General features: G+C 43.9%; 2 protein-coding genes across 4 annotated transcripts; both read right to left on the bottom strand.

Moving 5' to 3' along the window:
- Positions 1-1,465: 1,465 nt before the first annotated feature.
- On the bottom strand, positions 1,466-22,816 carry MDM2 (MDM2 proto-oncogene). 3 transcript variants are annotated; one of them, XM_075600281.1, is made up of 11 exons: positions 22,635-22,816; positions 20,149-20,230; positions 19,949-20,023; positions 19,679-19,812; positions 19,379-19,428; positions 17,438-17,490; positions 17,206-17,302; positions 15,771-15,931; positions 7,947-8,123; positions 7,555-7,632; positions 1,466-6,633 (listed from the first exon to the last, which is right to left on the bottom strand). In XM_075600281.1, the coding sequence occupies exons 1-11, from the start codon at positions 22,673-22,675 to the stop codon at positions 6,064-6,066; spliced, it is 1,518 nt and encodes a 505-aa protein (XP_075456396.1). In that variant the 5' UTR covers positions 22,676-22,816; the 3' UTR covers positions 1,466-6,063. The 3 variants fall into 3 exon arrangements, with proteins under 3 accessions (XP_075456396.1, XP_075456395.1, XP_075456397.1); XM_075600280.1 differs by lacking the exon at positions 22,635-22,816 and adding an exon at positions 20,555-20,908; XM_075600282.1 differs by lacking the exon at positions 22,635-22,816 and adding an exon at positions 20,551-20,681.
- Positions 22,817-27,968: 5,152 nt separating this feature from the next.
- SLC35E3 (solute carrier family 35 member E3) lies at positions 27,969-42,971 on the bottom strand. The gene is made up of 5 exons (XM_075600278.1): positions 41,861-42,971; positions 33,818-33,928; positions 29,902-30,060; positions 29,724-29,806; positions 27,969-28,585 (listed from the first exon to the last, which is right to left on the bottom strand). Exons 1-5 carry the CDS (start codon positions 42,245-42,247, stop codon positions 28,399-28,401), a joined length of 927 nt encoding a protein of 308 aa, XP_075456393.1. The 5' UTR covers positions 42,248-42,971; the 3' UTR covers positions 27,969-28,398.
- Between the last annotated feature and the right edge of the window lie 17,977 nt (positions 42,972-60,948).

Genomic DNA, 60,948 nt, shown 5'->3' with positions numbered 1-60,948 from the left:
AAATTGCAGGGGAGAGAATGCGAGGCCTCCAAGTCCCTTACCTGGTCTCCGGCAGCTTCTGGCAACACGACGTCACATGATGTCAGAAAATACCAGGCAATAGGTAAGGCGGGGGCCGCATTCGGTAAGGTTTGCCCATCTCAGGGTTAATGTACTCAATTTGACATCAGCAATTGGTTTGAAATGGCATTAAACAGCATGTTAATCCCTAATGGAGGTTAGTAAATGTTCACCTTAGTTTTTGCGTCCCTTTGTCCCTCATTTGCTCTTACACTCATTTAGCATGACTTTACTTCCATTGATATGAATTGGAGTAAGAGTGTGATAAAGCCAAACTACCTTTTGTAGATCTGGACCCTAGTCTGCCTAGATATTGCTCTATTGTGAAGTCTGACTATTTGATTCTTGGCTTTCCTTAATGTTTAGGATAGCCTTAGGTCTAGTCCAAACTTTTTGAAATTCCCTTACTGCTATAGCTTCAACCACCTCTGCTTGGAGGCAACTCCACAAATCCCAACCCTTTGTGTGAAGTACATGACTGCATTTCCTGAGCTTGCCACACTCCTTAAGCTTCAAAAGCATGGCCTCTGGTTCTAGTACTTATCTTTCTCTGAAGTGGGATTCCTTCCTGTATCCTGTTAAAACATTGTACATAGTTGAATGTTTCCATCATATTCCCCCTCCAAAGCTGTACAAATTGAGGTCCTCTAGTTTTTCCTATTCAACTTTAATGTAGTTCAAACCCCCTTTTTGTAGCCCTTTCCCTAAATACACTCTCTAATGTATGTATGCACTTCTTGAGACATGGTCTTCAGCGCTGAACACAGTACTCTAGGCGAGATCTTACCAATGACCTATAAAGTGGCATCGCTACCTCAACCTTTCTGCTGCTACCTCTCCCTGTACACACCTAGCATTCTGCTGGCTTTCCCTATTGCTCGTACATTCCTTGTCTACAGTACTTTTAAGGCACCTGAAATTTTGACTCCTAGGTCCTTTATCACTAAAGCAGTTGACATTATGATGCAATTAATAGTGTATTCTGCATTTGGATTTATGTTGCCCATGTACTTGATTTGGCACTTTTTAGATTTAAATTGTAGTTGCTACACTCTTGGCAACATTTAATCTACCTAAATTGATGATCATTTTGTATACAAAAAGGCACTTTCACTTCAAGATCATTTGTAATATCACCAAGATATCAAATAGCACTGGTCTAAATACAGATCCTTGCGGTAACTCCACTTGTAACATTTTGCTCCGCAGAATGCATACCATTGACCAGAACGGTAACCTATCCCTTCAAACAAAATCGACATTTAGTAAATCTAACCTATAGTGTAAACAATTGTATAGACAAGAGTTTGTTTTGATTACATGTAGAAATAAGATATTAAAAAATAAAAAAAATAAAAGCAGTAACCGGCCATACAATTCTTACACAGAAAAAAATGAACACTCATTTTAAAATTAAATATTGTTTTTTTAATTACAAGGTACTATAAATAGTTCACAAAATGTTACAATGTTTTAGTACTACAGTGCTTTTTAGTCAGAATGTTCTACGCACTTATTTAACTGATGCTGAAAATGTACTCTTCAATTCTCAGGAACAAGCTATTCATCATAGAAGATGCCAAAGACACCTAGGGGTTCATTCATTAAACACCAACATTCAATTGAAGTTTCTGCCATATTGCCCTCATTGAAGTTTAATGACTAACCCCCTAGTTTAAAACAAGACAAAAAAATATTCTGTTGTGGGCACTCATTGCATTTTATAAACCCATGTAATTAGCATGACAAGTCATCGGATGGCAGTTATTACATCACTGCAAAAGTATATGAAAGATGGAATCATTAAATAAATGCTAAAAGATTTACAAAAACACACAGAAAAGACTAGAAAATTAAATAAGTATCATTCATATATATTAGTTATAATTGGGACTTTATATATAATCAAACTAAAGGGTATGAGTATGAAAAGGCATAGTTGGTTTGCTCTTTGTCATCTCCTTAGCAAGCATTGCTTGATTTATAGAGTATGTCAAACTAAGAAAGCTTGTATAAACAGTGCAAAAACACTTAATGAACTTCTGCAATCCAAAATATAATGATAGAAGTGTTAACTAAACAGTTTGCACAATACAAATGGTTGATAACTATACATGTTTAACTAATTGTAACCTTGGAACTTAACTGAAAATCTTATGCAGTGCAAGGTTTTTAGACTTGCCTATGTCACTGTTTCAATTCGTTACAACACAAGAGAAATGCCAAAAAGCTGTTTAAAAAGCATTATTTTTGACTCCCAAAACTACTTCTAAAAATGGATGTTGTGCAGTCTGAACACACTGCCTTCAAGACTAAGTAGAAGCATCTTTTGCGCAGATGTGAAAATTAAAAAAAGCAGAGGTAATTAACAAGGTGGAGGTTTACTTAACCAAAACTCATCTCTTACTATAACTCCAGGAATGGTTTGTACCTAAAACATTTAGGAACCATGAACTTTTAAGAATGCAAATCCCTTCTACTGTGGCTCTCATGAAAAAAGTGTGCTTTTCCAATTGCCAATATTGAAAATGTTCCCAATATGGAGAAGATGTAAGTATGGCAACTAGGAGCTTTCAGCAGGCCCTAGTGGAATGCAGAAGCCTATGCAGTCCACATAATGCTCTGCATTTGGAAAAGTAGGCAGTGGAATGCATAAGCCTAAACATCCCCAAAGTATTTCCATCTGCTTTTTCTATGCTTGGCTGCCGGACAGTTCATGAGCCATAACTGGAAAATTACACATCATGAAAAGAAATACCACCCAGAATATCTAGTTAGTCTCATTAATAGGGGTGGGGGGAAAACAAATATAGAGAGAAGCATAGCCACAGCAAACTATAGAAACATTTTTCACTTGACTTAAGAAACATGAATGCATATTGTATATCTGTGATGAGGTACATTGATCAGTTGAAACTACAAGGTACACAGTACACTACAAAGAAAAGGACCCTTGAGAAAGGTCCCAGGGCGGACTGAAATATTGATTGTTCAAATAAATTCTCTGAAACCAATGCAAGTCAGACATGTGGGGGGTGCCTGCCTTATCTTGTGTCTGGTTAGGAACTTCAGAAAGAGAAAGTATGGCGAGTACAGCAGACATAAGCTTATACAAGAAGCAAAAAAATCAGTGCTGCCCAGAATCCACCGGCTGCATTGGAAGTATTTGATGCCACCCACGCATAGGGGGAAAGGCAGGTTTACAGACCTGCCTGAGACATGTGAATGGTATTTTTATTTTCAGACGACTCAGGGGATATATTTTGCTCCCCTGTAGGTTTTATTTCAAACTCCGAAGATATGAGGACAAAAGCCAGCTAAGCCAGGCCACTCATTTGCCTGCAAGAATAATTTACACAATCATTAAGCAAATGCAATTGCAATAAACTATTTTTTCTCTCTAAGGTAATATTGGTATACATATTAAGATGGTGTCACCCAGGAAATCGGTAATATTACACCAAAAAGGTCTATTTATGAAAGTCTCCTAGCTTGAAAACCAAGGCAAAACTGATGCAAACAGACCCAGATTTTTTTCAAAGCAATCCTATTAAAAGCAATGGAATTTTTTCAGTTGACAAATCTAGTACAGTGATTGCAAAGATTATGTACACGTTTTGTAGCCTGGAGACTGATAAATAACCTCAAATGTTTATTTGGTCAAATTGAGCCACATTGGCAGGACAACTGTGATACAACCTAATAGTAACCCCAAATCACTAAACTCCTGTTTATATCTAAAGCTGGAAACAAAATGCACACAGGTCCTCCAATAACCAAAGGCAGCAGAATACACATGGTTAAAAGGACTGGTAATAAAACTATAGTCTTCCAACATGGGATTTTTTTTCCTCCATAGGCATGTGCGTTTTCTTTCAGAAAGCGAAGTTCTTCCGAAACTAGAAAAGAGTGAACGTATGCTATGCCGGAGGAGGTACAAAAGGAGGATAGTGAAAACTGATAGGAGTTAGGAAATTTCGAGAAGGGCAGAATATAAGAGGTAGTGGAATCAAGACCAGTCTTAGGAATCAGCAGGTCAAATCTTTCAGATGGCAATGTAGCCGTCAAAAATATATGCACTGTGTTCAAAGATATGAGGACATTCCCTTTTAAGCCAGACCTCATTCAGTATATGTTTTTTTTTTTTTTTTAAACAATTACATCACTTTTCATAGCCGTCATAAAACAAAAGTTATGCAACTTTAAGACTTGGGTTTGATAAATTATTTACCCGTAAAGTAGTCAAAATTACAACTGTACAAACTGAAAAAGCAGTATCTAAGACACACTTTCAATTCCTGAACAAAGACTTCTCATGGAATGAATGGTACCAATGCCTCCTGAACTTTACCAGCTCTCTAAAGTGCTAACAGGACATTACAGTAACCAGAAGAAACCAATGGTCCTGTACAGTGTGACAATCATAGCTTAAAATATCTTAATGCAGGGGTTCTCAACTCCAGTCCTCAAGACCATCCCAACAGGTCAGGTTTTTAAGATATCACTGCTTCAGCACAGGTGGCGCAGTCTTCAACTGAGCATATTGTGCTGAAGCAGGGATATCCTGAAAACCTGACCTGTTGGGGGGGTCTTGAGGACTGGAGTTGAGAACCACTGGGTTAATGAAATAAGATAAGAGGATGTAAATGGCAAAGCTTTGAAGCACTGATTACATATATTCTGCATAGCGCACGCACGCACACACACACACGCTAGAAATTTATGCAACAAGAGATATCGTAAATTTTCTCAGCAATGTTCATAAGATCTACCATGCATACATGTCAGAATAAGGCAGGAGTAGTACAAGTAATTGAATCTTCCAGATCTCACATTTTAACACGTATAGAATAGCAGATCATTCATCCTATCAGCCTTCACGTTCCGTCTCCTCAAAATGAAGCTTACAAACATAAAAAATACGTTACTGGATGAATGAAATTATGGCGGCCACCTATTAAACTATTTTAATCTTTGCTCCTGTGATCTTAGTCCCCAGCATTGCACGTAAAAGTTATAAATACCACAAGAAGATGAATAGCTCTGGTAACCTCACAATAAACAGAGCTATAAAAACCATGTCAGTTTACACCTATAGTCCTGTTCCTGAAGATTATTTATTCACACTTGGGCTTCAGTGTGAACATTTTGAAACAAGTGAACAATCTGTGCTCTCTTACATCTGAATGGCGGTGTTAGTGGCCCATGCCATGTGTGGAGTTGTTCATGATTGGTTATAAAAAAAAACCCATCATATCTACTTTGTGCAGTAAATAACTTTAAAACTTGTAATTGGGAATCCTGGTCTCTATTTAACTTTCCAATCTGCTGCATATTTCCCATCTCCACAACCCAAGTGGCTTGAAACTTATAATAGGAGTTAAAACAGGGATTGAAGAAGTGAGTGTTGTATAGTAAGACAGGACAACTTAAAATGATTGGAGGATGACATATTCACTGTATATAAATAGGCGACACTATCTTCACAATCTGATTTACACAAGCACTCAATGTATGAATCAGAGTTATGATTCTTCAGAATATCATCAGTGCAAGCCTGCATACACAACAGGATGTGAGCGAGTCAGATGGCACAAAAACTTCCAAAAGTCAGGCGATCAGTAATGGAGATATTCTGCGAAATCACTCATCCATATCATGTTTCATGTATCTAGATTTGAGAGTTATTTCATACATGCAAGCAGTTTAATTATTAGAAACAAACATGTGCTGTCCTATGCTTTTGCAGGCTCTTTAAACATCAAAGCTGAGATCAGTTGTGTGGCTAGAGGTTTTGGGGAAAGTGTTTTTGCACTCAAGTTTTCAAAATAAGTCCTTTTCCACAACTCCTTGTCTGGCCTTTTCCCACCAGAAGTATAAAAAAATATAAACTTTTCTTGAAATATTTCACAAGGAGGTAGGAATCCTGCAGCAATTCTTTTTAAATGTACTTGTGCAGTTCGTTGTTCCACTTTCAGTTGTTTTTTGGGGCCGGTTTTGCTTCTAGCTGAAGTAGGTCAGCACGATCATCTGAATTGGCTGCCTGCAGACAGGGCAAGGCTTGTTCCTTTTTTTAAGTTTTTTTGCACAAGTAAAACATGCCATCAGATGTCCTGTTCTGCCATGGACAATACAGCCATTTTTTGGCCTGGTCTGACAAATAACGCATGGCTCAATGCTGGTGACTGGGAGGCTTGTTTCTGTACTGTCATCTCTTTCACGTACTCCTTCTCGTTCACTCTCCTTGGAGTCCTCCTGACTACAGGAAGCAATGCTGCCAGATGTGGAAGGTTGAGAAAAATCCTCAGTTTCCTGGGATTCTGAACTCTGTACGATTTCAGCCTCTTTTTTCTCAGCACTAAGCTCTTGGGAGTCTGTCATTTTAGCTTTCTTACAGTCAGGAACATCGAAGCCTTCATCCTCCTCTGTTTCTTCCAATCTTTTCCTCTTTAAGGGTTGGGCCTTTCTTTTCTTCTCTTCAGAAAGCCAGTCTTTCCGAAGAGCCCAGCATCTGTGACAATGACTTGGCAGAGGAGGATTAATTTCCTCACAGTCAGAGCATTTCCAATAATCCTGAAATGACAATGATTGGAAAAAGCACAAGGACATTAGGAGGACATTTTCCACCACACAATTGAAATAGATTCTGTGCTTCTTTAATCTTTTAGATTTACACTCAGTGTGGTACTGAAATAACATACTTAGAACAAAATCTTTTTATGAGGCACATTCTGGGAATTGTTAAGAAGGCAAGAAAGGGGAGAGAAGTAGATATTGTCTACTTAGTGACCAATGACATAGGCTAGAGAGGAAGTTGGCATAGTGCAGGTGGAATTAAGGGTGTTATGGACAGGTCTTAGGCAGGTAGTATCATCAGTGGCTTTTTCAGAGGTATTGCCAGTATAGAGTAGAGGATGGGAGGACTCTTCGCACAAGAGACTGACGAGTGGTTGAGAAAGTGGTGTGAAAAGGAGGGATTTGGCTTTATTGCACATAACTGTTCCATCTGGAGGAATATGGGTCTATATAAGAGAGAACCTCGATCCATCTTGGAGTAGATCCACAATACTCTATATATGTATATGTGTGCAGTTCAGAGGCTTTATTAGCAAGTGTTTAAACTAGCAGAGAAGGGCAGTCGAACGAGTCTGGATAAATCCAACTGCAACACACCTGCGTCAGGCAAGTTAGTAAAAACAGAAGTAAAAAGATGGCAAGTAGATATATGTAGGACATAAGAGGCCAAAATGTTGTTTACCAACAGGTTTGCTCACAAGTTTAGAATTCCTTGCAGTCACCTTCTCTCGAAGTGATGCTTCGGCAAAGCCTTCACCAACCCACTGCTATTTCAGCAAAAGGTTAATTGAACTAAAGCTTCATTAGAAAAAACTGTGTGTAATAGCCACAATTGCAAACATGAGCAACAATTTGTTTTATAATGATTTACTAATAATGAAAAAGCATTTTAAACAAAAATAAATAAACATTGCTTACAGCTTCTGAAATTTCAGGGTCCTTCTCAAACGAATCTGTGTCATTATCTTCAGCCTGGTATATAGTCACTTGATATACCTAAATGGAAGAAATAAACATAAGCTAAAATACTGGCTTGGCTACCCAATCACATCAAAACAGTATACGGATATTATTTTGAATCAAAAACATATCACTTATGCAGAAGTAGGCAAACAAAAGGCATCAGATAATCATTAAGTAATGGTAACCGCTACATACAAAATGTATGAAGACTGTATAGTACATAAAGGACATTCTACAGCCTATTAATACTCAAGCTGTTAAATTATTAGCAACTGCTCATACCTACTAATGTAATAGAAAGTCAGGATTATTTTTCGGTATGCTTTCTACCATGATGAAACACATACCTCATCACTGTCATCATCACCACCACTATCATCATCTGTGACGCCTTGTTCATCTCCACTAGGACTGTAATCATCCGAATAAACAGACTCAACTTCAAACTCCACACTAAACTGATCGGAATCTGATGCTTGATCCAACCAATCGGAGTTGTCATTTGCAGATGGTAGATCAAGATCCTGAACAAAGAATAATACGTAAAAGTTAATAATCTTTACTACATTCTCAGTTAAATGTAGTTGTATATGTAAACATATATACTGTACATGGCATCCACAAGAATGACAACAGCTTGTGTTGCAACTGAAGGACAATGACCAAGGTGATTAATGCCAGTGACTTCGATCCTTAGAGGAGATCTCATTATGAAACTGCTGTGGGGTTATATTTTGCAATTCCAAAAAAGAAAAACATTTAAATGTGTCTACTTGCTTATTTGGCCCAACATACTATATTTTAAAGATCAAGCTGGTTAGTCCACATAAAAAGGTCTCAACGTTTTACAGATGCTCTTCTTAAAGTGTAATATGATTATGACAACAAATGTAGGAGAACTTGATCACTGAACAAGTGTGAAGTGATAGCATCACTTCTATAGAAGTTACAAATACAATCCTTTTTTTGTAGAAACCTTACGAAATCCTACTCATGTTCGAAAAACTGTATTAACACGAATTACTCAGGTGAAATTTGAAAAATGAATAAACATCTGAAATGTTAGTTGAAATATGGTCACATGGCTCGACATTACTGAAAAAAGGAAACAAATTGTAAGATTATTCAACACAACCAGTGAAATATTACAGGTAAACTTGTAAGAAATGTATGCTGTGCCAACACAAGATATGATCAAAAATAATTTATAAACGCATCTAAATGATTCAAATAAAAAGTACTCATTGTCCTCGATTCCGACCCCCAAAAAGCACACGTATAAACAGCGGTTGAGAGCCAAGTTTCCTGAGAGCAACAGCGTATGAAAGTTGTCTATGGAGCATACAAATGCATACACTTCTCAGGGGAAAAAGAAGTTTGCCAAAGGAACTTTATGGATTTCACTTGAAGGGGCGGTTTCATGCAGTGAACAACAACGTATCAAAGTAATTTGCTTCCTTGGAAAGATTCAATAACACACAACAAATATAAATAAATATATATATTTTGCTTACTTTTGTTAACATATTTTCCTTTTTACACGGTCATTTGAACTTCATGATGATATACTTCTTGTTCTACGCCTTTACTATACTGGCTAATTATATCTTTTGCGGGGGGTTCTTCAGAGCTGAACTTTTTTTTTTAAAGTTAAGATCTGTGTTCCCCAAGTTGACATGGCAACTTGATGCTGCGACGTCACGTAGCGTCCTGTTGTCATGGCAATGCCGGGAGTTGAAGGGGGAGACACTGCCGGTAACGTGCCAGTGGGTAAAATGAGGGCATTTGTCGAGCTATATAATATATATATATGTAGAGGTATCAGTACCGTGTTAGCCGAGCTTCAATAATCAAAAAATAAATAGATGATACCGTTCTGCGGCTAACGAAATGCTTTTATTTGAGCGAGCTTTCGAGATACACTGATTTCTTCTTCCGGCGATGTTACAACACACACACACACACACACACACACACACACACACACACACACACACACACACACACAGTTTGCAGAAGTATTTACCTCCTGCCAATGCCGTCACATTTTGTTTAAATACAAATGTATGCAGTTTTTCAAACAAACTTGTTTTATTCAAAGCTACAAAGCTGTAGTGGTCAAACTGAAAACTGTTGTAGGAAGAGGTTAAATGTCAGCAAAGGAAATGTACAAAATGTAATTTACTCATTGCAAAAGTATTCTGCCTCTTAAGTCAGCAATTACTGCAAGGAGGCTTTTTGAATAGGTCTCATACAGCTTTGCACAGTAGGATAGTGAATTTTTCCCCCATTCTTGACAGGAAAATGGATTCAGTTCTGAGACGTTTGTTGGGGATCGTCAATGAACTTCAATGTTCAAGTCTCTCCATAAATGGTCCATTGGATTCAAGTCAGGACTTTGACTGGGCCACTCAAGAACATTAATTCTGTTCTTGTACCTCCAGTGTGGATTTGATTTTGTACTTTGGGTCATTGTCCTCCTGAAATGTGAATTTTCTCCCCAGTTCAGAGTCTAGCCTGACTCCAGCAGGTTTTCCTCAAGGGTTCGCCTGTACTTTGTAGACGTAAAGCTTGGAATTTAGACTAAAATGTTAAATTGAGTTTGCCGTATCATGTACAGGGCACGACAAATTATATAAATATAAAAAAAAAAAAATATGCCACTTGACCGAAGGGATTTATTTTTTAAATCAGACTGTAACAGTCTCTTTTTCACTCACCCCCCTACCTTACCTGGCTTCGGTGGATGGCAGTGGCAGGACTCACTGAAGACAGGAGCGGAAGAAGAAGCTGGCGGCGGGAGAAGAGGATCACCATGTCAGCAGAAGTGTTAGATGGCGGGCAGCAGCAGGAGTGCATTCACATCCATGTATGCAGCAGGAGAAAATCCGGGTTGGAGCGCGCCCCGGCCAGAAGTCTTCAGTGACTTTACTGAAGACTTCTAGGTCGGACTGCTGGGGCGCGCACCTATCCAGCTTTTCTCCTGCTGCTCACATGGATTTGAATGCTCTCCTGCTGCTGCCCGCCCACCATGAAACACCTCTGCTGTCCTGCTGACATTATGATCCTCTTCTACTGCTGCCAGCTCCTTCATCCGCTCCAGCCTTCAGGTCAGTCCTGCCGCCGCCTCACAAAATCCTCTCGCCCCTGGCGAGGGGATGTCGAGCACTAATCATCTATATAGTTACATAGTAGATGAGGTTGCAAAAAGACATAGGTCCATCAAGTTCAACCTATGCTAAATTTAGACAACAGATACTTTATCCTATATCTATACTTACTATTTGATCCAGAGGAAGGCAAACAAAAAAACCCATTAAGGGGAAAAATTAATTCCTTCCTGACTCCAAGAATTGGCAATCGGATTAATCCCTGGATCAACATCCTTCCCATGTATACTTATTTGGTATATCCCTTTATACCTTTCCCATCTAAAAAGATATCCAACCTTTTTTTGAACAAATCTATTGTACCTGCCATCACAGTCTCCATGGGTAATGAATTCCACATTTTAACTGCCCGTACTGTAAAGAACCATTTCCTTTGTTGCTGGTGAAATCTCCTTTTCTCCAGCCTTAAGGGATGGCCCGAGTCTTTTGTACTGCCCGTGGGATGAATAGTTCTTTTGAAAGCTCCTGGTATTGTCCCCGAATATATTTGTATACAGTTATAATATCCCCTCTTAGACGCCTCTTTTCTAATGTAAATAAATGTAATTTAGCTAGCCTCTCCTCATAAATTAGAATGTCCATCCCCTTTATTAATTTGGTGGCTCGTCCTCCCTGCTGCACGCACGCCCGGCGGCGCATGCAGACTACAGCCGCAATCGGAGGCCTGTAGGGGAGCGCGGCGGGGTGTGGCCATGACGGGGCATATCTACCCTCCCATTTGTGTGCCACGCGATCGCGCCGCGGGAAGACAAAATTCTTATCTTCCCTGCCAGCGTACACGTCACAGCGCTTTACACGGGCCTGCCCCATAGAGTGCTGTGGTGTCTGGCACGCGTGCCACAGCGGCCACTGTGTACCTGGCCTTATTGGTGGTGCCCATACAATGACATGGACGGCTTACACTAAATAAGAAGCCTCTGACTGCAAAGAGTAATGAGTCTGCTCAGACCGTCTCTTGCTCCTAATAACTGGGGTAAAGCTGAGGTTTAACATTTTGGCCGACAAGCCATATACTTGGCAATTAGAGAGGTTCCCTCTTAAAAGGAGCCGTCCAAATGCAGCGTTAAAAATAAAAAAATAAAAAGTTCGATGGATGGGGTTGCCGAAGCTGAATCATGTGAATTTCAGCAACAGGGGGAGGGGGCAACGAGAGATGGGGGGCGAAGGTTTGGGTTCCCCAGAATTTCACTGCCATTTTAATTTCTTCACCCGTGCAATGTTACACTTGTTTGGCTTTCAAACTCATTTGATATTTTTCCTGTCTCTTTGGATAATACCTAGCATACATTTCTCCATACTTATGTTGTCTGATGCTTCTGAATTATCTTCGCATTTAGGGTCCAATTTTCACATTTATACGTGAGCATGGGCAGAACACACTGGTCAAAAACTTTCCTCCTGAGGCACCATGGAATGTTCCTTTGAAATATTGTCGTTTCTTCCAAATGTACACTTTCATCTTCATCAACTTATTGATTTCATTTAAAAAGGTTCCAATCCATATTTATTTGCTGGCAAAAGTAGACAGTCTGACTTTTTCTAGTTCTATTCGCTATTTTAATATTTGCCGCCTTGACACATTTGTTGAATATCACTTTGGTATTGCCGAGATTCATACAGAAGCCCACATTCTTACTTGCTTCGGCGAGTTCTCCAATTGGACGTGTGGCTAAAATAACACTCATCTGCAAATCACAGGAGACTCAAATATTCAGTTGATTTTTATAATTTTTTTCATCCCAATCTAAGGTCTTCAACAATTCAAGTTTTGTAGCGAAAAGCTTTGGTGACATGTCTCCCTGGCGCACGCCCTTGCTGATCCTTATCTTGCTTGTATCTTCATTTAATTTAATGCAGGGGTACGCAAACTTTTTTTTTGTCCTGCATCCCCCTGCCAGCTCCCGCCAACTGCTCGCGCCCCCACCCTCACCTTGTACCCAGCATCAATTGACGCTGCATCACACTAGCAGTCTGATTCAAGGTAATGGAAGTTGCAGAAGCCTCATGCGATCCCCCGGCATTTAACCTAAATGCCTTTGGGAAGAGCGCGGGGCCTCTACAACACTGCGCCCCCACACAGAAAAATCTTGTGCCCCAAGTTTACACACCCTTGATTTAATGGTTGTGTATGTCGTAAATGTGCTTAATATTATATTTTGTCTTCTTAATGCACCAAGGACTGACAAGGTGTAGACAGAATCAAATGATTTTTCGTAATCTACAAACCCTAAATGAAGTGGTCGATTGTATGCATTACTTCAGGAGATCACTTCTTGTATGACTTGGATGTGATCAATTGTGTTGTATCCACTTGCTTGTTCTCTAGGCTGGGCAAAATCCATGGTCTGTTGCAGCCTATTAGTGAGTATCTTCGTAAAAATCTTGATTAGAAGTAGACTAATTGGTCTGTACTTCTTGAGGTCTTCTTTCTTGTGGATGAGGAGAACTATGGTATTACACCCCATAATTCTGGAATGTCCTGTTTTTCAAGCAGAATGTAAAATAAATTTGAAAGGTTCTTTTTCTACTTCTTCCCCAGCTTCTTTCAAGATTTCAGTTTTAATTTCATCTTCTCTTAGTAGCATTCCCATTCTTCATGGATTTTATTGCTTTTGCCACTTCTGGGACGCATGGTACATCATTGGTGGTTCTCGCTTGTCCTCTGCTGGGTTATGCCCTGTGTTATACCATTTCATGTAGAGAGAGATATTGGACCCGAAACCCCCTGGACTTTAAGCGTAAGAGGATTCTGGGCAAAACGGCTATAAACACGGCCATACAGCTGCTGTAATCTTTAAAATATCCTTGCCTGCCTGAAATAATTGTCAACACATACTAATCCTACATACACTGGGCGTCAAGGAAGGCATGATGGCTGAAAAAGAAGGAAAGTTACAAAAGTATTATTGAAGATAAGAAGTTGGGAGACGGGGAGGGAGGAGCATGTGCAGAAGGTGGTATGAGTTATTTAGAGTAACTCTTATGAATCAGGTATGGGTATTGCACCCCAGCTGCGATTCTTTATCCTGACCAGGGAAGTGTGCTCATTGCTGTTTTGACTTGGTCACAAAAGGCCAAAGCTGCCTATTACTTGTATTTTGTTGCACAGCCACAACAGCAGAAAGTGCTGCAGAGACATTACGCACGATTAATAAATCTGTGTTGCCAGTAACAATCATAAGTCTATATGATAATTACTTCAATGCAAATTTTATGTTTATTTAAAACGTTATAAACAAGGAGCACAATCCATTACAGAACATGAAAAACAAGTGGGATACACAAGCAGAAGGCAGGAATACGGACCCCCACAAAGCTCAAATTAGCATTTGTGTACCACTGGGATGATTCAAATAGCTGAGCACGAAAAGACAATTTTGCTTATTTAAAAAAAAAAAAAAAACACACAACATGATGAAAATGTACCAAATGAAGTCTTTCACTGCCAGAGGTGTTGGTCCATTTGGACATGAAGGTAATAAAGCAAAATGATGTGTTCAAAACACAAATAAAAATGTATTTGCAAATAACGGCTTTTGCTTTGGAAATTCTAAATGGTGTACATATTTATAGAAGTGGACAAAAAAAATATGAGTGAGTAGACTGAATATATTATATATATTAAAAAAAACAAAAAACAAAGGAAGGAGGATTGTCCATCATTTTATAAAAACCTCAATTTATGTTAGCCAGTTTTCTTTTTCAGAACTACTTTCTGCATCCACTGATATGTAAGTTACTAATACTCAATGGGGACACAATTTTTGTTTAAACTCTCATGGCCTGCTCAAATTTAGGCCGCAATTATACTGCATGCTTGCGTAACGTCATATGAAACATGCACTGCAGGCGACAGGGAGGCATGGCTGTGACGTCATGTGAGCGGTTCGCCCTATTTGGCTGAACAGCTCACGTGACGTGGCGCTACAAAAACAATTTGATTTGTCTCACCAGTCGGTCGCTTCGTATCTCTTAGTCACACGTGCTATGTGCGCCTTCATTTGCCACCATTAGTTTGTTCCGGCGTCGCGCACCGCGAGTACAATCGCGGTCTTACGCAATGCCACAACATAGCTCCTACACCAAGGATTGGCGGTGGTGGGGCTGGGGGGAGGGGGCAGAGATGAGTATATGAAGAAATAAACTTACACGTTTGGATTCCACACTTCAAAAAGAAATGCAATGCATTTTTATTCTCACCATTTTGATGTAGAAAATAACAATACCCCTGGTGAGCACATTCATGTCTCGGACTGTTCTGCAACCCTAATTTTCACCATTATCTCTTAGCATAGGGGTGCACAAACTGGAGGGCAGTAGAATTTGCAGGGGGGGGGGCCGCGGGTCTTTGCAGAGGCCTCGCGCTCTTCCCCACGGCATTTAAATTAATGCCGTGGGACTGCGAGAGGCCCCTGCAACACTTTATTTACTCAAATTCAGTCGCTCTGTGACACGTCGCCATGGCAACAAAATGTTCCCTTTTATTGGCCTGCCTGAAAAAGAAGGGTGGCCACCCCTGGCCTAGATGTAGACATGCTTCACTAATCAACATTTCTCCAAAAGCGTAGATGTAAAAAGGAAGCAATGAACCGCTTTAGAAACCAGTCCTGAACAGTGAAACTGTGGCATGGGTGCCGCTTTCTTTACTTGGTGAGGTACGAGTCTCTAATGAAAGCGTGTACAGTATTGCATAATGTGCAGTTATTGCAAGAGAAATATAAATCTACTTAATAGTATAGAAAGAAAACTGTGGTATTGCCTCAGTGCTTTAGCGGTAAAAGAAATTGTATTTTCCTCCATCAATCACTGCATGCACATCTAACATGTACCATATGACCTACTCAGCACTGAAAGTGTAAATGTTCCTGCACACTTGTTAAAAGAACATCACGCTGATGACAGACATTAAGGTTTCTACAAGTACAGTAATCCTTACCTGGCAACTGACTAGGGAGTTATAGTTTTAAGCTATGTATTTATTCTTCTATTATCCTTACTTACGTGATTAGAGGAAGAGTCTGTCGATTCGCTGCTATTTCTATCACACCGTAAGCCACTTATCACCCACCAGGAAAGGCTTTCATCAAAGGTTAATGAAATACTGTCTGACTTATGTCGCTTTCTTTGTTGCTCTGCAGCTGGATCGGCTGAAGAATTGTCTTCTAAGCAAATTGGAAAATACAAAATCATCTATATAGGGTTTCGCAAACAATATGTTTTGCTTCATGAAATACAGCCGTTTGCTAATCAGTTCTATAAATTCGTTTTTACGGTATTATAAAGATGTTTGCAAAATCAAGTATTTGTTACTGTTTACATGTTTAAGACAATTGGTAAAAACTATGAGACTATCAAAGTGAGGGTTTTCCCTACAAGCAAACTTTGATAAAAGTCCATTCAGAGTACATTCAGTGTAAGTACTCACCTACACAGATGTTTATTACAATGAATACATAGAACATGTTTTAACCACTGTCCATACTTGACAAATAAAATAGCAGAAGAGGAGGGGACATAAACCGATTTAAAAAAAAAAAAAATCTTCCCATTCGTTTTAACAGAATGTAGCTGCCCTTAGGAGTGGTTTTCAATTAAAGCAAAATTCCTGTCCAAATTCTACACATTAAATTATGTAATTGAAAATGGCAGTTCCACCATATTAAATACAACAGATAAAACAAAGAGTTTCCATCCACTGTGAAATCAGATATCCAAGGATTTTAAAAGACAAATGTGTTCCTCGCGTGGTCTATTTTTCCAAATGACAGGCCTGCACGGCAGTTGCTAGGCAGGGGTTTCTTTTTTTTTTCTAGCAACCCTTGAAAACTGTGAGTTACCAATCCTATCATATTTAATGCATCAAGCAAAAGACTGATGCAGCATGGATTTCTGTTTTTTTTTTTGCTTATCTTTAAAGCATTTCATTTAAAAATCGGTAGTTTACATTTTTTTTAAATAAAATCCCTTGTATAGTATTAGATAGCATGTGCTACATTTTTCCACACTTTATGCTCTTTTAATATTTAATTTATAAAGTTTATTTGGGTTGCTGTAGCAACAATGTAGGAAGTCACATCTTCCGCTTTTGAAATAAGCAGCCATATTGCATGCCATGGGAAGCATTAGATAATTACACTGTCGTAAAAGATACAAAAACGGCTGCATTTATTTAAACAATAAAAAAAATGTTAAAAAAAAAAAAACGGCCAAGAGGAAATTCCCATTTAAAAATGTTCAAATAAGTCAATAAAATATTATACAACCACATTGATGTGTTCAAGGAACAGATTTTTGTCTGGTAATAACGGTAAAAAAATATAGGTTCAACCAAGACATTTTGGACAACGCATGAATTCTCATTTGTTTAATAATTGCTGCTAGTCGATAACTGTATAAGAATGAGCAGCAAGAAAATAATTGAATTAAAAATATTTACCTGATTCACTGTGAGTTTTCCTCTGGGATGCGTTACTTGGTCTAGATTCCGAGGTTGGCGACGTAATGTTCTCATCTTGCAGTTCCTGTACCGAATCCTATATATGAAAAAGGACAATACACACTAAACATGACTATCCTGTCATGTACAAAATACTTGCATTATAAACTGTGACATAGAAAACTAAAACCTAAACATGTAGATCCCTAAATACGTTCGAGTCATTACACACCTTTTGATCAGGAAGACTACTGGTTTCATTGTCAGTCGTGGCGTCAGAGGAATCTGAAAGGAAACCGGAAATTTAGCACATTTGAAATTTAGCCACGCCCCCACAGCTCTCCGCAAGCTTTCACCCGTGCACGCAGCAGTGACCACTGGGGCCGTAGTCTAAACAGGTTTCAATGTGTCGAGTAAGTCTGTCTCTCTCCTTCAACTGACAAAGTGCCCCCCTCTTCTGATGGTATAGTGACTAAGGCTGTGTCCTTGCTGGCGCTGACTGCGCTCATGCTTGAGAGCAGTGATGTCACCAACTCTCTAAGCATGAGCGCCGGTGTCCTCTGTATTTCGCAAGCCGGAGCGGGGGGCATGTTGAGCGCGCTTCAAAATCCCATTTTTTTGTCTACGCAAACGCCAAGCTTGGGAGAGCGTGCGTGCCCGCGCCACGCTCAGCGCCAGCGGGGACGCAGCCCAACACCAGAACACAGCATCATTTCCATTATTGGAGCAAAGTAAAATAAACCAAGGATGGAAGAACTCCTTTGAAAAACACATGTATTTTTGATCTTGACATCTTCATTTAAAAGATGCAGAAAAGGGGGTTGGGTGATTAGTGTGTTGAGGTGAAACACACAATTCACAATAAGGCCAGGTCCATAGTACTACAGACTGCGCTGAGGCGTCCCCGCGGGGCGCAATCACATTGCCTAAAGGCATTGATCGCGCCCATAGACAGACAAAAACAGAAAAGTCAGCGCATCATACAAAATGACACAACATATAGTGCAATACCTCAGTGCTTATAGACAGCACAGACGCAAGCAGGAGGGGCGCGCGTTTCGCAAGAAATCAGTTCAAACCGATTTCTTGGCGTGACAGGCAGGTCACGCGAGCGGTTCGCCCAATGAGCTCTGTGGCGCCCTTAGGCAAACCCCCACAGCGCGTGAACCATGGACGCAAAACGCACTCGCTTCACGCGGGTGACATCACAGCCTTGGCCCGCCTCCGCGCGGGCAAAGGCTGTATGGCCTTAAAAAGGGCAATCCCTCTTAGGACCAAAGTGTATTAATGGAAAACAGACTTGGTCACCGGCACTCTCAAAGGATGTACTTGGTGGCTCTTTTGAGTCTCGCAGAAAGGGGAAACATTTTTTGCAGCATGCAACTAAGTAAAACTTACTTTGAGAACAGCCTTACAAAGATTCAATCACCCTCAATGTAACAGTTTTAATTATGTAAAAAATAAACTGCTTTTATTTCTCTGTCTGCTGAACTTGAACATATCAGCTACTTATGTGCTTTAACACGTAATTATTTCAAAACTATTGTAATTGTCGGTTACATTTTTTTAATTTTTTTAAATTTTGTCTGTCTTTTACATTAAACATGCCACTGCCCCGGAGAAACTGACCCTTTATTCTCTAAATACAGGAATATTTACAGTTGCTATATATATATATATATATATATATATATATATATATATATATATATATATATATATATATATATTCTATTTATTTTTTGATGTCTTAGGCAGGTCTGCAACCCCGCCTTTCCCCATTATCACCCAGCATACAGCACTTCCACTGCAGCAAGGGATTCTGGGAAATGACATGCAAATGAGCACACAGTGTCACTTTTTGACTCAATAACCATTTTTAACATGGTTCCCTATAGGCTTAAGCTTGCTGCATGGTCACAGCTTTGAGCACAGCCAGGGTGTGTGTGTGTGTATGTATATATATATATATATATATATATATATATATATATATATATATATATATATATATATATATATATATAAAAAACACATTTATTGCACTAAGGATATATATATATATTTTTTGAAAAAACTAATAAAATAAAGAATTCCTTTTCCCATGTGCTGGCCTCCAAAACACCCAACATGTCATTACAGGACTTGTAATTGATTGATATAATTAACTTACATTGTGAACCAGCAGTTAGCAAATTCCTGGAAATCATTGCATACAATCTCCTGGAAAAAAACAAATACATCACAGAATCAAAATTATATATATGTTTAGCGAACAATGTGCCTACGGTATTAATCTTGTTTAAAACATACTGTGGTTTACTGTTTTATATTAAAGACTTCAATTAGGATAGCACAAGAAATTCTGGGCATTAAAAGCATGACAAAACGTTAAGACATTTTTTTTTTCTCTTCCATACTGCTTGATATTAACATTACATTGAAATATAATCAAGTTGTCTATGTTAATTACCTGGGTTCTTTTACAGAAAAGCTCTGTACCCCAAATAGTTCTCCAAGAGGATCATTGGAGCAGTGGACAATATGCTGCTGCTTCTCATCATACAACTGCTTGGCCATAATGTATTGACCAAGATGGTATATAACCTGTAGCGCAAGTATGGAGACAATACAGTGAATTCTAATAATAAGGTACGGCAACAGTTCGCAAACTTTAAACAGAAAATGTATTGGATAAATCACGGTAGACATATTACCTAAATGGGTTTAATTAAACACTCACCTCTTTCATCGTAAAAGCGTCCTTTTGTGCTCCTGCAGATTTTAACAACTTCAGCAACTGTGCCTTCGGTTTAACCTGTAGAAATTAAACAGCTGCTAAAGTAATCATTTTTACAGGAAGCAGGTTTAAAAAGGACAAGTTTTCAATGTATATACATATTAGCTTAGTGATTTCAAAGAATTTTTGTTTTAAATACTAACCAGCGCCTCTTGATCTGAAGCCATAATCTGAGAAGAGTCTAAACAATCTGTAGTGCACGACATGTTCATATTGCACGATTGCCTGCAACAAGATAATATATTTTCTCCTCTTCCAACACACATTCATAACCTAAACATTGACAGCATTAGAAATAAATACTAAAAACTTGACAAGTAGTATAAAATAGGTCATTTTAGATATTAAAAAAATTGTCCTTAACTATGTAATATTTTAAATATTTCATGTAGTGCTTTCTAACAGAACCCCATATCTAACTCAATACATGATGTTCTATGCATGGCATTGCAGCTCTTTGATATTTAACCCGACTGTTAATAGTTACAGCGTATCCTAACAGTAAGAGCCACCCTAAATAAAACAGTGAAAATGTCCCATCTTACCTACAATAAATAGTACAAGAGGTTAAATAAAGTGCTTGTTGTCTGGAGCCGTCCCCAGCTCCCCCCTAGAGTGCTGCGCGGTATAGCTTGTAGTCCCTTTAAATAGCAGTGTACAGACAAGTCAGGGCTAGATCCGGAGCTGAAACTGTGCATGTCTGAGCATGACCGAGCGCAGTGCTGACTCACCACCTGTCCGGATCATCAACACACCCCGGACAGGCTGATCCAGACAGCACCAACTGACCATCAAAAACACAAACACAGAGACCCTAAAGAACACCCAGATTGGGATAATCAAACAGCAGCGACCTCCGGGGACAGATTCAGCAGGGATGTGAGGTGTATATCCCCAGCACATTGTATGGAGGGATTTAGGCACTCGGCTCTCATGCCTCGCAGTTATTAGCACGGGAACTAACCGCATTTTATCAACCAGGGCAATCGTTATACAGTATGTCGTTAAACTTGTTTTATATAGTTCGTCTGTACGTTTATTAAGTAGCGTGTATTATCTAATAGAAAGTAATGTAAACACTGCTCGTCACTCAGCAAGTAGGGGGTACGGATCTGTGGGGGGCTGTGGCTTTCACCTCAGATGCTGCGTTTCTTCACCCGGGGACAGGCGGACAGTGGATGGATTGGGTAATACATAGAACAGGAGCCCACATGCCATCGACGCCAGTTTCAATGTACAGTGCCCTTTAGGCAGCCCTATATATTGTATTTCTTACAAAATCGACTATGTAATAAGCCGGCCATACTTAATCAAATTGAGTACATTGCAAGGTTTTTTTGTTTGTTTTGAGGGTGTTAACATTTACAGGGGAAACCATTAAGAATGGTCTGTGGTTATACTTGTTATTTTTAAAATATATAACTGCAACTGTGTACCCACGTCTCCACTCTGAATTAGCATAAGGGTCATGTCTGCAGCTTATGTGCACTTCCTAGGTTTCTCCAACCCAACATCAATCTCTCGTTTATTTTCCTAGGTGCAAGCGAGTAAAGGATAGAAAGTGAACAAATATAGCTGTACAAAAACATTTCAATGGCATGTTGGTATTATGGGGAAAATGATAGCTACGCCGGTATACTGACAAGAGCTGCCATATACACGGGCGCAACCAACTTGTGTGACTCCGTCACCCAGCACTTCCTGTGATCCAGGGCAAGTCTTCATCTCCCAGTGCCCTATGTAAACCACGTGACATTTAAATGTAGCCCATTCTGGCAGCGAAGACGTTAATGTCACGTTAGGATACTCTGCAGTACATACCAGACTTGCTAATCTATTACTTTTTTTTTTTTCCTACACCTGCTTAATTTGTGGATAGGCGACACTTGTTACTGCCAAACCAAGAAATATTATAGAGCAGGATATATCCCTCCGGTGGGGTAATTCTGCCCCAGCTAATAATATGGATGTATTCATTTCTGCCCCTACATATTAACTGATGCAGCCTCACTCTGTAACATATGATGGTACTAAGCCGCACTCAACATTTCCTCTAACACTTTTTAAAAAAGTGGGGGGGGGGGGTCAGATGTCAAATGTAGCCCCCGAAAGATTCACTGCACCCCCACCCCCATACTAAATGCCCATCACTGTGTGTGTGTATTATGCGGTGCTTTGATTTCTGCCTCAAACCCAACTATGTGCAGAAATGATTCCCACAGTTGCCACCATCATGTATGTTATTTATATGGCGCAAACAATGTACGCAGCGCTTTACAAAATGAGAATACAAGGTAAACCAATTCCCAAGATTGGGCACGAGTGAAAGTAATGAGCTCACAGTCTCTTTTTAAAAATAATAATAATACAAATCTTAAAAGCAAAGATTTTTGTTTTAGAAATACCCGCCAAAAAATATATAATTCCTCCAAATACTATATATACACACAGGCGGGGAGATGGAGGGATCCTGGCTCCCCAGCATATGTGGGGTCATTTCTCCCCTGGATGTCCCCACCATGCTGTACCCGGTACCCCCCGCTTCCCTCCCCGGGACAAAGGCCGCGACCCCTCTTACTTCCCGCATACTCTATTCCTCCCCTCCCCACAAAACGAGCCAGGCACCCACCTCGGTTCAATGAAACCATCGTCAGTCTTCTCCATCTCCATTGGTTTCTTTTTCCAATCCCCAGTATTATAGATCGGGTGGCGCCAGTGTTGTATAGACCGTCGCCATCTTGTCACTCTGCGCGCGCGAGAGGCGTGAGCTGGGGCTATGACACAGGATGTGTGCTCCCTCTACAGGGCAGAAACGGAGGGGCGCCGAGCTGGCGCGTGCTTGGTGTGCACGCACTCCCTCTACAGGTAGCTGAGCGACTGACCCGCGCGCAAGACAGCGCTTGCGCACCCGAGGGCTTGCGGGGAGCAGCCGTTATTTAACTCGTTCTGTGCCGGAAGAACCAACGATCACTGAACTGGGCGCTGTCTCCTGGCTCTCGCAGCACAAAATACATGGAAGGGAATGTAGACAGCAGCCATGTCACAACCTATTCCTTGCTCTTGTAGACATCTGTGCCATGAACTCATAAAGCAGTTAGCTGCCACTGAAGGCTATAAGGCCACATGCTAAAAATCAGTGAGATTCACAGAAAATAAGATCGCTGTAGGTAAAAGTTCAATATTACATGTATGATTGACAAAAACACAGATGTAAGAATTTTTTTCTTAATCCAGCAGAAATATGTAAAAACTGCAAAAATACACAATACCGTATGTTACATTCATTTTCTACATTAGTCATTTGGCAAGAAGCAATTTATGGATCTTACTAAACGTTTAATTCATTCTAGTTTCCAAAATGATGGCATTTTTTTTGAGCAAAAGTCTTAGTAATAATAAACTGAAAACAGAACAGATTGTGCACAGCATCACAGCCATGTAAGGCCTCGGTCCCGCTGCGCTCGTTGGCGCGGGCGGCCATGTCGCGAGTTCCCCACCAGCAGGGGAATCCTCGCGAGCCGGTCCCCCCTGGCGGCACAGCTGACTACACGCTGTGGCGCGTCAGCCGCTAGGGGACACAAGAAAATGGTGATGTCTAGCGTTGATGCGTCACGTGGTGTGGCTGTGAGCCAATGGGGAGGGGAGGCTTCGGGGAGCGGGGAGGAGTGTGGAGTGAAAGCGTGAGTGCCTGTCTGTGTGTGTGTCTGAGTGCGTGCGTGCCTGTATGTGTGTGTGCCTGAGTGCGTGAGTGCGTGCCTCTGTCTGTGTGTGTGTGCGTGAGTGCGTGCCTCTGTCTGTGTGTGTGTGTGTGAGTGCCTGTCTGTGTGTATGAGTGCCTGCCTGTGTGTGTGTGTGTATGAGTGCCTGCGTGTGTGTTTAATACTTACCCTCAGCACCTCCAGCCCGAGTCCGTGGAGGGAGGGGGGGGAGAGTAGCGGGTCCCTCCGCTCAAGCCACGCCCCCCCTCCCTGTCAAACCTCCCACTCCCGCCCACCTCCCGCTCCGGCTCCCTACAGACCGCATATCGCGGTCTGTGTATGTCACCGCACCGCCTGTCTGCAGTGCGGGTGCGCTGACTCTGGGAGTGGGGCTTTAGCCTAAGGCACTAAAACATGAGCGCAGCGTGAGGATTTAGCAGCGTTAAAAAAAAAAAGGGTCCAAAATGTGCTTGGAGAGAACGAAGACTCCCCCTATATTAAACATTCATCTGTGATCAGCAAGCTAAATATATGTTACATATGCTCCACTATTAACAATGTACCTGCTAGCTCAAGATAGTGTTGTAATAAATTGCAATCCCGCAAAATGCATTTGAGAAAAACACAGCAAATCTAAGTATACTTAAACATATTTGGATCCCCGTTAATTTAAAGCTGTAGTTCAAGCTGCTGTTTTAAACCCCCCTAAAACATTCCATTCAATATGTGCATCAATACAATCTGCACACTCACAAGTGATTAGCTAAATTGCAGATCGATCCGTTCTCCTGTGATCGATTGGTGAAGATTTGGCTCAGGGGTTCACTAAATGGCTGTCAGTGCCGCAGAAGAGGACACAAGATGCAAAGTTCTGTGAGGAAGATCATGTGACCAGGCAGTCACTAGATACACTTGGTGCACTGCTAGAGAAAGGGCAGGGCTCAAAGAGGGGTGTGCCAGAACAGAGAGAGACGATAGAGAGAGATACACACGTAGGATAGTGCTTGAACGGCAGCTTTAATATGCAGAGCTATTGTCACAGTAATTGAAATGGGTGACTGGTACAAATCTTAGGCTGTGGCCCCAGTGTGTCATACAGTGCACGGCTCGGCATGTGCTGTGCGTACAAGTACTGCCTCTCAATGGGGCTGGGCCCAGTACATACCTTCACGCGCATTTGGTAGCCGCACTGTACTACCATTTTTTTGAAAGACAGGCAAATTGTTTTTACAACTTGCGACGGAGGCGTGGTCACGCCCCCTGCCGGCGGTTCAGCCAATGAGGGTGAACCAGCTGAGTGAGGTCATGGCCACGCCCCCGCAAAACACCCACCACGCCCCCTCCCCCCCCAGACGCAATCTTTGACTCTCCCGACAGACCTCAGATCGCAGTGAAGCGCTGGGTACGCATGCTACAGTGCACACTGGGACCGCGGCCTTAGGCTGCGCTTATAGTGCATTGAATCTGTCGCATAAGCGCGACGGCAACGGAGCGACGTCGCAAGCCAAAATTTGGAAGCCAGTGAAATTAGATTTTTTTTTTAGAGACAGTCGCCACATGCGACTGTCTAAACCAATCACAGAGCGCTGCCCTCATCGGTGACGTCACTGGCCTTGTCGCCAGCAACGTCGCTTAAAACTAAAGTTCAACTTTCGCCACTGGCGCCGGGTGACGTCATCAGTCGCGTCGACGTCGCCATAAACGCGGCCTTAGGGCCACCACTCCTTGTTACCGTGGCAAGTCACCATCAGACCCCACTATTAAGAGTGTAAGCTCTACGGGGCAGAGATTTACGATGTCTGCAAAAACGATCTACAGTGCTGCATATACACACAGTGTAATACAGGGGGAAAATGAGAACTCATTAAAAAAAACAAAAAATAAAAAAAGACATTCAATTCCTAAATCAATGTAAGAAATTGAAAATTGAAGTATTACAAAAGGAACGGTTTAATAGACAACAGGAAAGGCGTGTGAACTGGAAACAACAACAATTTTATTCCAAATGAACCAATGATCGTGACAGGAGATTCAAATTGTCCAGTTACCGGTAGTTATAAACATAGCTTGGTAACTTCACATTAACAACAATCAAAGAATTGTCATCAACAAAAATTTTTGCAACAATAGTTCGCCAAGCTAGGCCGCGATTATAGTGCCCGTGCAACCGAGTGCGACCCGCGCATGCGACACAAACTAGGCTGGAGGCGATCGGTAGGCGTGGCGAAGTGTGGCTGTGACGCTCACGTGACGTGGCTGTGACGCTGCAATAACAATTTCAGTTGTCTCTTATCTGTCGCTCTGAAGCGGTTGATCGCGCGCACTATGTGCACCTTCATTGGTCCTTAATGGTCTTCATATAAATTAAAATAATAATTAATTTCCTTTGTTAAGCCCATGAGAGACGCTTACGGAAGCGGCTGCTTCCCTAACACAACCGGAAATAGGAAGACAGACCACACTTATTCAAAAACAGTGTTATAGCAACTATTTTATTTCAGTAATGATGACGAACTGTTAATGCCCTTTGTTGTATGGACAAGTGACACTGTTAAAACATCACATGTATTCCAAGACTATATATTTGTTATGTCTCTCTAAAACAATAAAAAAAAATTGAAACAAAAAATAAAAATAATAATTAAGCGTTCTCTAATTCCATAAAACCTTTTGGCAGCAAGGGGAATGCATCATAGATTCCCAGCTCCAAAACAGGGGTGGGTGGGGAAGGGGGGAAATGGAACAAGATTTAAGGTGAAAAAAACTATAGATTTCAATAGGTGCTATTAAATAAATTGGGTTTGTTTGTTGCACTACTTTGGGATTCAGTTTAGGAGCTTGAAGGACTTATATATAGCCCCCAATAATTTGAGCTCTTACAACTCAATTGGAAGAATGTCCAAAAATCCTGATTGCATTTTGCATCTAAAATTTCAGACAACCCCCCCCCCCAAAAAAAACCTAAAATATAAGTCAATATATAGATATATAAATCTCAAAGTGAATTTGTTAATAATAATACACGAAGCAATAACACCCAAAATATTTTCCAGCCTCTTAGAGAGAGATTCAGTAAAAGTGAACACAGGCTGATCATTAAGTAACCAGCAATAGAGAATATACCCATACAGTGTCTTCTCTACAATACACAAGCAGTGGCGTAGCAAGGCATGCGCGGGCCCCTGGGCAAAATTTGTGTATTGTGTTTTGCTGCGCTTGCACCATCGGCAAGCTCAGATCGCGCACGCGCAGTAGCCAAGTGCCGGTCGCGCATGCGCAGCAGCAAAAATATGTATTGTAGAGAGCAGGCCCCTCCCCCCCCCCCAAGAGCGCGGGCTATAGCTACGCCCCTGTACACAAGTAAAATGTATTAAAGCAGTAATCAAACCATTTTTACAGGGGGTTCCTCCAGAGCTGAACAGTGCTATTTTCCCCTCCTTGGACCGCGGGTTCCTGAGACACTTGTGAAAATATGAGTAAGTAGTTCCCATTGTTTTCAAGAGAATTTAAATGGCCATCCAACAGAAAACTGCAACCGATGATATTGCGGATTCTTCTTGGCCTGAGAATTGGCAGCCATTTTGTATCTCCTGAAGGGATACTTAAAACAAGTAACTTCCGCGGTAAATATTTTGGAAACTGGGGAGAACCTCAGAACTGAAAATAGCGCGGTTCATCACTAGGTAGACCCCCGTTTCCATCCTGTAAATAATATGGGGAAAGGGAAGAAGGAGAACAGGGCTGCTGCTTTAACTAAAATAGTATAATTTTCAGGTGCTTATCCTGGATGGCTGTAATTCTGCACATTGCTTTACTAATTAAAAGAATAATCCTGTTTAACTAAGATATTAGGGGATTATTTATACTTTGTTTAAACTTCATTTTTCAAAAGAAACTTGTGGTTTACATATGAAACAATACTTCAAATTGGGCAACATTTATACATCTTGGCCCCCTCCAGACGAACTTACCAGAACTCCCTCCTACTGTCTCTGTACGTTCTCCCTACCTACCAATTAGATTGTAAGCTCCTCGGGGCAGGGACTCCTCCTCCTTAATGTTATGTTTGTCTAAAGCACTTATTCCCATGACCTGTTATTTATATTATCTGTTATTTATTCAATTACCACATGTATTACTACTGTGAAGCGCTATGTACATTAATGGTGCTATATAAATAAAGACATACAATACAATACATATATGATAGATCACCAATTCATAATTCTCACTTAAAAAATAAATAAAAAACACAACACGACATCCAAGCCTTAAAGTTTTCTATTTCAGATTGTACATTATTTATCAGCGAACACAATTCATGTGTTTTATGACAGTGTTGACATTTAAAAAAAAAAACAAACAAAAAAAAAACCATGAAATTTGTATAAACATATGTCATACAACATTGTACTTTAAATATGCTACAATGAGAAATAGTCCAATGTATATGTCAGAGATTAATTCTGAAACATAATTGCATTTAAAATATAATTTTTTGTAATCTAATCTCTTTGGGCTCAGTACTAAATCTCATGGACTGTCCGTGTACAAGAACACTTTGAAACGTTAAATACGCGTACACATTCTCCTTGTATTGCAGTTCTTACAAAAAACAAAATACTTTTATATTTAGTCTATGCTTAAAAAAATAAAATATTGTATACAATGTGATCTTGCAAAAAAAGAAGCATTTTATGGCCGCTGAGCCAATTTACTTTTATTTACTTCCTGTTCATTGAGTTTGAAGTACGTATAGGCTAAAATGCCAACGAGTGTGCAAGCGATTCCAAGGCCCTGGTTAATGGAGAGAGAATCCTGAAATAGGACGTATCCTCCCACTAGCGTGATGCAGAATTTGAAGTGTCCAAACATATTGTATCTAAAAGTATTTGTTAAGGATGTACCTCGTACCCATGGAATACTAATTACAATTATACAAATACTTCTGAAGACGTGCTGCGAGTACACCTGTAACCCTTTGCATATAGGTTATCAGGATTCTCTAGCAAACCACTTACACTCCCCTTGTGCTTCCAATTCTATACCCATCAGTGAGTCTCATAGCAGTGTATGCATTACAGTAATCTGGCTGCAGAGGTACAGAATACCACATGAAGGGATACACTCAAATGTAGATTGTAAGCTCTCACCAGCAGGGCCCTCATTACCTCTTTGTATCTGTGCATGTAACGGTTGGTTTTTGTAATATACTGTACATAACTGCACCCCATTGTATCACGCTGCACAAATAAGTAATAATAATAATAATAATATTAGGAGATCACAACAGCACACAAAAAGGAACAGAAAACAAAATTCTACCATTCAGGCTGTCTGCGCTTTATATTAGCTGTATACCCAAGACTTAACATGTTAAAGAAATATGAACCTTATTGTTCATTCTCAAGTAAAATGTTTATTTAAATAATGGTATGGGACTATGATGATCTAATGTAGATGGAGTCTGTCTTTGAAATAAGCAGCAGCTTTTAATCATGCTTTGATAAGGACACAAATCCCTCCAGGTTATATGTAGTAGGGGTGCGAAACCTGCAAGATATGTTCCCAGCAGTGGCTTTTTACTATGGCTGTCTATATTCTGGATAGGAACCACTCAGAGTCGATCGATCATTAAGACATTGCTTCAAAGCAGCAGCATTGTCAGCACACAGAATGGGGTCTCATTTTGGCACTAGAACCATCTGGTAACATGGTGCCTACATCACCCTGAACAGAACGTTTTCTTCCAGAGCAACGTCAATGCTTACCATGGCACCCCAGCTATCATCCCACAGAATGGGCAGAAATCGTGTAGCCATTTTTAGGAACCCCTGCAAAGAATGTTTTACAAAATGGTGCTCCCAGGTTTTGCAAGCGCACAACATCTATGGAGGGGACTTTGTGGTTGTGAACCATGTTCAATAAACAATTTCATAACTTGCCAAAAATCTACGTAAGGACTCCATTTAAAAAAAAATTAAATTAAAAAGGATATAGATGATAAATTAAAAGGATACGTGACTGGTGAAGTATTTCCGATGATCCAATAGATGGATAAGTTTACAGTGAAGGCAACAACACCAGAGAGACACACCATCACCTGCGAAATAACCAGCAGATAACATGCAATTCAATTCAAGTGAGTCATAGCATTATGTTTAAAAATATGTAATTCAATAACAAAATCAAACTTACAATGGCTGTAAGAGACCAAGGTCCAAAAATCCCCCCGTTTCCAATTACTGGCTCAAAAAAGGGTACAATGGACAGCAGCATGGCAGACGACATTGGCGCCTGGTAGTAGAGCAACTGCATGGAGTTCACCTGTAACTCGGCCTGCTTGGCTCCTACCCACTGCAAATAAATAGATGATAAGTGAGTTGACAACAGTAAATCAGGGAGAGTGTTTAATCATTAATTACATAGCACAGCAGGGTCTTTATGCTATTATCACTTGTGAGCACATTCACGTCTCAGACAGGTCTGCAACTCTGATTTTCACCATTATCTCTGAGGCTTCGGCTACAGTGGAACGCGCCCACTTCCGCGCTCCTTAGGCTAAGGCCCCGGTTACGGCGCTCTAATGCGCGCCCGCGCTTTTGGCTGCGCGTTCCGGCGATTCCCCGGTCTGCAGCTAACTGCAGGAGCAGAGACCGGGGGGGGGGGGCGTGGCGGAGGAGTGACGGGGGCGCGGCCATGACGTCACCCGGCAGGTTCGCCCTCATTGGCTGAACCGCCGGGGGGCGTGCCTAGCCGCTCGACGCGAGTTCCTGCTCTCAATTCTATTGAGAGCAGGAGTAGCTCTCGCGCGAGCGCTGCGGCCCCCCCTCGCAGCGGGCCCGGCGCCATTGCGGGGAGGGCTCTCGTGAGCGCAGCGTTTGCCACAGCGGACGCTGTAGCAGGCAGCGGGGGCAAGGCCTAAGTACAGCGCACGCTCGCCTGCAGCAGGAGATATTTCTTCTCCTGCAGGCAGAGGCAACAGGGAGGCGTGTCGGGGGGCGCGGCCGTGACGTCACAGAGCTGGTTCGCCCTCATTTGGCAAACCGCTCACGTGACACAGCCGTCGCTCAAGAAATACAAACGGGTTTGTAGTGTGAAGCATGGTCTCCCAGTAGCGGATGTGCACACGTGCTAGTCGTCCTAGTGTTTGTTTCGGCGCGAGCTACGTAGCTCGCTCCGTCTCCGGCACTATGGACGTAGTCTTAGCATACAGCTCTTCCACTGCAGCCAGGAACAAGTTATTGATCTTACCAAGACCTCTATAGTGAATCAGATGATGCTGTAAACTGACACAGTTATTGGGCATGTTTTAAAGAAAGTCACAATGCCAGACATTTTAAAAAGGGACCCAGCACATTTCTTACCAATATTTACCTAGTTAAACACTGATAGGTGTGCAGCGAAGATACTAAAGAAAAGTAAATGCAATTCCTAAAAATATTTTTCAAAACAGTTGAACCTTTTTGCTGCCACAAGTCTGCAGCACACTGCAAGCCTCCCTGGCAGTACTGGGGTTATGTGAAACTGGAGCAACACATGGGATTCAATTTACCATCATAAACCCCGCCTGCCAAGTGAATATAAGGCTGCGGCCCCGCTCGCTCATGCTTGGAGAGCGGTGATGTCACCAGCTCTACAAGCATGAGCGATCGATGTCCTGCAACATTTTTAGAGCAGGAGTGGGAGGGGGCGTGGCTATTACGGGATGGGGTGTGTCATTGGCTGTATAGGGGCTGTCTGTGTTTGTGTATATCTCTCTCTATATATCTATAACTCCCCCCCTTCCCTCATCTCTCTCCCCCATTGCTCTCTCTCCCCCACCCTCTCTTATCCCCCCCCCTCTCTCTATCCTTTCTCCCCCTCTCTTATCCCCCCCCCCTCACTCTCCCCCATTGCTCTCTCCCCCACCCTCTCTTATCCCCCCCCTCTATCTCTCCCTTCTCCCCCTCTCTTATCCCCCCCCTCACTCTCCCCCATTGCTCTCTCTCTCCCCCCATTGCTCTCTCTCCCCCCATTGCTCTCTCTCCCCCGGCCATCCCCTCTCCCTCTCCCCCCCCACACACCAGTCCGTTCCCCCCCCCCCACACCAGTCCGTCCCCCCCCCCCACACCAGTCCGTTCCCCCTCCCACACACCAGTCCGTTCCCCCCCCACACACCAGTCCGTTCCCCCCCCCCACACCAGTCCGTTCCCCCCCACACACCAGTCCGCTCCCCCCCACACACCAGTCCGCTCCCCCCCCCCACACCAGTCCGTTCCCCCCCCACACACACCAGTCCGTTCCCCCCCCACACACCAGTCCGTTCCCCCCCCCACACACACCAGTCCGTTTGTCCTCCCACCCCACCCCAGCAGTCCGTTTACTACCTCACCCCAGCAGTCCGTTTGCCCCCAGCAGCAGTAGTCCGTTTGCCCCCACCACCCCCAGCAGCAGTCCGTTTGCCCCCACCACCCCCCAGCTGCAGTAGTAGTAGTCCGTTTGCCCCCACCACCCCCCAGCTGCAGTAGTAGTAGTCAGTTTGCCCCCACCACCCCCCAGCTGCAGTAGTAGTAGTCAGTTTGCCCCCACCCCCCCCAGCTGCAGTAGTAGTCTGTTTGCCCCCACCACCCCCCAGCTGCAGTAGTAGTCCGTTTGCCCCCACCATCCCCAGCAGCAGTAGTAGTAGTCCGTTTGCCCCCACCACCCCCCAGCTGCAGTAGTAGTAGTCAGTTTGCCCCCACCACCCCCCAGCTGCAGTAGTAGTAGTCAGTTTGCCCCCACCACCCCCCAGCTGCAGTAGTAGTCTGTTTGCCCCCACCACCCCCCAGCTGCAGTAGTAGTAGTCCGTTTGCCCCCACCACGCCCCATAAGCAGTAGGAGTAGTCCGTTTGCCCCCACCACACCCCAGCTGCAGTAGTAGTTGTAGTCAGTTTGCCCCCACCACCCCCCAGCTGCAGTAGTAGTAGTCAGTTTGCCCCCACCACCCTCCAGCTGCAGTAGGAGTAGTCCGTTTGCCCCCACCACCCTCCAGCTGCAGTAGTAGTAGTCAGTTTGCCCCCACCACCCTCCAGCTGCAGTAGGAGTAGTCCGTTTGCCCCCACCACCCTCCAGCTGCAGTAGGAGTAGTCCGTTTGCCCCCACCACCCCCCCAGCTGCAGTAGGAGTAGTCAGTTTGCCCCCACCACCACCCAGCTGCAGTAGGAGTTGTCCGTTTGCCCCCACCACCACCCAGCTGCAGTAGGAGTTGTCCGTTTGCCCCCACCACCACCCAGCTGCAGTAGGAGTTGTCCGTTTGCCCCCACCACCACCCAGCTGCAGTAGGAGTTGTCCGTTTGCCCCCACCACCCCCCAGCAGCAGTAGTAGTAGTCCGTTTGCCCCCACCCAGCCACACATACCACAGCAGTCTGTTTTGCCCCATCCACTTCTCTCGGCTAGAAATCCCATGTTTGTGTTTGCAGTAGTGAGAGGGGATTAGAACACGCCCTCTCTCTTCCTATTGATCAGAGCAGGGTCATGTGACCCTGCTCTGAGCCTGAAAGTATCTCTGCAGTGTCTCCTCAAGCACAAAGCTTGGGAGAGCATGCGGGCACGAGCATGAGCGCCCACGCACAGCGCGAGCGGGAGGATTCCCATTCACAGAGGTAAGCGCGCTAAGCGCCAAGCGAGCTCAGCGCCAGCGGGGACTCAGGCTAAAACTCCCCAAGAGGCGGCCACATCTGGCATTTACTTCATGGTCCTGATATGTGAAACACACCGTCATATCAGGCACAGAACAAACCAATTGTAATTAAACCTGCAACATTAGGATTTGTGTCTGTTATAGTTTCCTCATTGGTGTTAGAAATGGCTACTCCTTAGCAACTGACACTTCTCAATAGTCAACTATTACGACGGAACAGGAAACAATCATCAACTCCCAGGTTATTTATTACCCATCTTGGCTTTGAAAGTTGAATTATTTGCCATTAAGATCATTCAGGGAAGCTGTCCAGAACAGCAAGCTTAAAAACAGAAGTAAACTCCATGACTGCTAGAATGGCTCATCATGCATTGAGCCCACTGAACATACTGCTCTGCAATACATCATGTAAGGGGGTTAACAACAGTCATACAAAATATTACATTACTAACCACTTGATAGAGAGAGGTTACTAAAACACCAAGGGCAGCAAACAGCATTCCAAGGAAGTTAAACTTCACATCGTAGTAGGAATTCAGGAACACTCCCAATGTAATTGGTATCTGTAACGGTTACAAAAATGAAGAACTGTTAGAATTTGAGCAAGTTTAACTTAACCAAAAAAAACCAACATCAAAATACAAAAGACCTGTAACTGCTGATGTATTTCTAAACACCATGTCACTGGCTCAAGGCCAATATCGATATTTTGATAGAGACGTGGTTTGTGATACCTTTCAATGGACCAACCTTACTGTTTTTTCATAGGTAATAATATACTGTACAGATTAAAAAAAACTCACATTCATGTGTACTCTGAGAAAAATATGCATTTATAAACTACAGTAAATTGTTAGCACTTTATACTCCATTGTGTAACAATGAGCAGGATTGAGAATGCCACTCAATCCATATCTTGCCACATGTATGTGCAATTGGAGCAGCTGCTCCAGGGAGCATACAGCTGGGAAGTGTGAGCAGGTGGTCTCTTTGGAGTCTCAGATTACTGATTGGAAGATGCAACTTGCAACACTGACAATTTTGAAAGGAGTTTATTGCTCACTGAGCTTGCCATGGCTGGGACTAGTGGTACAGAGGGTGGAGCAGGGAGTGAGGACCAGGAAGAGGCAGGTAGCTGGGTAACAGAAGGGGAAGAGGAGGAGGAGACGGACAGTTCTGAGCTGACCCATCACAATAGATTTGCCAGATTGAGTGAAGATATTTGGAGTGTCAGGGCAGGAATGGCATGGCCGGGGAGACCGATTCCTCTAGCAGCAAGGGGAATAGTTCCTCCAGCATAGTGACTCAGAAAACGAGTCGTTTTGGTGGTAGGGAATTCCATTATTAGGATGGTAGAGACGGTAATCTGTTGCTATGACTGCATGGACTGGGCCTGACCCAGACGTCTTGGTACATGTTGGCACCAATGACAAAGTTAGAGAAAGATAGAGGATCCTTAAAATTATTTCAGGGATCAAGGCCGCAAACTTAAGGCAAGGACCTCCAAGGTAGTATTTTCAGAAATACTACCAGTACCATGCGCTACCCCAAGGAGACAGTTTGAGCTTAGGGAGGTTAATGCATGGCTAAACAAGTTGTTTAGGAAGGAGGGTTTGGGATTTCTAGATCACTGGAAGTTCTTTTCTGAGAGGTGCTATCTTTGTGGTAGGGATGAATTGCAACTCAACAAGGAGGGATCCTCTGTGCTAGGGGGGAGAATGTTAAAAAGGTTGGAGATTTTAAACTAGGGAGGAGGGGGGGGGGGTTACAAGAAAGAGGTAATGAACTAGACAAGTGTTTCCCAACTCCAGTCCACAGGCAACCCCAACAGGTCATGTCTTAAGGATATCCCTGCTAAAGCACAGGTTTCGCATTCAAAATGACTGAGCCGCTGATCGTCCCACCTGTGCTGGTGCAGGGATATCCTTAAGACCTGACCTATTGGGGTTCCCGGAGGACTGGAGTTGGGAAACACTGAACTAGACATAATAGATTCATGTCTGTTAGAATCCATTTTGTTTCCCCAGACTCTATTCAGACTGAACTGAGAAAGTGTGTGATACATGAAAAACCATTTAAAAAGTGATATAATTGATTTGTAGGAAAGTGAATTGTTTGTAGTACATTTTGGGTACACGACGAAGTCTGTCCAAGGCCAATATAAAAGTATAGGTTTTGTGCCCAGACTTTTCCAAAGATTGTGTAATTATATTATTGTTTCATGCGTGTGAGCGAGAGAGAGGGGAGGGGGGAGGGGGGAGGGAGAGAGAGGAGAAAGAAAGAGAGATCGATCCTTGGGGGGGGGGGGGGGGGTAATGTTTAAACCAAAATCATTACAAAATATATAGACATTGTTTATTCAAAAGTATGAGTTAATTATTATTTATTACCCCTACTGCTTTACACGTCTATTTTGTGATTTACCCCTGTCGAACATGTGTCATCCAGATAGGGGTTCCCCAAAATTTTATGAAATACTTAAAGGGTTCCTCCAAACAAAAAAGGTTGGGAATCACTGGTTTAAACTGAAGATGTGTGCCAAGAGGGGTACACAGAAGTCCCAAGTAGTGGCGCACTGCTGACCAAGACTAATTTATAACATGGTCAAAATTACAACTAAATGTAAACGGTTAAAATAATTCTATTGACAAGAATGCTCACAAGTTAAAATGTATATACCTCTTAGTTCAAAAGGAACAGGGTATATACAGATACTCCTAAATGGGATTAATGTTTCTACCAGGAAGTAGAGATACAAATATCATTACTAGTGTTGGTACTATTGTCTTTTTAGTGTAGATATAGTGATAAGGTACTGATACGGGAAAAAATCCCCTGTGAGCAGATCATTGTGCCATTGAGAATACCTGTGAACCTGTAATTTAGAATCCACACGGTAATCTATGGTGCAGTATAGAGTAATATCAGTCCTGGCGTGATCACGTAACTGATACTTCAAGCCAAAGATAGTGATGATATGGTACTGGTAGTATCAGATAAGCTCGATCTTATCAAGGCACGAGAGTGCATGTGAGATGTAGTGTATAGTTTATACCCCCATGTTATTCACATGATTACAGTGAGATGTCCTTCTGCGCATGTGCAGGACGGTTCAATGATTATGCGCTCTACGTGATGGAGAAAGGAGTTACTAGTGAAGGTAAGTAAACCTTCAAGCGTGTTTGAGCTACTTCTTATAGTAGTAAGCTACTAATACCCTCTGCATCATTGATCAGGGTGCATATAAAGTACTTTTAAAACCAGAGACAGAACATAAAACACAGACAGAGCTCAGTGCACATCCAGTGAATAAAGTACTCCTGGATGGATCGGCTAATCAAAGCATATTTATGCTGTTGGTGTCGTACAGAATGCTACCAAATGCTTATCCGCTGAGATACGGCGTATGTGCACAGCAAGCTCTAGCTAGGGGTCTGTGAACCTACTGTGATCTTTATTCCTAATAGATAGTTATATTAGTTGTGATCATACATGTTGTAAGTGATATTCAGGGAACCTTTAACCAGAATATAGATACGTCACCATAGTAGGATCATGTGTCTCAGTATCGCCTAAGCAGGTTAAAGGTACCCTTGAATTATTGAAACATTGTTCGTTAGTATTGCATCTTAATAATTACAATGTAGGAACACTGCTGTGTTATAATTTGGTTATAGTAAACCCGGGTGGCAAAAAGCGATAGTGTGTATCACAGTGGAAGTCACAAAAATACCAGTGATTTCAGCTGCCATAGTAAACATATATGTCATGCGTGAGAGTCAAATCCCATGACGCAACTGCATAGTAAACCGCATTGAGGGGATCAGGAACTGCAATACTGAGACACATGATCCTACTATGGTGACGTATCTATATTCTGGTAAAAGGTTCCCTGAATATCACTTACAACATGTACGATCACAACTAATATAACTATCTATTAGGAATAAAGATCACAGTAGGTTCACAGACCCCTAGCTAGAGCTTGCTGTGCACATACGCCGTATCTCAGCGGATAAGCATTTGGTAGCATTCTGTACGACACCAACAGCATAAATATGCTTTGATTAGCCGATCCACCCAGGAGTACTTTATATGCACCCTGATCAATGATGCAGAGGGTATTAGTAGCTTACTATTATAAGAAGTAGCTCAAACACGCTTGAAGGTTTACTTACCTTCACTAGTAACTCCTTTCTCCATCACGTAGAGCGCATAATCATTGAACCGTCCTGCACATGCGCAGAAGGACATCTCACTGTAATCATGTGAATAACATGGGGGTATAAACTATACACTACATCTCACATGCACTCTCGTGCCTTGATAAGATCGAGCTTATCTGATACTACCAGTACCATATCATCACTATCTTTCGCTTGAAGTATCAGTTACATGATCACGACAGGACTGATATTACTCTATATTGCACCATAGATTACCGTGTGGATTCTACATTACAGGTTCACAGGTATTCTGAATGGCACAATGATCTGCTCACAGGGGATTTTTCCCCGTATCAGTACCTTATCACTATATCTACACTAAAAAGACAATAGTACCAACACTAGTATCGATATTTGTATCTCTACTTCCTGGTAGAAACATTAATCCCATTTAGGAGTATCTGTATATACCCTGTTCCTTTTGAACTAAGAGGTATATACATTTTAACTTGTGAGCATTCTTGTCAATAGAATTATTTTAACCGTATACATTTAGTTGTAATTTTGATCATGTTATAAATTAGTCTTGGTCAGCAGTGCGCCACTACTTGGGACTTCTGTGTACCCCTCTTGGTACACATCTTAAGTTTATTCTGCTCATTCCCAGGCAGCACACAACCTTATCTTGAGGCTTTGAGCAAGGTTACCCATATCCCTATAGAATCACTGGTTTAGCCTGTACCTGTAGATGAAGCTTATTGTTATTTTGCCTTACGATAAATAAATGAACTGTCAAGACATCTGTTTTTGGATATTTCATATTGGATAAGAGGAAACGCACAATTACAAACATAAGGAATTTTCTTCTTCACATTGATATCATCATCTTTGCTCAATCTTTAATGATACCTTGCAATATTAAGTATTTTAATCAATCTGCTGCTTTAAGGTTAATGTAGCTACAGTTTGATTTTAAAAATACAATATATTGGGTTTATGACAGATCATGACTCTTCCAAATCTTTCCAGAGCCTCAAAGAGTGCTTAATTAGTAGGTTATCACTTATAGCCCACTAAAGATACAAGATGTGTTATATGGGGCTGAGATAAGGGCAGTTGTTTTGCCAGAGATGGGATTAAAATATGACATCTTTATAAACAGGATCCTTTTGGAGCTACTTTCAACAGGTATTCTCTGGAGGGTTCTGCAAGGTTCAGGGGGCGTGGCTATAAAAGTATTCTATCAAAGAGCGAATTTATAAAAATTAGGATTAAGAACAATACCCCTTAATTGTTTTTTCATTACGCTAGTTTTAGATCTTGGTAGGCCCAGATTCCTGGGATATTTGCCCCTCTATTAACCATTTGTTCATATAGCAGCTTGGTGACTCTTGTTCCTACAATCCAGTAGAAAACCATAACAGCACTGGGATACAAAATGTTGTATGTATCTTACGTGTACATAGCCCTTTACAGCTCTAATACATGTGACATAACAGGAGACATTGCACATTTCTATTAGCTTCTAAAAAACTTTTTTTTAAAACGAGTAGATTTTAAGAAGCCATTAGTTCCTGGAGCTGAAATCAGCGAAGCTTAGTCCTGTAACGATGCGCTCACCACAAACAAGGCGTGACCGCGAAGCCGAGGTGGGGATTTGATAAACGCCCACCCACAGCTGCGAGGGCGCGTCTGGAGTGTAGATAGATTGAGGTAGCCGGGTCGGGGGAGGAGAGGTCAGTGATACTTGCCGAGGTCTGGATTGGAGAGGTACATATCGTTGCAGGTACTTTAGCCAAGGTCGGGATTGGAGAGGTGCGGATCATCGTGTATAAGCCGGGGTCAGGATCGGAGATGTACGGATCGTCGTGTATAAGCCGGGGTCAGGATCGGAGATGTACGGATCGTCGTGGGTAAGCCGGGGTCAAGATCGGAGATGTACGGATCGTCGTAGATAAGCCGGGGTCAGGAGCGAATAAGCCGGGGTCAGGATCGGAGATGTACGGATCGTCGTGTATAAGCCGGGGTCAGGAGCGGAGATGTACGGATCGTCGTGGGTAAGCCGGGGTCAGGATCGGAGATGTACGGATCGTCGTAGATAAGCCGGGGTCAGGATCGAAGATGTAAGGATCGTCGTGGGTAAGCCGGGGTCAGGATCGGAGATGTACGGATCGTCGTGGATAAGCCGGGGTCAGGATCGGAGATGTACGGATCGTCGTGGATAAGCCGGGGTCAGGATCGGAGATGTACGGATCGTCGTGGATAAGCCGGGGTCAGGATCGGAGATGTACGGATCGTCGTGGGTAAGCCGGGGTCAGGATCGGAGATGTACGGATCGTCGTGGGTAAGCCGGGGTCAGGATCGGAGATGTACGGATCGTCGTGGGTAAGCCGGGGTCAGGATCGGAGATGTACGGATCGTCGTGGGTAAGCCGGGGTCAGGATTGGAGATGTACGGATCGTCGTGGGTAAGCCGGGGTCAGGATCGGAGATGTACGGATCGTCGTGGGTAAGCCGGGGTCAGGATCGGAGATGTACGGATCGTCGTGGGTAAGCCGGGGTCAGGAGCGGAGATGTACGGATCGTCGTGGGTAAGCCGGGGTCAGGAGCGGAGATGTACGGATCGTCGTGGGTAAGCCGGGGTCAGGAGCGGAGATGTACGGATCGTCGTGGGTAAGCCGGGGTCAGGATCGGAGATGTACGGATCGTCGTGGATAAGCCGGGGTCAGGAGCGGAGATGTACGGATCGTCATGGGTAAGCCGGGGTCAGGAGCGGAGATGTACGGATCGTCGTGGATAAGCCGGGGTCAGGAGCGGAGATGTACGGATCGTCGTGGATAAGCCGGGGTCAGGAGCGGAGATGTACGGATCGTCGTGGGTAAGCCGGGGTCAGGATCGGAGATGTACGGATCGTCGTGGGTAAGCCGGGGTCAGGATCGGAGATGTACGGATCGTCGTTGTAAGCCGGGTCAGGATCGAAGATGTACGGATCGTCGTGGGTAAACCGGGGTCAGGAGCGGAGATGTACGGCTCGTCGTGGGTAAGCCGGGGTCAGGAGCGGAGATGTACGGATCGTCGTGGTAAGCCGGGGTCAGGAGCGGAGATGTACGGATCGTCGTGGTAAGCCGGGGTCAGGATCGGAGATGTACGGATCCTCGTGGGTAAGCCGGGGTCAGGAGCGGAGAAGTGAGGAATCCAAAGAACAAGCAAAGTCAGGCAACACAGGACAAGACAGGCAAGGCTCAGACAGGAGACAGGACTGCAGTGAACACAGCGAACATTAACAAGGTTATGCTCAGCCAATGTGCCAGAGGGCAAGCTGAGCATATATAGGAAGAACAGACCAATGAGGAGGAAGCATACTCCCTAGTATGCATGGCTGTTGTTGGCTGAAGGAGACAAGGCAGGTGAATCCTATGACACAGCAGAACGGAGGAGACTCTACGTGGGTGCCGCGCGAGCGAAGCCTGGAGGCGTGACCAGCGGGAACGGCATTGCCGAGTGAGGTTTGTGTGCGCCCCTAGAAGGTACGCAGGTAATGGCTGGTCAGCGAGATGTGCTGCAGGAGGCAGGACACCCGTTCGCGGGTCTGGGTAAGCTGGGAGCGCGTCGGAAGGGGCGCGGATACGGATCATTACAAGTCCAAGGGACCATCTTACAACATTATGTAACAAAAAGCAAGGGAAGGTATATCCTACATAGCAGACAAAGCTGGTATTTTTACTGAAATACAACTGTATATGGCTCAAGTGATGTGTGTAAAAAGTTGAACCACTCAAGTATATGGCTCGTGTGCAAGAGGTTGATGCATTCAAGTTTAATAAGAAAATGGTAGATGTAAAGGCTAAGTCAGACCGCACGGAGCGCGATCAGATTGCCTTAAGGCATTGATCACGCCCATAGATCGCACGGGCGAGCATGGGCAGCAGCAGGAGGGGACGCGCGTTGGCGAAGAATCAGTTGAAACCGATTTCTCGGCGCGACAGGCAAGTCACGTGAGCGGTTCGGCCAATGAGGGCGAACCAGCTCCGTGACGCCCCTAGACACGTCCCCCACAGCACGTCTAGCATGGACAAAAAAAAACGCACGGCTTCACACGGGTGACGTCACACGGGCGCACGCCTCCGTGCTGGTGAAGGCCGTATGGACCTACCCTAAGAGGGAGATTGTGGCTGACCCCATCCAAGTCTGTGGGGAACAACTGATGTGTGTGTTTAACATTATTATGACTTATGGGGTAACCACACTACTGAAGTTAATTGTGCCATATGCTGTGTGTGGCAGCAGAGGTGTGAAGGCGAGTCTAGCAGGCACCTGATGCTCCACTCACCAGCGTGAGCTTGATCCTGAGGCTGAAGGTCTTCCCGTAGCAGAGAGTCTGGATGAGGATGATAACCGGGGTGGTCATGACCTTGGCGAGCTGGTAGGTTCCTATGGTGTTGTTCTGCAGAGACAGGTTGGTGAAGACCACAAAACCACAGAAGCTGAGGGCCAGCAGGAGCACCCGGGTGGGGGGCAGGCTCTTGGGGCAGAAAACTCCCAGCCGCTGGCAGATGTACAACCCTAGCCAGGTGACCACAAAGTGAACCAGGGTGAGGCTCATGTTGGGGAAGCTATGATGAACGTAGATCCACTTGTTCATGAACACAATGCAGATGGACGATAACAGGTTGGCCAGGAGACCGGCAGCGAGGCGCATGGGGCTGGAGGAAGACATCCTAACAGCAGAGGGAGCCTGGGGCAAGAAAGGAGGGAGATGGAGACTGGGGCAGGAGAGGAGGGAGACTGGGCAGGAGAGGATGGAGATGGAGACTGGGGCAGGAGAGGAGGGAGACTATGCATGGGAGGAGGGAGATGGAGACTGGGGCAGGAGAGGAGGGAGACTGGGGCAGGAGAGGAGGGAGACTGGGGCAGGAGAGGAGGGAGACTGGGGCAGGAGAGGAGGGAGACGGAGACTGGGTGAGGAAGGAGATGGAGACTGGGGCAGGAGAGGAGGGAGACTGGGGCAGGAGAGGAGGGAGACGGAGACTGGGTGAGGAAGGAGATGGAGACTGGGGCAGGAGAGGAGGGAGACTGGGGCAGGAGAGGAGGGAGACGGAGACTGGGTGAGGAAGGAGATGGAGACTGGGGCAGGAGAGGAGGGACACTGAGCCAGGGGAGGAGGCAGGGCAATAGATGGGGTGAGTTTGGGGGAGTTGGTGCAGGTGGGATAGAAGGAATACAATATTGTGTTGGGGAGCGGGAGAAAGAGCAGGCAAGAGACCCGCTGCAGAGACGGAAGACCCTGAGGGGAGTGACCAGTGTACAAGGCCGGCGTTATTATAATCGCGCCCACACTGCCCCCTCCTCTCCTCGCCGCCCCCTCCTCTCCTCGCCGCCCCCTCCTCTCCTCGCCGCCCCCTCCTCCTCTCCTCACCGCCCGGTGTCAAAAGATCCAGCCTGGGGGCGGGGTAAAGGGGGCGCGTGTTCAGTCCGAGGACGCCCACAGAGCGCTCGCGCTGACACGTCACAACAGTCTATTCATCACTGACCCGCCGCCCTTGTCACTCACAGGATGGAGCCAGTAAGACGCTGAGGGGGCGGAGGCCATGGCAACGAGCTGGCATCGGTAGCAGAACGGCCATCTTTACTTCGGGCGAAAGAAACTCGAGTCTGACAGAATTTGCAACGATTTAACAAACATGGCAACACCAATGATTTCCAGCGAATCTCGGGGATCTGGGTTTTACCATCAACAGTATCATAGACTTTAATGGAGTAACTGAACCGCACGTAGCAAAGCTTCAGATTGATATGGGGGGTGTAAAGGTGCAATAATACCACATATGGCCAAAGTGAAGGCATGGCATGTGTGCAACAGTGATGTGACTGGTGTTTGAAAAATATATATCATATTTGTTACAAGGTGGCGCCAACGGAATAGCACCCCCTCAAATATACTCCAACACACCACTCATATATACTCCAACACACTACTCGTATATACCCCACACCCTAATATATACAATCCCACACCCCTCCTATACACTCCCCACACCCCTCCTATATACTCACCCACACCACTCCTATATACTCCCCCACACCACTCCTATATACTCCCCCACACTCCTCATATTTACACCCCCACCCCTCATATACACCCCCCACATCCCAATATACACACCCCACATATATACACCCCCACATCCCAATATATACAACCCACACCCCTCATATATATACTCCCTCACATCCCAATATATACAACCCCACACCCCTCATATATACTCCCCCACACCCCTCATATACAAACCCCCACATCCCAATATATACACCACACCCTCAAATATACACCCCACATCCCAATATATACACCCACACCCCTCATATACACCCCACATCCCAATATATACACACCTTCACACCCTTCATATAGACACCATCACACCCCTCATATATACACCCACACCCCTCATATACACTTCGAACAACCCTCATATATACACCCCCCACCCCCCTATATACACACCATCACATCCCAATATATACACCCACAACCCTCATATACACCCCAGACCCCAATATATACAACCCACATCCCTCATATACTCCGACGACCCTTATATATACACCCCACACCTCAATATACCGGTATACACCCCCATACACCTCGACATCCCCCATATACACATCCCCACAACCACATACACACACAATCCCAAATCCAGACCTCCAAAAATGATATTGGTTGAGCCACCTGTGCTGAAGCAGGGTTATCCTGAAAACCTGACCTGGGGGGGGTGGGGGGGGGCGGTGTCTTGAGGACTGGCTGTGAACACCCCTGTCTTATAACACGCGAAAATTATAAGAGTTTACAAAAATACTTTTAAATCAAAGCATTCATTCAGTCCCTTTGGGATAATGCTATCTAATGCAAAGATACACTCAGATTAGCTCCGCAAAACCATAGTCTCCCTATCACCATCACTACCGACCTACATTGTATACAATTTAAACACGGAAAAGTTACAAACTTCTCTGCCAAAAGAAATGAGTGTGACTTCTGTGACACCATCAGGTATCGCTAGGTGCTGGAACAGTGCAGTAAGTGTACTTTTCCAGCTCACAGAGAGTTAATCCTCACTGGAATGGCTAAGGCTGAGTCCCCACTGCGCTGAGCGGGCAGCGCTCGGCACGGTTACTTGCTTGTATATATATATATATATATATATATATATATATATATATATATATATATATATATATATATATATATATATATATATATATATATATATATATATATATATATATATATATATATATAATCCAATGCACAGCCGGCAGACCATATGCAAGTAAATAAGTTTTGGTGCTTATCCCATAAAGCAATAACAGACCATACGATACGGGTTGCAACACGACATCAAGGGACAGCACGCAGGTAAATAAATCATGAATTTTCTATATTTGATAGAAGACACAAAAAACGACGTTTCGGTCCCCAAGTGGGACCTTTCCCCCAGTGGGACTCTACGTGTTTCGCTTGTCTCCAAGCTTCGTCAGGAGTTCAATCTCTATTAGGAGGGAGAAAGACGCGTAGAGTTGAACTGCAGCAGTCTACGAGTGTATCCAGCACCCCCCTGACCCGTGGGTTCCAATTCTGCGATCGATCGCAACCGGAAGTGACGTGACGGGTTAACCGGAAGTGACGCAACGGGATCTCGGGAGCGGGGCTGACGGTGAACACGGGAGCTGCGCAGACTCCAAAAGACTATTCATGGTCCCAAGGCTCAACAAAGTATCCGGACGTTCCTCCTTCTCCTTCCATGCACCCCAAAACTGGAACAACCTACCAGAGACTCTCACATCCACCACCAGTTTAAGTTCTTTCAAATCTAAGGCTGTCTCACATTTTAACCTGGTCTGTAACTGTTTCATACGCTCATAATATATATTTTCTTTAACTGTGCACGCAATGTCTTGTATATAATATATACCCTGTTCATTTATGTAACTGTACTTGTAACCATGTATTATTTGTTTTACTCTGTGCCCAGGACATACTTGAAAATGAGAGGTAACTCTCAATGTATTACTTCCTGGTAAAATATTTTATAAATAAATAAATAATCTTTATTTTTTTTATGTGTCTATGCACATAGTGCAAAATGTGAGTGCAATACTTATTGCCCTGAAATATATATATACATTGAACATGCAATGTTGCACTAAGTGTGTCATCTCTTTCATTGAGGGCCTATCCTGCTGAAGCCTGATACTTCATATCGAGCAAGCCTTCCATACAACATATACACTGCTGGTATTCTATTGAAAAATTATGGTGACACCTGCGCTCCCCACAAGCTTCTTTCTACAATCAACAACAGGAGGAATTGGATCTTCTCCTTAAGGGTTGAGCTGCGAAGTTCACTAATTTATTTATTCACTATTCACAATATTTACACATTTATTTATATGCACATTTTTTTATAAAAGGTTTAATTATAATATTGCACCTCTATTAGAAGCACCTCACAAACTTTTTTTGCACTCGCCTAATTAATCAGCCTGGTCTGAATAAACTGAATCAGGAAGTGTTTTAAAAGACACAGGAAGCTGCCAGGCAGAGAGACTGTTTTCCCCAGAGAAGGGTGGGATAGAAGTGCTCCCCAGCTGCGGAAGCTGGTATAGAGAACCTACAGAGGAGTTTCTCTGGGCTCAATGTAGGGCTGAATTCCCCTAGGAAGAAAGGAGGAGAGACTGTGCTGAAGCTGGGACGTCTGCTCCAAAGGACTAAGATAAGCAAAACCCTTATTATTGTATGCAGAGACTGTGTTACACTGTGGCATATGCCAGGCATGTTTTTGGCTTGGGAACCAGCTTAGCTGGCCATGCAGTTAGTGAGGGCGAAAGCTATGGTGTAGTTAGCTTCTCCTAAAGAGAATAGGTGTTTATTTTCTATGATTTGGTTTTCTTAAAGGGACAGTGCACCCGGAGATTATTTGTTTGTGACTAACAAACCACTACAGTTAAAGTTTCATACCGTGTCTAGCGTCTTACTGACCCTGCCGCGAGGCCGTCCTGCCACACTTCATATGTGTCTCCCTATCAGCTTGAGTCAGGAAATCTCTAAGGTTTCTTCCCCATTGTACGTAAACAAAAGGGAAGACCACAGTATATTATTTTACCTTATTGAAATCCCTGCTCTCTGGTTAAAATTCCGGGCATTATCCAATCAGTAATGGCCCGGAATGTTTGGCAGCTTGCCAAGTTTTTCATCCAATAAGCTTTCAGTTCTCATTCACAAAGTGTGAAATTTGCTCTTAGACAGGGGAGGTGATTGGACAGAAGGCACAACAAAGGCACCGACTCCTCCCCATCCCTGCCTACAGAGAGCTCTGCCCAGGAGAGTGAGGGGAGAGGTTTGCATGTCTGTTTTGTGGATGTAAAGGGGGTCAGAAGAGTCTTGTTGGGGTGTCTGCTGTGTGTGTGTGTTTTGTTGGTGTACAGGGGGAGCTGCAGTGTGTGTGTGTGTGTAGGGTGACCAGGCGTCCCGGTTTTGCCGGGACAGTACCGTTTTTTTTCTGTGCTGTCCCGGCAATGTCCCGGTTTTTCTCCCTGGTCCCGTTTGTTTTGCACTGTAGATGCGGTGGTGCTGCGCGGTGGCGGCGAGGATGCGGCAGCCCAGCGGGTAAGTATTTTTTTTAATTTTAGGGGGTTGGGCTTCTAATATGTCGGGCTGCAGGTGATTGGCTGGAGGATGCCGGGGGCGGGGCTTTCTCCGCTTCCTCCCCCGATCCCCGCGGCCCGCGCAGGCAGGGAGGTGGGAGTGGGGACAGCCGTTGGCTGTGTGGCGCTTTCCCCCCCTCTGCCTCCGTTCCCTGCTGCTGCTGCCTGGGCGAGAGGTAGGCGCGGGGGGGAGCAGGGTTGGCGGGAGCGTGGATGGCTGGAGGGGACAGTGCGGGGTTGCTGTTGGGGAACTCCCTGCTTCTGCCCAGGCGCGCGGCCTTATCCCCGATAGGTGGGAGAGAGTGGAGCCAGGTCTGGCGGGCAGGTTCTCCCCCGTCCACGGGCTCGGCGAGCAGTGACTTCCGTCGCTGGCGGGCGGTGCAGGGGGAGGCGGGGTGTATCAGTGTGTATGTGTGTGTGTGTCTATGTGTGTATAAGTGTGTGTGTGTGTATCAGTGGATGTGTGTGTGTATCAGTGGATGTGTGTGTATCAGTGGGTGGGTGTGTATCAGTGGGTGGGTGTGTATCTGTGGGTGGGTGTGTGTATCTGTTGTGTGTATCTGTGGATGGGTGTGTGTATCTTTGGGTGTGTGTATCTGTGGGTGTGTCTCCCTCACCCTCCCTCCCCTGCCTCCCTTCCCTCCCTCCCCTCTCCTCCCTCCCTGTCTCCCTCCCTACCCTCCCTCCCTGTCTCCCTCCCTACCCTCCCTCCCTGTCTCCCTCCCTACCCTCCCTCCCTGTCTCCCTCACCCTCCCTCCCTGTCTCCCTCACCCTCTATGTCTTAACTGCCGTACTACACCGAAGTAACCTACCCTGCTTTCTTCCAGATCTCCTGTATAGTACCTTGAGGGACTGCGGATCAGGTAAGATCCCAGGCGGGATTGCTGCTTTAGAAATTGTGAAGAGGGGGCATCCTGACACTGGTTAATGGGTTCAGAATCATTCACATATGGCTTTTTTTTTTGTTCGATTAGTGAGGTAATCCGACACACACATAAATACACACGTAACTATGTAACAAGGACTAATGGTAGTAAAGTATAAGTGTACTACAATAAATAAACTGTTATGTAAAAAAAAAAAATGTGTCCCGGTTTTTCATTTTCAAAATCTGGTCACCCTATGTGTGTGTATCTTCAGTGTGTGTTTTGTGGGTGGAGGAGGGGTGCAAAGTGTTTTGTTGGTGTGTGTGTCTGCAGTGTGTGGGTTTACAGGTGGCTGCAGTTGGTGTAGAGGGGGGGGGGCTGCTGGTGTGTGTTTTGTGGATGTAGAGGTGGCAGTCTGTTTTGTTGATGTGTGTGTCTGCAGTGTGTGTTTTGTAGGTGCAGAGGGGGGACTGCAGTGTGTTTTTTGGGTGGAGGAGGGGTGCAGAGTGTTTTGTGTGTCTGCAGTATGTGGTTTACATGGGGGCTGCAGTGGGTATGGAGGGGGGCTGCTGGTATGTGTTTTATGAATGTAGAGGGGGCAGCAGTTTGTTTTGTTGGGGTGTGTTTTATGTGTGTGTGTAGATGGTGGAGGATGGCTGCAGAGTGTGTGTGTGGGTGTAGAGGGGGGGGCTGCTGTGTGTGTTTTGTGAGTGTAGAGGGTGGAGGAGGGCTGCACTGTGTTTTGTGGGTGTAGAGGAGGGGGCTGCACAGTGTGTAGGGGGACTGCAGAGTGTGTTTGTGTATATAGAGGGGTGTGTGTGTGTGTGTGTGAAGGGGCTGTGTGTATGTACAATTTCCTTTTTAATAAACTTGCAGTAAAAGCATAAGATTGACAATCATGCTGATAAAAATCAATATGACTACAAAAATGTATCTTTTTATGAAGAATTAAAAATAAGCCTACATTTAGCCTATAATAGTAGTAATCCCCTCAGAACAGGGCATTACTGGCCAATAATACCCTGGCTGGGTTAATGTCCCTCGGCTTCGCCTCGGGCCTTCAACTCTTCCAACCAGGGCATTATTGGCTGCCATGTCCGTGCATGCGCAGAATGGGCCGTCCAGGGGTCGCGCATGCGCAGAACAGGCAGGCCAGGGGTCGCGCATGCGCAGAATGGAGGGGTTTCCTTCTGTCACGCATGCGCAGAACAGCGCATTGCCGGTCTGCGCATGCGCACCTAACGAAAATCGCCGGTTCCATTTTCGCTTTACGGCGGGTCCTCAGAAGGGAACCTGCCATATTAGTGGGGCCCTCCTGTATAGTATAAGATGCTTAACATGTATGAAAACCCCAATAAAAAGACTATTGAAAACAAAAAACAAAAATGAGTGTGACTTAATTTTTGTCTCCCTATCAGCTCGAACTAGAAAATATCTAAGGTTTCTTCCTCTATTGTCTGAAAACAGGGGAGACCTTAGTATATTACACAACTTAGAATCACTTGCCGATGTAAATTTAGAGATAACATTGTGAAACAGGAGAGAACTCATTTTATCAGTCTCCAATAATTTATTCAGCATTTGATTTAATCTAAAATACTAAGATCAAAGACAATTCTCTTCACTCTTAGTAATTGTCCTGGTGGCAAATGATCTACCAATGTGGGCGGATGGAAGCTATCGCCCAATAATAGGTTGTTTCTATCACTCAACTTTATAAAGATATCATTTTTTGATACAATAACATCAAAATACAGAATCGCACAGTAATCTGCCAACATAGTGAGTTTGATAGGGGGATGAGCCACATTGATGAAGTTAACAAACCTAACAAGGTACTCCATGCTGCCCTGCCATTTAAGGAACACATTATCGATCTATCTCCTCCACATCAGGCAGTGCAGCATGAAGTCCCGATCCGTATACACCAACAAATCTTCAAAAACAGCCATAAACATGTTTGCATATTCCGGGGCTACATTAGAGCCCATCGCTGTGCCCTGTTTTTGGAGGTAAAAATACATCCTCAAATCTAAAGTAATTCTTTGTCAAAATAATTTGTAACAGTTGTAATTGAAATTCCTTCAAAGAAGGATTATCTGTCTCACCCAATATCTTGTTCACTGAATCCACACCCCCATCAGGAGGGATGGAGGTGTAGAGGCTCTGGTCATCCAGAGTCACCAGAATTGCCTCATCACTCATCCTACCGAAGTCATGAACTAATCTAAGAAACTGGATTGTATCTTTTAGAAAGGAAAGGGTCTGTTCTACATATGGTCTTAACACCACATCCAGGTAGATCACCAGAGGCCGGAACACAAAATTAGTCCCCGCAACTATCAGCCTATCTGGAAGGGTCCCTAGAATCCTTAGGAAGAGTATGTACACACCGACCTTACCAGAAATGTAGTTGTCAAAAACTGTTTTAAACATTATAGGGGGGAGAGAAGGGTGTGGAGTGGGGGAAGAGAGAAGGGTGGGGGGAGAAGAAGGGTGGGAGAGAGAGAGGGGTATGGGGGGACAGAGGACCAGAAAGAGTGTTACACCCAATATACTGGAAATGACGTCGGACGCCGGCGAGGATGGTCGCGGCAACGGGAGGGAAGGAGATCTTCTTGAGCTGGCTCCAAATTTCAATGGCCTGACTTTGTGAGTTTTAGCCCAGTTTTTATTCATAAAGAAGTTATTTTTGTACCTTTACCAAGCTGCTGCATGACTCTTTATACATCCACCTTGCATGGAGAAAAAGCAGACACAGAAAAGATACAGGTCAGTGCCTGACCACATGCCCTTAAAGGTAAGTGCATATCTCACCACCACTGGTGAACGAGCTCCGGTTTTTAAACTTCACTATATATTCTTTTTCTTTTTATATTCTGAGGTGTGCTGATTTCTCCTGGTCATCGCAGCCTAAGACTGATAACATTGTAAAACAGAGAATTCATTTTATCTCTAAATTTACATCAGCATCTGGATTAATAAAGAAGTGGAGATTTGAAGCAAAAGGTGACCCCTGTCTGAGACATGTGAATGTGCTCACAAGCGACATTTTACTGTGCTGTTGATAAGGTGGAAGAGATGATTCTTAAGTCTTCCTGCAGTTCTGTATAATAGATGTTCTGAATATGAAGAAGAAGAATAATAGTTGGTTATAAGTGGATTGAATATTTGTAATCCTTCTCTTTTTCATATTGGTAAGAAGTACACTGTTGAGTTCTGCGTCTTTCTTTTAAACAGGCTGATCTGCCAAGTCATGCAGGGAATTGCGTTGCAGACAGGGTTGCCACCATCTACTGAAGGCCAACCCGGAGGGGGGAAAGAAAATCCCTTACTTTGTGTGGCGTGGTGGTGCGGCGGAGCCTCTCCCAGCATCCTGCTGCAATTTCCCCCTCCAACTGCAGTGAACATGGCTGCACGGTGTCAAATGACACTGCGTTGCCATGCAACTGGACACTACGTGCCGTCCTGACGCTACGCATTGCCATGGCAATGTGACGCCGTGTAGTGTCATTACGTCACGTAGCATCTGATTGCCATGCCAACGCAGCGTCATTTGACACTGCAGCCATGTTCACTGCAGTTGGAGGGGGAAATTGCAGGAAAAGAACGGAGAATGCCGGAGACGCCGCCGCATCATACCGCCCCTCGCCGCCACCCGGAGATTGACAACGGCAGCCCGGAGGTAAGTGCCCGAAACCAGGAGTCTCCAGGTCAAACCCAGAGAAGTGGCAACCCTGGTTGCAGCTTCCTTTTGAGATTTAAACCTCCATTTTGTTTCCACTGAAGGGAACGCTACTTACTGCGCCTCCCCCACTAAGTATTTAGAAAAGCAGGCAGTGTCTGGAGCTGAAATTAATGTAGTTCAACTCCGGAGACTGCCTACTTGAGAGAGAGCGAGAGCTTTAAAATGTAATAACTGTCGCCACGCAAATGTCCCTCCAAATAAATTAGGAAGACATGTCTATGCTGAATAAGGACCACACCTGTGAGACATGCTAATATCTATGCAAAGTATATTTAAATAAGTCCCATTCCACACTTCCTAAAAGGATTACCATACCAAATATATATAATTGATAAGCCAATGGTATCAACCTAATGACTAGAATGGTATCAGACCCAAAAGGAGTAGAACCTGCAACCACTGCTTTTCTAGGCCACAGCTCTAGTAGTGTGAGCAAAGCTAGCTGATGGTAAGTGTCCCTGTTAGGCTACGGCCCCAGTGTCTGCTGCTGCACGTGCACCTGGCAGGCTGGCGGCGCATGCAGCTGTGTAAACTGCGATCTCCGGTCTGTGGCTGAGCTGCAGGAGATTGCGACAGGGGGGATGGCCATGACGTTACGCGGCTGGTTCGCCCTCATTGGCTGAACCGTCGCATAGCGCACGCAGCAGCAGGCACTGGGGACCTGCTCACTGCTCAGTGCTCACACATGCAGCTAATCAAGCTATTAGCGTATCTCAGGTGTTCTCCACAAGGAACATTAAACTGTCAACTAGAAAGTGGAATTGGGTCTATTTTTAAAGGATGCCATGGTGGGATGGAGCTACTAAATGCACTCATTTGGGTGCTACACGTAAATGAAGGATATGAACAAGGGTGGCTATGGTATAACAGAAAAGGAACAAAAATATAGTGAATTTAAATCTTAAAAAAAAAAAAAAAAACTCTGCAAACTGCAGGAAGTGATTCCACTTGCTTCCCTTAGCACACAGTGTTATTGGGTTAACAAGTCTAAGGCACATTATGAATGGGTTATGGTGTCAATAGCCAACAGCAAAAGAAGTTGAACCCACACAACCTCTATTATTCAGCTCTACCAGTGTGAAATAAACCAGGTGATGGCCAGCACATCTGTCACAGTATACTCCTTTTGAGCTCTACTTCTCATTGAGTTCATACCTGTAGAAAGCACTTTACTTTCTTCAGGGATAGAGAAACATATCTAATGAGCAGTCTTCTGCCATGAGACACCTTCTGGTATGGGAAGATACCAGATATGGGAAGACACCTTACAGTCCATTTATTTGAATAGGCTATTGAATCTTGAATCTAATCTTGAGCGCTTGAATCTAAAATTTTCTTAAGACCGACGCTTCCGCACGCTTGCGGAAGCGTGCGAGCCCCTGCTAAAGCCGCTCTCATTGCGACTGCATGGGCTCACTGGTAAGCGTGAGCACGGGCGCTGACCATGCCCGAGGCCTTATATCCCCTACTTTCCCATAATGTCCTCTGTTAATTATCCCAGATCTAATTCCTATGTGCCGATTCAGCTGCAGTTCAGCTTGTCATGTGTTGCTCCCTCGTTGTCCGACGTCATTACGTGATCCGTTGTCATCCTGCATTCCACACGGGGACTCCCGGTCTGTACAATCCTCCACCCTCCTCCATGAGCCGCATCCGACTCCTACCTTACACTACGTGTCGTCCTCTCGGCTGGTGTTAGGACCAGTAGGTTAGGCCAGAATCTGCACTTGTGTTAAGCCATCCATTTTGTCTTAATAACCAGGTAAGATTCTGTAGTCAGCCTTTTGCTGAAATGTAATTTCTCATGTATTCAGCTGCTGCCAAAATCACAATTTCCTCCCTGCTCAGGATCTTGCTAAGATACTTTTTATGTTGTCAGCTTCCTGCTGTTTTAATAAATAATAGACTGGTTCTCTGAGAGAGGCAAAATCATATAACTTAGTTGCTAGAGAAATTCAAGTTTTTTTTTGATAACAGACAATGAATAAGCTATGTATTCAGACAGTGCCTGTATTGGGAGAATTACGTCTCAAAATCATGCCACTAATATGTCCTGCCTCTAACCCAAGCCACACCCAGGTTACACCTACGTTACACCTCTAACCAAACCTTTTTCTTTTCTGTATAAAAATCTTTACCCTATGCTTAATAAACTGAGACAAAGGAATTTGAAATCTGGCTTGTGTTACGTTTCATTTCCTTCGTTTTCCGGGCCTGTACGTTCATCAAATTGGAAATAACAGTGCTAGTGCGTGATCAAGCTTCCCGGGGGAGTCTGCTGCAGGGAGCAGTGTGTGTATCCAGTCACAAGGCCTCAACCCCTTTTGGCAGAGGAAAGGTTCCTTTCAGTTTGTGACGTCATCACGCATCCTTCGTGCGGCTTTCTTGTCACCATGATATCCACGTGTGGGGATAGGGTTAAGGCACTCACTAGACAAGAGAGTTACTGGATATTTCAATTGAACACTGTCACGGGAGACCAAGCTTTTTAACACAATGTCTGGATCCTTGATTGAATAAAAATGTGAAATAAAATAAATTGTGTTTATTTACATAAAGAACACACACAGCTTGAATTATAAAATATCACAAATAATCACTTACGGGAACGGGGTAAAATGAAATAAAATGTCCACTGAACGAAAGTCTCTGAAATCCGTTCTCCAGGTAGGAATTCCCACATGTGGGGTTACTGCACAAAAGGAGCCGTGTAATAGTCCTTGGCTAGGGGCGCAACTTGCCAGCCCTATAACTCTGCCAAATGAAATAATTTTGTTCTGTCCTTGCACTGCACACTGTAGCTCAGATGAATCTTCGGTACATTATGAACCCTTAGATGAAATTCTTAGATGGAACTGATGAATCGAACTCTCTGACTGCATGACTTTTTAAAAACTTCCCCTGTCCCATCTGTTAACATGTGTAGCCAACCTGTGGCATGGGAATTTCCTCCCTGGCCACTCACATACTTTTGCCGGGTGGATAACTCCTGGCCTCTCTGGCTTCAGAACAGTGACTGACCATGTGCAACAAAAATGTCATCTTCCCCCCACTGGCCACTTGCCACTTGGCATATGCCATCCTGCTTTCTTAATGAATGCCGCTCAATCTAGCTAGGCCAAAGGGACCCCTTTGATCTAAGGATATCGGGGTTTCAATTAGCACGGAAGGGCTAACAAATGATTTGGTCTTTCCTGCTAACCCAACCGATCGCACCTTTGGGACAAATGTCCCTTTGAAGCTCTGGACTTTTGTATACATCCTGGAGTTAGCTTGTGGAGATATCTCAGAAGCTTGGCCATTCAGAAATGCATGTCTTCCCCTGGAATGCTAAACACACATGCGCTGGGTGCATCCGTTGTCCCTGTGACTGGTACTTAAATCACATAACATTCTAAATGTACCTAAACCAAGCTAGGTTTATTTATGCATTTATACACATGCTACAAACTTTAAAACCATCTCAATCTACATGATTCCCTTCTAACCCTCTGCATATAACATTTCAGAAAGCTAGTCCTTTCCTAACTAAAATTATATCTTTAATTGAATAAGCTTTTGATATGTGGGCTTTATTTAACCACAAGTCCAGTATCCACTTGCGTCTGGGGTTAAGGCAGTGTTACAATTCTGTATTCTTCACAATCCCATGCGTATTTCTCCAATTAACCCCATAAACACAGATTAGCAGCCTTTATTTCCCCCAGGAACATCTGAACACAGGGTAAAATACATTTATAACACTGCAGTCAGCCCTAGACCGCAGAGCTGACACTTTAAAAACACATTTGATGACTCTGGGGTTACCTTGCCGGGCAACCTGCCTTTAATTGATGGCAAAGATAACGCGTCATTGTCACAAACACTATGGTCCCTATGGGGTTAAATGAAGAGCTTGATATTACATCACTCCTATAATCTCTCTCATGTATTTATAACAGCCTCTTTATAAGAAGAATATATTCTTTATTACTATAAATCCATTTATAACTGCCTCTATATATTAATTTGGTCCATAACATTTTTATAAGTCCAAATAGGAATCATTATATTGGTTATCTAGTTCCACATGAATTTATATGACTCTAATGTTGACTTATTTGTCATTCCAGACTTTCAAGGATATAATATCTATTTACTATGGAATTTTTCAAGTTATGTATAGTTAGAATTTTCAGCCAAATGTATAAATTCTGTGATTTTTTTTTACATTTTTTTTATGAAGGATGCATGTCACTCCAAAGTAATTACAGCTGATTCTCTAATTGCTCAATGGATCCAACAATGGGCTATGTGGTGGTTTAATTGTTTCTAAATTTTACGTCCACTTTCAAATTGCATTTGGGTTTAAATAGCACATATTTCCAGTATCAATCATCCCTGATGAAGTATCTTTTATGATACGAAACGCGTTGGATAGGAAATAGATTGTGTGTTTTTTATTCCTTTTTTATTCCATATTCATACTTTGCTATTTAGTACATCATACCATTGATGTTCCTTTTTTTCTCTAACATTGGATCTATATCCAGTAGGATGAAAAAGACCTGCTGACGTGGGGAGGGACGAGCTTAAACCCTGGGAAGAAGGAGCCACTAACCTCCAACAGATGAGACTAGCTGAATATAAATTAACAAACAACACACAGAACCCCAGCATGCTCATTTTTTCCTAAAAACGTATTTTTATTCCCAAGTCAGCATGTCATTTTCATTCTACTGGATATACTGTAGATCCAATGTTGGTCTTTCTCCCTCCTAGTAGAGGTACATGAGAATTTTAATACTAATAGAGGTATATTAGTTTTTTTTCTGGTAGTGTTAGGACCTGCAAACTGGGTCTGCCTTGATGTGGCGTACAGGCTTACGATGCTTTGGCCAAAGGGTTAAACTAAATTACCCTTTTTCAAGAGAATACATAAGTATTTTACTCTGTATTTTTGTCTTATTGGATGTAGCATTGGGCTTCTCTGTCGCTTGTTGTATACTTTTGACGGGCACTGCGCAATTCTTAGAACAAGAAGCGCTCCACAGAACAGGTTCTTTCAGTCCAATCAATAGATGGGTTGTGAAGTTGGAGCCATGGAAGGCCAAGAATCACGTCGACCGATGGAGTATGGATGGCATCCAGCTAGATCTCTTCCGTATGGTCCTCACCTGTACGTAAACGAAAGAGAGTGGTCTGTAAAGAGATAAATGCTGGTTTCAGTGGTCGACCATCAATTGCTTCCAGCCCTACAGGGCATTTCTTGCGGACGAGGGGGATAAAACCAAGAAACAAAGGGAGCGCGGGTAAATAAATGTCTGTAAAATTAAATACCATAGGATCTGTGGGCAGACTGTTAATGATGTAGCCAGACTTACGCAACACCTCAAGAGTGTACAAGAGTTCCAAAAGAACCACGGTCAATGCACTTCTTGTGGTGTATACTATGCAAGGATGGGTCAGTGAGCGTTTGATCAATATCATAAATAGTCATACGGGCTTGTGTGAGTACAGGTGCATCTGGTGGTTCTTTCCTTTGTTTGCTCGTCACTCGGTTTGGCTCCTTCTCGCCTGGTCCCAATCAGAACTCTCTACAAGATGTCAGTAAAACACAGAGAGAGTGGGCATGAAGCATTTCAAATTGAATAAAAACACAAAGAAATAGTAAACACGCACATCTAAAAATCCCCCGTCGGATGCAGCAAAGTCCGTGGGGCTCGTCCCATTCGAGCGCTCTCTGCTTTTGCGTCCGGGCAGCAGTAAATGACACGCAAGGCTGGAATGCACCCTCACCGCTTCCTTACGGTGGCCTCCGGAGTACAAACGTCTATGGTGAATCGGAGCAACGCGTTTCACTTAGTCAAGCTTCCTTAGGCTCTCTGGGTGATGTTATTCCTCTCAGCAAAGCCCTTATCAATGCAATTGCCTCCCGACCCAGAATCCACAAAGGCTAGAGCTGTGGTGTGGAAGTTCTCGCCGGTCAGCGTAACAGGTACAAGGATCCTGGTTGGCAATGGTTTCTCTTTGGTAAGGGAGGTAGAAAGTGTTGCCAATGTGATTCCCCTGGACCTCATTGGGAGTTGGCGTTTCCCAACTTGTGGGGGCAACAGAGGACCTGGTGTCCGGGATTGTCACAGTACAAGCAGAGACCGGCGTTGCGTCGGTGCCGTTTCTCACTGGAAGACAACTTGCTGCCACCAAGTTGCATGGGCTCAGGAATATCTGGTGAAAGAGGATCAGCTGTACTAGCATGGAGAGAAGGGAATCTCGGAGTGAGCTGCCGGTGATGAGTTCTTCGAGATCGGTAGGGCATTCATGTGCAGCGAGCTCATCCTTTAAAATCTCAGAGAGACCTTGCCAGAAGGCAGCTGATAACGCCTCGTTATTCCATCCGGTCTCGGCGGCGATAGTGCGGAACTCCAGAGTGTATCTAGCCATGGAGTGATTTCTCTGTGAAACGTGGAAAAGGCAAGAAGTGGCAGTTACCTTACGACCAGGCATATCAAAGACTCTGCGAAATTCCCAGGTAAATTGTCCGATATCCTGAGTGAGGTCCGATCTTTGTTCCCACATGGGAGAAGCCCAGGCCAGAGCATCATCAGTGAGTAGCGAGATAATGTACGCCACCTTGGATCTTTGAGAAATGAACCGAGAAGGCATTAGTTTGAACTGTATAAAACATTGATTCAAAAAGCCCCGGCACCCATGGGGGTCGCCACTATAACGGTTGGGTGTTGGAAGTTGGGGTTCTGATGTCGGGGTCATGGATATAGAGGGTAGAGTTGCAGCAGAAGGCCCCGAAAGGACAGGACTAGGAAGAGAGGTTTGCGCCCGGTCAGTAAAAGACAGGAGGTTCTGTTGCAATGTGTCCATGCGACAGTCGTTCTGTTCTAAATATTTTTCAATTTTAGAAAACATGCTGGTATGCCTGCTCAAGACTCGCCCCACCACAGCGGGTTCCATGTTTGTGGGGCTGAGCATACTATAACGGAGTGCTCACCACAATCAAGGAGTGACCGCGAGGCCGAGGTGGGTATAGAAATATAACACCAACCCACAGCCGCGTGGGCATGTCTGGAGTGTTGATAGGTCGAGGTAGCTGGGTCAGGGTTGGAGAGGTATGGATGGTCAGAGATACTTGCCGAGGTTGGGGTTGGAGAGGTGCGGATCGTTGAAGATACTTAGCCGTGGTCAGGATCAGGGAGGTGCAGATCGTCGTGGTACTTTGCCGAGGTCGGGTTTGGAGAGGTGCGGATCGTCGCTGGTAGCCGGGGTCAGGAGTTTAGAAGAGCTGAGTCCAGAAGAATAGCCGAGGTCAGAAAGAGAGGAACTAGAAACCTGAGGACAAGACAAAACTGTGGAGGCAAGGGTAGCAGTGAACACTTTGCACATAAGAAGGTTTATGCTCAGCCTATCTGCCAGTGGGCCGGCTGAGCATATATAGGACACGGACCAATGAGGTAACAGGCTGGAGGAGGCGCGTCAGAGAGAGTGAGTGTGATAGGAGGATATGGTGCACGAGACAGGTGTGGGGAGGATCCCAGAGGCGGATAGATGGCGCGGCTTGTGCGCGCGATGACCGGGTGCCGCTTGTGCGCGCTGTGCACTGATGACGTTGCAGCGTGGGTGGAGTTTGGAGGCGGGACCGGAGACAGTAGTATGAACCTCCGTGCGAGATGCGTTCATGCGCCTAGCATGGCGGCTGATCCCAAGAGAAGGAGAAAAGGTGCCATGGATGACGGAAGGAGCGGGGGGCCCGATCACGGGTTGGGGTGAGTGACGAATGCGCCGAGCGTGTTGCAGATCTCGGATCCTGACAGCGAGCTTTCGAGATACACTGATCTCTTCCGGCGGTGTTACAATGGATAAAGCAAGAAAGGTTTTTACTTACATTCCAGGATGCACTGTTTTTATCTGTGATTGAAGCCTATCCCTCCCCCCGCGCAGTAAGCGATTTATGACTCAAGGTGTTAAATGGTCCCTGAATGTTAGTGATGTAAGAGTATGTGTGTGTATGTGTGTATGTGTGTAAATATAAATTTATAAAGCGCCCACAGTGTATACAGCACTTTACAAAATTTATAAAGCGCTGTAAGCCACACACACCTTTTGTAAAGTGCTGTATACACTGTGGGCGCTTTATACATTTATATTTACACACATACTGTACATACATACACACACACACATACTGTTACATCACTAACATTCAGGGACCATTTAACACCATAAGTCATAAATCGCATATTGCACAGGAGGGAGGGATAGGCTTCAGTCACAGAATCCCTTGCTACAGTGGAAGCAATGTATGCTAGGTGATAATGGTTGAAAGGCAGAGTTGCAGACCTGTCTAAGACATGTGAATGTGCTCACAAGTGATATTCTTTATTGGCTATATGCTAACAGTGGAGGTTTTTTTGTCGCCTTTTTCACCCACCATAACTTAAAAAAAAAAAAAATATATATATATATCACTGACAATGTTTCAGTGCTGTACACAGATGGCACAATTGGTATCTTACTGGCAGGATGGCTTCTAGGTGAGGTCAGACAATAGTCCACACGTGCTGTTTCAGGGTAAACCAAATGTTGAGTGGTTTTATTTCTCCACAACAGAAATAAACATGTGGGCACAATGTCCCTTTAAGGCAAAACAAAACTCATAAAAAGAACACCTACTCCCCATAGGTAGATCTTGCTAAACATTCCAGTCCCTATCTATAGGGCTGGCTGGCTTTGTCCAATTCCCAACCCCTAAACACATACAACAATAACTATTGATAAAATTAAAGTCCTAACTATCTTTGTTTGTGAATCTCTGTCCCTAGAGAGAGTTTAGGAAATCCTTCTGGATAGGAGTTTGCACAGGACAGCCCTGTAGTCTGAGTCAGCCACCTACTACAGGCAGTAGCCTCCTTATCAAGCTGGTTGTCAGCTGTCTCAGCTTACTTTCTTATTGCCCAAGTATTCTTACAGGGATAAGCTTCTGAGTGCTGGATGAAGGACTCAGATGTATGTTTCCCAGGCATTATTATCAGTACCTGACTTCACCCTGTCACACTTACAATTATTTTTTTCCCCCCGGAGGGATAATGTGCCACAGAGAG

Source organism: Ascaphus truei, chromosome 5 (assembly GCF_040206685.1).
Source record: "Ascaphus truei isolate aAscTru1 chromosome 5, aAscTru1.hap1, whole genome shotgun sequence".
Classification (NCBI taxonomy): Eukaryota; Metazoa; Chordata; class Amphibia; order Anura; family Ascaphidae; genus Ascaphus; species Ascaphus truei.
This window is presented reverse-complemented; position numbering and strand designations above follow the sequence as displayed.

Bases quoted from the DNA above. Each gene is read 5' to 3' on its own strand.
- MDM2 (XM_075600280.1), bottom strand. From the start codon at position 20,703: ATGCACAGTTTCAGCTCCGGATCTAGCCCTGACTTGTCTGTACACTGC. The intron at 20,231-20,554 runs GTAGGTAAGATG...ATCTTGTTGCAG, and splicing joins AACCTCTTGTACTATTTATT to GCAATCGTGCAATATGAACA. The intron at 8,124-15,770 runs GTAAGTAAGGAT...TTCTTTGTTCAG, and splicing joins CAGACTCTTCCTCTAATCAC to GATCTTGATCTACCATCTGC.
- SLC35E3 (XM_075600278.1), bottom strand. From the start codon at position 42,247: ATGTCTTCCTCCAGCCCCATGCGCCTCGCTGCCGGTCTCCTGGCCAAC. The intron at 30,061-33,817 runs GTTAGTAATGTA...ATTTATTTGCAG, and splicing joins TAACCTCTCTCTATCAAGTG to TGGGTAGGAGCCAAGCAGGC. The intron at 28,586-29,723 runs GTATCCTTTTAA...AAATACTTTTAG, and splicing joins GGAAATACTTCACCAGTCAC to ATACAATATGTTTGGACACT.